We start from the raw sequence: 72089 nt of genomic DNA, 5'->3' as shown, positions 1-72089 counted from the left end.
ATAAACATAGGGATGGAGTTTTGGTGGGGTTCCCTGTTTCTGAGGGAGAATCGTCCCAACCTCTACCACTGAAGCATTGAGCTCTACCACAAAGGGGAGGGTTGGGTTTGGGTGTAGTAGCACTTGGGTGGTGGTATTTCCTTCAACTCCTGGAAGGCATCTCGGGCCTTGTCACTACTGTCCCTGACGACAGCATGCCTGACGACCGTGTGCCCAGGAACCACGCACCCGGTGACAACAACAACCCCTGACCCCTGGGACGCACTATAATGCACCTACTTTGATGCGCCTGGGCATGGAACCTCCAACTGAGAGACGTTCTCCTCACCAATCTTCCAAGGCTCGCTGTTATGCTCTGTTCTGTGAGTACAACCCTTGTGTGATACAAATAAAGCAACTTAAGCATCAGGATTAGAGTCTGCTCTCCTGATTATCCACTTTCACCATGACAGAAGGTTCCACTGCTTATGCGGACTCAGCGATGCTCGACCAGCTGCACCATGCCATCTCCTCACATGGTGCCCTGATAGGTTCACATGACCAGTCCCTTCATCAGATCGAGGAGACCCTCCAGGAGATGGTACAAGTGTTCAGGACCAGTGGGATCATGCAATCCACCGGAATCCCCGCTGCCACCGCAGCACCACAGCTGTGTGAGTCACCGGACTCAGTGATGATGGGTCCCCCGACCTACACCCCCCAATTCACCAACCCGGATAATTATGACGGAGCACCAGACAACTGCCAGGGCTTCCTATGCAATGCGAGCATGTGTGCGCTAATTGTCCACGGATCTACCAAGTAGACAAAACCAAGATTCCCTACCCTATCTCCCTCATCACAGGCCCTACGTGGCGCTGGGCCATAGCCGGGTGGAAATCTTGCAGCCCCTCTACCTACAAAGCCTTCAAGAGATGCTTTGAGGCAGTGATAGACCATCCGCTCTCTGCTCAAGCTGCTAGCGACCGCCTGATGAGGATTTGGCAGGGTAGCTGCTCAGTTGCTGAGTATTCCCTGGAATTCCGCACCCTGGCCGAACAGAGCAGGTGGAACTCTGCCTCCCTCCTAGCCAGCTTCTGGAACAGGCTCCACCCCCGGATTCAGGCAGATCTCACTTACCGGTAAGAGGATTGGACCTTTGACTGCTTCGTGGAGACAGCAATAACTATTGACAACCTCGCCCGAGAGAGAACCCCTCGTCCGTGAATGCCTTTCCCCACCCCACCGAGCAGGCTCCTGAACCGATGCAGATTGGGTAAGGCTGGCTGGACCCTGACGAGCGACAGCACCGCCTCCGCAACAGCCTCTCTCTCTACTGCGGAATCTCCGCCCCATTTTGCGCGACCTACCCTGCATGACCACCACCACCTAGGCTAACTCAGAACCCAAGATTAGTAAACCGCAGCTAACTCTGGGCGAGGAACAGACTTGAGACATGCACGTTGGTGGATTCCGGGGCTGCAAGTTGTTTCATGGACACCAGTTTTACTAGCGTGCATAGTGTATCCAGATGAGCTTGTGACATATGCCTGCGAGTTGTTAGCCTTGACGCCCAGCTGATAGAAACCGGGTTAGTGGACTCACGCATGGAGTTATTACACATGTCAGTCAGGGCTTGCCACTGTGAAGAACTTGTATTTTACCTGGTAACGTCACCGGATACACCGATCATGTTGGTTTTCACTTGGTTAGCTCTACATGACCCAGTTTTCCGTTGGAGCACCGGGAACCTGGTTTCTTTGGGGTCGTAATGTAAGCTTTCCTGCTTGGTGCTTTCCTGTCGAGTCACCTCTGTTGAAACTTCCACAGATAAACCAGCAGTGGTGATCTCACCTGAATATCGAGTCTTAAGTGAAGTGTTCAGTAAAACCAGGGCGGCCGCGCTTCCCCTGCCTGGAACCAAACCCTCCCGAGGGAGGGTGTATCCCCTGTCTCTCCCTGAACAAAAAGCCATGCAAGAATACATTACTGAAACGCTGAACACAGGCTATATTCGACCTTCCACATTGCCAGCCTCCGCAGGTTTCTTTTTTGTGGGGAATACGGATGGAGGCCTGCACCCTTGCATTGACTATCGTGGTTTGAACGCCATTACAGTGCGATACCCACATCCCCTGCCTTTGATCACATCTGCTTTAGAACAAGTACATGGTGCAAGAACATTCACGAAGTTGGACCTTCGGAGTGCATACAACTTGATTTGGCTCGGGGAGGGGGATGAGTGGAAGACTGCTTTTAGCACCACCCTGGGCCACTATGAGTATTTGGTCATGCCTTTTGGTCTGTCTAACGCGCCCTCAGTGTTCCAGGCATTTGTCAACCATGTACTAGGGGACCTAGTGGATGACTGCATCCTGGTGTACCTGGATGACATTTTGATCTTTTCCAAGTCCTGGGAACGACACGTTCACCAGGTAAGGGCAGTGTTACAACAACTTCTGCAAAATCACCTCTATGTCAAGGGGGAGAAATGTCTGTTCCACCAGTTGCAAGTGTCATTCCTGGGCTACATCCTGAACTACATGGGCGTGGCCATGGATCCGGAAAAGGTCAGAGCAGTGCTTGACTGGCCGTGACCAAAAACTGTAAAGGCCTTGCAATGCTTCCTGGGTTTTGCTAATTTCTACAGGAGATTCATCAGGGGTTTCAGCTCGGCAGGTAAGGAGTTAAAAAGTCACTTCACAACCGCACCGATTTTACGACACCTAGACCCCACACTGCCATTCATGGTGGAGGTGGATGCCTCAGAGGTCAGGGTCAGGGTGATGCTGTCCCAAAGGCAAGATAACCTGCCAAAACTGTACCCCTGTGCGTACTTCTTGCAGAAGCTGTCCTCAGCCAAGCAGAACAATGACATTAGCAATTGGGAGCTTGTAGCTATGAAATTATCTCTGGAGGAATGGAGACATTGATCGGAAGATGCCTCGCACCCCTTCCTCATGCTGACTGACCACGTAACCTAGAATACCTCAAGATGGCGCGCCGTCTGAACCCACGTTAGGCCTGTTGGGTCCTGTTCTTCACTAGATTTGACTTTACTGTTTCCTATCGGCCGGGCTCCAAGAATACAAAAGCCAATGCTCTGTCACATCTGCATGCCAGTGATGCACGAACCGAAAGGCCCAAACCGATCCTACCGGAGATCTGTGTTGTAGCCCCGGTGCGCTGGCATTTCTTTCAGGAGCACCAGGATGAACAGGCAACTGAGCCCAATCCCCCCGAGGAACTGGAAGGTAAGGAGTACGTACCCATGAAAATGTGACCGGTGCTCTTGCAGTGGGCCCATGATACTCCCACAGCCGCCCACCCCTGGTGGCCCTCCATGCAGGACGATGTTCGGGAGTATGTGGAGGCCTGCACTGTCTACTCCCAGGCCCGAACTCTGACACAGAAACCCGCGGGCCTACTGGAACCACTCCTGGTACCCTCACGGCTTTGGTCCCACATAGCCATGGACTTCTTGGTGGACCTTCCCCCGTCGGATGGAAAGACTGTGATATTAACCTTGATTGACCAGTTTTGCAAAGCCTGCTGTCTGATCCCCCTGCCACGGTTACCCATGACCCTGGAGACGCTGGAGGCACTGTTCCAACAGGTCTTCCACCTCTATGGCCTGCCTAAGGACACTGTGTCAGATCGTGGACCTCAGCTCACCTCCCAAGTGTGGAGGGCGTTCTGGACCAAGCTGGGGGTCTCGGTGAGCCTCACCTCTGGCTACCACCCCTAGCCCAACGGGCAGTTGGAGCGGCTACAGCAGGACATCAACCATTTCCTCCACAGCTACTGCACCCAGCAACGGCACCACTGATCACGCTACCTGCCCTCAGCCAAGTACACCCATAACACCCTGACCCACACCTCCACAGGTATGTCACTATTCCAGTGTGTCCTAGGGTACCAACCTGTTCTGTTCCCTTGGTGCCTCGCTCTGAGTGATGTCCCCGCAGTCGATGCCTGACACCACACCAGTGGCGAGACATGGCACACCACTGAGGCTCACCTCCACCTGAGTACCTGCTGCCACAAGCAGCAAGCGGACCGCCACCATCGGGCCCTCTCTTTCTAACCCGGGCAGAGAGTGTGGCTGTCCACCTGGGACCTAAAATGTCCTGTCCCGGCCAGCCAAGTGTACCGCAGTATGATGGCATTATCGGGCAATTTTATTTGGAAAAATTACAGGTTGTCCTTGTGACATGCTCCTACCTGTAACTGCAGAAGCCCTATTTCTGCCACCCATTCCTAGTGTCAGCCCGTCCAAACCGCTCACCCCATGCGGGGCATGGGGAACCGGAGCCTAACCTGAAACACAGGGTGTAAGGCCAGAGGGGGAGGGGATACACCCAGGACGGGACGCCAGTCTATCGCAAGGCACCCCATGCGGGACTCGAACCCCAGACCCACCGAGGAGCAGGAGCAGGACCTGGACCAACCCACCACGCCACTGCACCACCGCACCTCCTTCCCTGTCCAGTGTGCCACCCCGTAATGTCACGTCACAGTCGCATATGGGGATACAACTGCAACTCTGCAAAAGTGATATCCATAAAGCTGCTTACAGCCCCTGAGCCTACAAACACATGAGCCGAGATCTAGTTCCCCTCCCATGACAACACAATGAGAACCAAGAGCTGTGAGCCAGGCTGAAGGAGATCACTCACCTTACATTCCGTTCTGATAGCTCAGTTGGTGGTGCGGGACACGCTGCATGAAAGTTGTCTCTTGGACAAACAGAGGCCCTCTCTTTTCTCATGGTCTTACATCCTCTTTCCATTTGCGTGGGCTCCAGGGGAGAGAATAATAGGCTGGACAGAGACAGTGAGTCCTGGGGTGCTGAGTACGTTCTCGTGCCAGATTGTTGATTGGTATTGCATTCTCCAGGAATTACTTGAATGTCCAGTCTTCTCCCTGATAGGCAAGCTCAGCCTGGATACGGGCATTCAGGCCATTTCAAAAGCTGGTCAGGAGAGCCACTGGGATCTATTGGCTCTCAGGCGCCAGAGTCCAGAACTGAAGAGCAAAAGCAGCCAATCACCAGTTGCCTTGTCAGATGGTCATCAAGCCAGTTCTGGTGGTCTTTCCAGCCACAGAGTGATCAAATACTGACTCGAATTGTTTCTTGAACTAGGCATAGGTGGTGGTTCCAGAACACGGTTATCCAGTTAAAAGTGGCACCGGTCAGCAGTGACACCAGGTAGGTCACCCTGCTTTCATCTGTGTGATAAACATGAGGCAGGCTGGAGAACACCAACTCACACTGGAGTAAAAACCCCTGGCATTTATCAGGAAAGCTGTCATATCTCATAGGTGTTGCCAGTCGGGGGTCTCCGCAGGGACCATTGTGGCACCAGTAGGTGGTGATGCAGGAGGCAGCACGATGGCTGTAGTTGCACCCTCTGTAACAGCGGCCCTTCTCTAATGCAAGATCTGCAGCATTTCCCTGATTGATTCAGACATCTGCTGCAGGCTCTGCTCATAGAAACCCAGCAGAATCACCTGTGCTGAAATGGCAGTCCAGAGCTTCTCTGTCTCTGCTGCGCTAATTTTGAAAGGCAGAAACTTCTGTCACAGTCCAAATGCCAGGAAACCAGGGGTAGGACCCAAGTGCAGGTGCGTTTATTATAAATCCGAAGGACAAGGGGAGAGTCGTAATCAGGGACAGGTGTGTTTGAAAGAACCAAGGGGTGAACGTTGATCTGGGGGCAAATCCGGGGATAATATTGAGTCGGGAGTCAGGGTGTAAGGCGAGGAGTCTGGGACGGAGAAGAAAGGGCAGAAACACAGGCAAGGAAGCAGGGTAGAAACAAAAAAGCAGGATCACGGGGGAAGAGTTGAAAGAGGCGAGGTTTCAAGGTATGTAAGCAGAGGGGACAGATATTTCAATTAGATTCTGCAACCTAGGAGCAGTGATGTGGCTCCCTTTGTTTTTTGCCGTGCTGATTCCTGCCAGATGGTCCTGACTGGGGTATGGTCGGGCATGACAGTATGATAATTCAGAGGAATTATGGACACCACTTTGGATAGTGGACTTCTTCACAATCACATTTTCAAACCATTGCAAATATTGCTGTTTTTGACATTCTCTTATGTGTGTAGTTGTACTCTTAACACGGTACCGTATCAGTTTTTGTGTTGCTGCTGTTGTTAAAATTAAATTAAAAAAAAAATAAGAAACTTCTAATGAATTTTAAAAAATCAATGAAAATAATTACATTTAGATAGATAGATAGATTGATAGATAGATAGATAGATAGATGCTCTAAAAGGAGCACAGAATGCCCATAAAAAGGATTTCAAAAGTGTTTTCTCTAAATCCTGGTACCAACCGAAATACACTTGTTCCACTGTTGTGCATGAAAAAACTGTTTATTGTATTATTATAATATTATATTTATTATATTATTATATCTTATTATAAGAATCCAAGATGGAAAGTGAGCAGTGAGCTGCTTTCTCCTTCCCTGCCATTGTGAATCCTGCTTTTTCACCAGCTGTGTGTTTCCAGGGATGGACTTCTGGCTGAACTCTGTTGCTGCCACTTAATCCTCTGTTTCAGAATGCCCTGCAGGACATAACGTGACACAGAACCCGAGCGACTCTGCCCACTGAGCTTGAACAACATTCCGGAAAAACATGTCCAACTGCCCCCAGAACAGTGAAAGGCCTACCATGCAAATTGCTCCAATAAAATTACCCAGCTGGAGAAAGTTGTTGCTATTAATTCTGGAGAAAAGTGTCAGCTAAATGAATAAATGTAAATGTAAAGATAAATAAAAAGATGAAAGTGGTAGGGGGACAATAATGTTGCATCCCACACTACGGGAAGGTGCCCTGTAGGAGCAAGAATGAGGTATGGACACTAAATAGCTGTAATTTAAAGAATGCTGGGAATTGGTAATTAGTTGGGGAACCGCATAGGGGTCTGTAAGGGACTGGAAGGTGGGTACCTACCTATATGGTAGATACAAGGTTGTTTTGAGGTGTGGGTCTTAGAAGAAACGGGTTCCATGGGCAATGAACAAATTTTCTCTGTTCATTTGTAGGTACTTTTTCCTGCTGTCTGCTGTCTGAGTAAACGTTCAGATATGAACACCTTAAGCGTCTCTTCATTTAACCTACTGGAGTGCAAAGTGTTGAAAGGGAAGTAGGACGAAGCTATGCACGTCTTTACTCCCTGTGTCCCTAAGTTCGGCATACTTACTTTGGGCAATAAAGAGTACATCTCAAATTTGGCACTGAGCACCAGAAGCCACTGGCACCACACATGCAGCACAAATACATAATTTCCAAGACTTCCTGTTGCCTTTTCCTGCTTGGCCCCAGCACATATTTTCAGTTTGCCTGGAAGCTGATAAGTGGTAATTTGCTGATTTTTTCATGTAGAATGCACATTCTGCAAAGAATATGTCTTTGCCTCCTCCTGGAGAACAAAAAGAAAAAACAGCTTCTCTATTGTATTCATCAAATAAAGCCTCCACTCCCCACAATCATGACTGTTCTTTTGTAGTACGATAAGCCCTGAAGCGGCCTAAATTGTGGAAACTAAACTTTTTAAGGAAACCACACCCGGCCCCTGCACATTAGTAATCGTAGATGCTGAGATATCCAGAAAATCATGTACACTCACATGTGTACAGTCAACAAATACAACTTCTGAATAAAGTTGGTGTCTAATTCTCTGATTCTGTTTCTTGAGAAGAACAACTGGAATATCTTTTCAAATGGCTAAAGGTAGAAACCAGGCATTATTAGTATTTTTTTTCTTTTGGCTGTCCTGTATGTTGGAGGTGTGTGGGTGGTTTACAATTTATAAAATTTATACTGAAAATAAAGTGCCGTTTCCATTTCGATGACCACACAACTATCAAGTTTTCCTGTGAAATCTGCATTTGCAGAATCACCTATTAAAGTGTTCCTGGAAAACAGTGACAGTCATTCCAGTGAGATTAGTACAATTACTTTGTGACAGGTGGCGTTGGTACATAAATTCATTAACATTCACATTAACATGTGAAATCTGTGTTCATCCAATAGTCTCCATGAATCTTCAAGTTGTTTAACTACATGGTAATAACCTATGCTGTGTGATTGTGCAGGCAACAAGAACAAAGAGGTTTAGACTCCAGTGATCACACACTGACCGGGTCAACTCGGTACCTGGGTCTCGGGTCATGGGCCGTTTCTCACAAAGAGCCAGGGCCCCTCGTGTGGGATCGGTAGGAGCTGCCAGTCTCTGAATGGCACCACAGTCGGGCCGGCCCGGCCCTCAGTAATGAAAGGCTGCAAAGTGGTTGAGCAAAGAAGCTGGTCCAGCACCTGTGGCTTAGCAAACACACACATTTTTTCTGAACCGCTTGTCCCATACAGGATCGCGGGGAACCAGAGCCTAACCCAGCAACTCAGGGCGTAGGGCTGGGGGGGAGGGGACACTCCCAGGATGGGACGCCAGTCCATCACAAGGCACCCCAAGTGGGACTCAAGCCCCAGACCCACCAGAAAGCAGGACCCAGTCCAACCCACTGCACCACCACACCCCTCCACAAACATCCTGGGTAAAAAGCAAAGCTGTAATGTGTGCAGTCATAAGGAAAATGGACAAAAGTGTTCTTTGTGACAGAGGAACTCCTCCAGCAGAAGCCATACCTGTGACAGCAGGTGATGGCAACACAACCCACCTGGAGCCACCACAGCATCACCTTGAGCTGTTTCGCAGCATGGGATTTGTTTTAGTGTGAAAGATCTCATCTTTCATATTGCAGAGCTTTCACAACCGCCTGCGCTCACACCCCATGACAGGGTAGCAAACTGAGTAGAAGCGAACGCAATGGCGATATGCTTTCCACAACAGACATATGTCTTTCCCTTATTTCCTTACCTCACGATTTATGGTTTCACACTCAGTCGGATTGCAGGCTGAGACATGTTCAGCGTTCAAATTGTTTTAGGTGCTCGGTTCAGTTCTTTTTTAACTTTGCTGAGTAAACGGTCTTATCGTTTACTGAGCACAAAAGGAAGTGGGGAATTACAGTGTGGTAAAAAGTCATTTTGAAAAGCAGGTAGAAATATTTCATATGGCTGCTCATGCTGAGTATGTGGTGTTTCATTGCTCAAGTGGGATACGTACAATCTGAGCTCCACAAACGTGTAAATTTAGCCAGGTGTTGCGCAGAACATAGCCCTTTTGACACAGGAACTGAAAACTACATGCTGCATAATTTAGAGACAATTTAAAAGACATGTTAGAAATAGCAAAGAGCAATTATGGCATTTAGCCAGAAGACATACTGTGGCACCACATAATTGGCTTCTTGGTTTGCGGTTTTCAAAACCCTTTATGGATCTACATCTATCCTTGAAGGCTTTGAAGACCTTTAAACTATCAAAAGGAATATTCCCTTTTAGTCTTAAGCGGGTAATGTATGACTAAATGATTGCTGCTTTTATTTTAAATATAAAGAGCAGGCGGTGATTTAACATTTTAATTAGGGCACTGTTTTGAGACAATCTTGGCTTGGCGATAAGACACATATTAATACAGATGAGATGTTGGATGTGACACACTAAAGCGTACATTATCTTCACTTGATGAAAGTTTTTTTGACTGTTTCTGGCTCAGAGTTCTTTAATTGTCTTTGACTTTTCTGTCCTTGTGGATCCATTCTTAGCAGTTGCAGAATCGGTGAGATGTGTGCAAACCTACAGGGTAGCGGGATGCCCTGCGTACACACTGTTTCCCCAAAGCCTAACAGGTTCTCTTAGCTTTGTACACCCCTTGGGGTGCTAATTAAACCTAAATCCTAAGTTCTGTAATATTATTCATTATGACGGTACCAACAATTGGCAGGTATGGATACATAGGTAACATATAGGTATCAGACAAACAAGGCTGCGCTGCAGAGTTTAAAAAGTCTCTAGTTTTTTGATATCTAAGAAAAGCAGTGCTTTTCTAGCTAGTCGCATACATATTGGACAAGTTGTAAAAGCTTAAACTAAAGCATTTACTGCTCCTGCAATTCTTTGGTCTCCAGGTATTGGACACACTATTACTTTGCAACAGAAAGACAAAAACTCTGAACCCTCACTGTTAACATGACTTTAATGCATCAGATGAGGGTAAATGGAACCTCTGCTCATCTAGATAGACTGTAGACACATTCGATTTCAAACTGTTGCCTCTGGAGACATTTCCTCCTTTGTATCAGATTAGATGAGTGTGTTTTGAAGCCAGTCCACTTGGTTATCAGCCTGTTTTCGTCTGCCCTGCTTGCTTTCGCTCACTTTGAATTGGCACAGACAGTAGGCTCTGGACTCATGCGGCCGAGGAGTAGATTATGATGATGATGATGATGCACGCAAGAGTGATGGTATCATGGCCAGCGACGCATGGCTTCGTTTGGCTCTCATTTCTTTGTATGGCCCAGCATTCAGCTATTTCCTGAAATGAACATTATCACCACAGCTGTGGTTACACTGCTCATCAGTCAAGATACACTCAGCCAAAAACACTAAAACAGCCATCATTGTTATTCTACCATTCATTTGTTCATACTTGCGTATTGTTCCTTGTGGAGCTCACACCACATCAACAATTTTTATTAGTTTTCTTTAACACCTGCAGATGCATAATCACAACTTTCTGTTGAAATCCAACAATGATTTACATGAAACAGGTACGTACCAGTAAAGAAAAGAAGGTTTCATGGCACTCGGCAGTCATCCAGCTCCCATTAGCTGTTATCATGATGACAGATCATTTCCAGTCCTTCCACTGCATTCATCGAACACATTCAGGCTGACACATCAATCATTGCACCCATTTTTCGGCCATCCACAGTCTGTGTGCGGCCTTTTGAAGCAACCGATAGTTTATGCTAAAATGGGATAGGTATGTAGTTTGGAACTACATGTAGGTATGTAGTTTACTGTGAGAAGCCTTATCACAGTGCCTAAATTACTTTGTGACCAGAAATGAATGCTACTTCAAAAGCTTGTTTAACATTTTAACCTCCAGATGGGTTTAGAGACTGGATGAGGTATTGCTACGGTAACTCAAAACATCTATACATTACAGTCAAAAGTTTCACTTGCTGGATTTTTTTTTTTTTTCCAAAACTGATGATTTTTGTCCATGTCATTAGTTTGAGTTCTCCTTCATTTTCTTGATTCAGCAGACAAATCTTACGCCCCTTTGATAAAAGATTATCTACTGTGAGACAAGCAAAGCAGCCCCACACCATAATGCTACTGCCTCCGTGCTGGACAGTGGGAACCACACAGGCACAGCTCATGTGCGCGTTGTTACTGTGTCTTACAGACACTTGACAATTAGGTGCAAATATTTTGGATGCAAACTTTGACTTGTCGCTCCATAAAACCAGCTTCCACTTCCAGTTTTTGTTTTCTAACCCCAGAAAGTCTGGTTTGAAGCAGGGATATTCAAACTTCTGACTAGTGCAGCTCATATACGAGCAATTACTTAACAGCAACAGAACGATTTTTTTATTCTGAGTGGATAATGGTTACCAAATAAAAAGGTGATAATTCTTTTAACAATACACAGACCATGTACAAGTTTCTGCATTCATACCTGTTCTTGGTGAGATGTGGGATTGTTAAGTGAAAGTATCCAGAGTATTATAATTTATTATATGTGTGTTTATATGTGAAACTAAATTTTTGCAAGTATCCTTGATTTTAAAAGTGTAGTAATTAAATTAGTATACATATTTATTACTTAAAAAGTTTAATAAAAGTATAATGACAAACTAAGAAAAGTTCAATGAATCTGGTACAAACAAGTAATAAAACACAACACAATTTACATTACCAAGTTCAAAGGGGCTCCTATAAACCATATAAATGTATAAACATGATTGCCATGAAAAACCTTTAATCCCTAAAACACTTCATGTTTTACACACAGTAGCTTTTGTATATACTGTAATATATATGCATATGATTATATGTGAAAACTGCTAATTACTTAAACCCCCAAACAAGAGGAAGTATAAAGGCTTTCCCTTCCTTAATGCCACAAAGATTCTAGTGCAGTTAAATAGTAAGAGCAGACAATACTTGTCTCCATTGGTTATGAAGGATGGTCACACATTAGTGTCCAGAGCTGGAGGTCTCTTCTTGCAAGGGGACAGTGAATCCTGACTGTGGGTGGAGCTTATTCCTGTATCCGAGTCCGTGTCTGTGACATCCCAGGGGGACGAATTCAGGCTGAGCTTTCCCAACATGCTGCCGCATCTTGGCTCACTCCGTGAATCCTCAACCCTGATGGACTCCTCAATGCCTCCGACATGTAGGGAGCTCAGCATTGCCACGAGCCTCTTAAACTCTCCTCTATTACAGCAAAACTCGCTGCGTTCCAAGTCCATTTGTGCCCATGAGAATACGTCCCGGTGCATGCTCTGCTCCAGGTCCCTCCTGATGCCCTCTAGCTGATCAGAATCTTGAGGGTCACCAGGCTCTGCACTGATAGCAGCTGTCGCCCCCTGTGGCTCCTCTGTGCCAGACAGCAACCTCAGTAGTTCAGTGTCAATGTCACTGGACAACTTTCCAATAAGCTCCCAGTGCTTCTTGAGCTGCACCTCTAGCTGGTTGATTCCATTGCTGGTGTACAGGTACTCCTGTTGCTCGGTCATCTCCTGCTGGTTGCATGGATCTTGGGCCTCATCCAACAGGGACAAGTCACCCCAATCCAGCCTCTTCAACTCTAGCCCTCTCTGCAGGTTCTGTTCAGTTCTCTCGATCTGCAAGTCCAACTCTCTCATGTGATGGATTTGCTGATGAATCATGTGGTCTTGAGCTATGATCAGCTGGACCATTTCGTCAATCCCATCTGCTCTGCTGCTCGTCTTCTGCTTCCTGATCTTGTCCAGCTTCCGGAACGCTTTTTTGACTATGCGCTTTTGTTGGTTCACTGGCAGGGACTGCACGTACTCTGTAGGCTCCTGCTGCCATGGCTTCGACCAGATCCGCAAGCTGCTGTACCTGGATGCCTTCTTGTTGCTGTGGGGGGGGCACTCGCTGACCCTCACCATCACAAACTGGACCACGGGCTTCTCTTCACCCCAGGCCTCCCACAGTCGCAGGATGCGTGTGAGTGGCGGGAGTGCTCGCTCAAACCCCCTCCACCGTTCCAGCAGGCAGTAGTCTCTGGCTTCTCCGTGCAGAACCCTGTCATGTTCCGGAATGTTCCTGTGGTCGTCCAGCAGAGCCTGCACCACATCGGAGCAAGTAGTACGTTTTGTGAGCCCACAAATGACCTTCTCCTCGTGACACAGCCACACTTGTATTTCCTTTCCAGGCGAGTCTTTGCCTTCACTCCTGATATATTACAGATAAAAACAACAACAGTAACAACAGTGACAATTATTTAAAGAAAAAACTCAGTTCAACTGGAATAAATCAATGCAGATGCCCTCATTAGCCACAACAGATTCATTTCTGGAATTTGCTTGTCCATGAGGACTGACTCTGATATAATAAGGCTAAGTGTGAGTACATTTGAGCGATTACTTGTGTCATTTCACAACTGCCTTCTGCCATGTGCGTTTCAGTTGCAGGCATGGGGAGAACATGCAAACTCTGGACATTTTGAGCTGGATTCAAATCTACACCCAGCTGAGCAGCTCAAGCACTGGTGTTACCCTTAATCCCCTTTAATATTGCCAGATTTTACATTACTACATGACACTACAACTTCTGTGTCCATGACCAAGAAGTCTGTAATTTAGGATTCCACACACACACACACACACACACACACACACACACACTTTCAGAACCGCTTGTCCCTTACGGGGTCACGGGGAACCGGAGCCTACCCGGCAACACAGGGCGTAAGGCCAGAGGGGGAAGGGGACACACCCAGGACGGGACACCAGTCCGCCGCAAGGCACCCCAAGCAGGACTCGAACCCCAGACCCACCGGAGAGCAGGACTGCGGTCCAACCCACTGCGCCACTGCGCCACTGCACCCCCTTTCTAATTTAGGATTCCATAAGTACATTATGAAACCACTGGAATTAGTGTACTTCCAAATGCAAGGACAAAAGATTAGTTACAAAGTAATGGGGAAAATGGCATCTGTTTCAGAGACAGGAGCAGTAGCACCGTGCTTCACTCTCCTTGGCTGATACATTGTCTGATAACAAGATGTTCAGAAATTCACCACATTTAAGAAAACGAGCCATACGCATTAAGTTGAATGTTTACAAAGTGGTGGAGAAAACTACAAAGAATGCTCTCAGTGTGCAGTTAAATAAGTGGCAGGTTAATGATTAGGAAGAAACAGCTGAGGGCAAAGAAAACAACACACCATTTGGATGAGCATTAAATGGGATACTGTGTGGATATAAAGCTCACAATAACTGACAACAGCAGCATAGCCCTTCCAACACACGGCACACTCCGCGACCCCTACCTAGGCAGGACACATGAAATTTGGAGTTTGAACTGAGAATCACTTCCTTTGTATGCAGGATGTTCTTCAAGACCACATTGTGGTGGAGTCACTGTGGCACTTTTACACATAAGGGTAAATTCAGCTCTCTGTACACTTCCATCACATTAGAGAAAAAGGCTGAAACTGATGTATCCATATTAACATCTCAACTGAAGAAAAATGTTAAATTCAAAAACCAGTCAATATGGCTGATTAAATGGGTGATCTTTAATAAATTTAACATCAAAGGCTCATTCCTCATTTACCATGAAAAGCCACGAAAGGGTTTCTATCAACAAAAACCATGTTTCACGCCTACACTTGCGAAGCTCAGACGTCCAGACCATTAGTCTGAGCAGAGCCGTCAATGAGACCTTTCCTTGCACTACAGCCCAAGGGTGTGTTTCTCACCGAAACATTCTCAGTCACACTTGTGAGTGATGCTCTTTTGATTGCGACCTCAGAAGTACAGTATACAGCAGCCCAGAGCACGGTGACGCCAGCCACTAATCACTTCTTTCATTCTTTAATCTACTCTTCAACACATGACCCCTGCTGACCCTGTGATGTTACAGAACACCAAAACATTAACCGTTAATGGGCCTGGGCACAGGGCACACTAAATTAGCCCGAGTGTCGACAGCACATGTAAGTTCTTGGAAAAGGCGCTACCTCTAATAACAGGTTTGCAGTGTGTGTGTGATTACCAAGAGGGCTGCCTTAGACTCCAGCTGCACTCAAGTGTGTTTTTTGATTCCCTTTCCAGCGAAAACACTCGTCACTCTCTTATGGACACGATGTGACTGAATGTTAAAAAATATTCTACATTAAGAAAAGTAGAGGGCTGCCTACACTTTTACAACACTGGCTGAGTGAAGATCTTGTAAATGTGCTCACTGCTGACATTATGAGATGATGTTGTTACAGGGCCAGTGCTCCCAGTTAAAGACTTAATCTGTAGAAATGTTGTATAAATGGGTAAATAATTGTAGGGAGATTTCACTGGAAGTCACTTTGGAAAGGAGCCTCAGCTAAATGAGTAAATGTAATGTCATGTACAGCAGTACTTTTACAGCAGCATAATATTAATTTACACTGATGCAGAATTGCTTTGTTCTCCTTTGAGCTGAACTGATTCCAGTTTTTTTTAAAAACTGATAAATAACAGAATAGCCAGGGTCACAGATACATTGAGAGCCCAGACACACACACAGACACAGACACCAACACAAACAGACATACAGACACCAACATACACACACACACACCAGTAGAGTAGTTCCAAGGGTGTCCACACACTCCAAAGATCATCGCACTTATTCCTCCTGGTTTCGTGAACCCATCGCTCTGTTTGACCCCACGTCCTATACCTTAAGTATATAAACTAACGTACTGCTTTGCAATCACGATCATTGATCACTACTGACAGATCAATAGTGATGCTCTGGTCTGGAGCCCCAGTTGGAAGCGCTAGCCCTCTCGTGTATGCAGCGCGGTACTTCAGGGTATTATATTGCGTTTTAACGCGCTGGAGAGCAGCTTTCCAGCCCCAGATGGCACTCTTTTTCTCGCGCTTTTACTTCCTTTTGGGAAAAGAGGCTCTTGGGACCCATTCGGACCACTTGCTTTCCACGCGGCGGAGGCGGTCGATCGGTGGGGGTCCCACGTGCCGACACACGTGAAAACCCAAATACCTGCTCTTCAAGCGTGCTTTCAGGAAGTTTCTTCCGAACGGAGTCATGGCCACTCGGACGCAGCTCGCTCCAGATGTGCGCTGCTTGCGAGCGCGCGTCGGGGTGTCCCTGCAGCACGCGGCGAGCGCGAGCTCTGCAGCTGCGGTCGAACGCGCCTGGGACGCTCTGCGCGCACCTCCCCCGGAGTCCGCGGCTCGTCCCCTTCGAGCTCTGGGTGGGGGATAGGAGGTGGGGGGCGGCCCGGGTCCCGCCTGCGGTCTCGCACAAGACACACACGAATGACACATTTTAGACTAGTCTTTTGTTTATTGGACACTTCTGTTCAAAGCGACTCGCAGCATTAGCCTTCTTTACCACGACCTACCGGTCATTTTAACCGTAGTAATTCAGGGGAAAGTACTTTGATCATGAGTACATTTGAACCTGTGTCCTTCGAGTTCTTTAGTCGCTGCGCCACCTGCTGGCCACGGTGAAACCATAACTTCCATCTGTATTGCTGCTCTTTCTCTTTCTCCCACAGTCATATGATTGTGCAGTGTCGATCGGGCAGCAGGTGGCGCAGTGGTGAGGACTCTTCCTTTAGCTCCCTGTTCCCTGGAGGGAGGTTCCTGGCTTGAATCCCACTGTTGCCTTGAACAAGATGCTTCAATTTGTTCTGGAAGAACACCCTTCTGTTTAAACACTTAAACTGTGGTAAAACTGTGTATCCACAATGCTAAGTCATGTTGAAAAGACGTTTGCTAAATAAGGGTTCATAATATTTTCATATAAACATAAGATTTAATCTGCCTTTAAGTGACAGTAACAGCAGGCAGAACATACATAAAATGAGCAGAGAATCAAGAAAATCACATGTCACTGATATACAGAGATGTGTGTGACTGATACACTGAGATTTGCTACATGCTGCATAATACTGAAAGTCACATTTGAAGCGATTAGTCATCATAATGGGAGATAATGACAGATGTGAAGACGTGACGCGCGTACCTCTCAGTGGTGTGTCTGACGTCACGGTGACACTGTGGGGGGCTCTGCAGGTGCTCACCAAGAAACACACCCCTGACATCACACTTGTGCTTATATAGCAGGCCGGTGGCAGCGCTGGCCCCCACTGTAGAGCCAGGCGAGGACAAGAGCCTGGTCCTGTCCCCTCTCCTCGCCCTATGGACACGGCCACAGATTAGCTGTCCAAGCCAAGTGGTGACTTCCCAGGATGAGGACCCAGCTCGTCTGCGTGGTTCTCCTCTTTGTGGTGTGCTGTGCAATGTGCTCTGGTAGGTGTCATGTATGTGTTTAGTGTTCCTTGTCATGGATGTTCTGCCAAGCATCATTTCTTATGGCTGAGGCAGAGAGTGCACACTGATACAGGGTACTGACTGACTCACTCACTCACTCACTCACTGACACACTGACTCACCATCCGAGTGACTGACTGACTGACACACTGACTGATCAACCGAGTGACTGACCGACTGACTGATTGACCTTTCCTAGTCTAACATGCAAAAAAAATTTCATTTTTCAGTCTTTTCATTTTTTCAGCTTCATACATTAATCAAATTCAGAGCAAAATCATGGAATGAGTATACTATTGTTATACTATTGTGACACTAGTTTTACATTATTGTTACACTGTTATTGTTACCCTAAAGTCAAAGTCAAAAGGGGCTAAACTATTGCTATACTGTTAGTTTTTTACTGTTAACATTTCATGATAGTAACAAAACAGTTTACAATTATTTTGCATTATATTTACTCAGACAAGGTACAGTAGTTAAATTTAGCTTAAGCAATACGTAGTTATGTGAGTATAATCAGCAATTTTCAATTAATTTTTTTTTGCATATATTTTTTAATTTTGTCACCCTTAATTTTTTAGAAATCGAAAGTAAGACCTTTATTTAAAACATAGTTCTTGTTAAGCCGAGGACTTCTGAAATGCTTTTTTCCAAATTAGTACTGTTCATCTCCTTGACAAAAGGTTTGTTGCAATACTGCCAAAACATAGTGTGTGTAGTCTGAATGGAGCCAGGACCAGGAACCCAAACAGTGTGTGTTTTTGTGTGTCTGTGTGTTTGTGTGTTTGTGTGTTTGTATTTCTTTGTTTCTGTGCGTATGTGTGTATGCGTGTGAAAGATTTGGTCTAAAGCAGGTGATTGCGGATGCTCTACACTCAGCTGCGTAAAATGCTCTGCGCACATTTGCTCATTATCATAAGTGCACCAGTCGCTGTGGAAAGGTTCGAGGACACACACATACACACACGCTACACAACCGACACTCAGGTACACTGTGCTGCACATGTCAAAGTCAAACTTTTTTCCGTGCTGTATTACAACACAAAGACTCCCTAAAGCTTGTGTTAGAACCACAGAGCAGTGTAACTGCTAGTGTGTGTAACCATGTAACTGCTAGTCTAACTATTAGTGTAAAAGTTAATATAACTGTTACTATTTAGCTATTGTAACTTAGTGTAAAAGTTTATGAAAATGTTAGTATAATTATTATTGTAACTGTTAGTGTAACACTGTGTAACAGTGAAACTTACTATTTGTTTAACTGTTAGTGTAACTATTAATGGAATTGCTAGTGTAACTTACTTTTCGTTATTGTAACTGTTAATGAAACTGTTTATGAAACACTTTGTGAAACTATTAGTGTAACTGGTGTTGCAGTGTGTGTTTTGAGGCTTCACTCAACATTTAAAAATACACTGTGGCCCTCATATTTTCTGTAAGTAAACAAATTTGATTTCTCGTTCAATTTTTACTTGTTTTTAACAACTCCTTTTACCAGAAAAAACAGTTTGTGGAAAGACGGTGTGTTGACAGCCATGAAGGCGCAGACCTTATGGAAGAGTGTGTGCGTATCTGTGTTCTGAGGTGTTTCTTGTGTCTTCCCAGCACATGCAGAAGAGGAAGAGAAGGTGGCAGGGGGTGAGCTCATGAGGTGGCTCCTGGCCTCAGAGGTATGGTACCCTGCTCTGTGTTACCCTGTTCCCAGAGCCCACCCTGCCCTCCTCAATATGTCACCTGTGCCACTAAGCAAACTCCATCCAGGTATTTCTGCTGTACCATGGTGTTGGCCACTCTTTACTGTAAACAAGAGCTCTTATACCTGAGTTCTTTCATGCAACCACAGAGCTTTTGTCAGTAGACAATTTCTAGAGTTGACTTTCCTCTGGAGCAGCACTACACATAGCTGTGATGAAATACACTGAGCAGAATGTTAATCTGGAATGACTTACATTTCATTTATTAATTTAGCTGATCCTTGTCTCCAAAGCCACTCACAATTATTTACACATTTGTACAGCTGGGTAATTTTAGTGTAGCAATTTAAGGTAAGTACTTTGCTCAAGGGAACTACAGCTGGAAGGATGATTTGAACCTGCAATCTTTAAGGCTAAAGGCAGCAGTTCTAACCACTACACTAGCAACTGTTCACAGCTCTTGTAAAAACAGAAGGTGACATGAGGAGACCAAACCAAAGGTCCACAGAGCTTACACTGTTTACACTCTTTGTACTGTTTACAGTCAGAGGAGTTACTCACTGATCAGAGTCACTCCGCTGGAGTCACTGATGATTGAGTGCTATATGGAAACCCCTTGGTCACTTGGCAGGTGTTTTCGTGCTCTAGGTGAGTGGACAAGACACGATCCACTGGAGGGTGATGCTACTGTGGTTCTGTGGGCTTCTGCACAGCCACCTTGAGGAGGATGTTAATGAATGGGAGCCAACACTGGAGGAGCTACACAGCATCCAGAACCTCTGTTGGACATTACAGCCTCGCAGGGTGAGGGAAAGGCTCATAAAAGGACACTGACAACATTTGCATATACAGTTTACTGTATGTATGTATATATATATATAAACCGATCAGCCACAACGTTAAAACCACTGACAGGTGAATAACATTGATTATCTCATTACAATGATACCTGTCAAGGGGTGGGATATATTAGGCAGCAAGTGAACAGTCGCTTCTTTAATTTAATGTGTCGGAAGCAGAAAAAATGGGCAAGCGTAAGGATCTGAGCCACTTTGACAAGGGCCAAGTTGTGATGGCTAGACAACTGGGTCTGAGCATCTCAAAAACAACGGGTCTTGTGCGGTGTTCCTGGTATCCAGTGATTAGTACTTACCGAAAGTGGTCCAAGGAAAGACAACTGGTGAACTGGCAACAGGGTCATGGACACCCGAGACTCATTGATGTGCGTAGGGAGTGAAGGCTGGCTCATCTGGTCTGATCCCACAGAAGAGCTACTGTAGCACAAATTGCTGAAAATCTTAATGCTGACCGTGATAGAAAGGTGTCGGAACACACAGCGCATCGCAGCTTGCCGCGTATGGGGCCGTGTAGCCGCAGACCGGTCGGAGTGCCCGTGCTGACCCCCGTCGACCGCCGAAAGCGCCTACAATGGGTACGTGAGCATCAGAACTGGACCGTGGAGCAATGGAAGAAGGTGGCCTGGTCTGATGAATCACATTTTCTTTTAGATCATGTGAACGGTCCGGTGTGTGTGTTTTTTTTTTACCTGGGAGAGAGATGGCAGCAGGATGCCCTATGGGAAGAAGGCAAGCCGGCAGAGGTAGCGTGATGCTCTGGGCAATGTTCTGCTGGGAAACCTTGGGTCTGGCATTCATATGGATGTTACTTTGACATGTACCACCTACCGAAAGATCGTTGCAGACCCTGTACACCCCTTCACGGCAACAGTATTGCCCGATGGCAGTGGCTCTGTCACATTGCAAAAATTGTTGAGGAATGGTTTGAGGAACATGACAAAGAGTTCAAGGTGTTGACTTGGCCTCCAAATTCCCAGATCTCAATCCGATCGAGCATCTGTGGGATGTGCTGGAAAAACAAGCCCGATCCATGGAGACCCCACCTCGCAACTTACAGGGCTGCTGCTAATGTCTTGGTGCAAGTTACCGCAAGACACCTTCAGAGGTCTTGTGAAGTCCATGTCTCAATGGGTCAGAGCTGTTTTGACAGGGGGGCCTACACAATATTAGGCAAGTGGTTTTAATGTTTTGGCTGATCAGTGTATATACATATATACAGTGCACCTGCAAAGGGGGGTGCGGTGGCACAATGGGTTCGGCCAGTGCCTGCTGTGTAGCAGGTCTGGGATTCGAGCCCTGCTTGGGTTGCCTTGCAACAGCCTGGTGTCTCATCCTGGGTGTGTTTCCTTCCCATTTGGTTTTCCGCCCTGTGTTGCTGGATAAGGCTTTGGTTCACTGTGACTCTGCTTGGGACAAACAGTTGTTGACAATACATGCAATGAGGTTTATGGAATAGTACATATTATATCATGTTTATCTGTATCTATAGAGATGTCCATATATTAATTTTCAGAGTGACCCAGATGTCAGAGAGCCTGGGGGGGGACAGAATGCAGATGACAGTAATGGGACGCTCAGGAGGAAGACCCCCTACATACTGAAGAGGCAGCTGTACAACACCAAGGCCAGGAGGCCCTACATTCTGAAGCGGAGCCCCGGTTACTTGGCCTCCTAATTCCCAGATCTGGAAATTGTCTGTCCAGCGAAGACACTGTGATCTCGTGACTAGTCCTGTCCTTTTGTCCCACTGTTTCCATGGCTCAGATGTCGTTCCCCTAAAGAAATCTGCTCATTGTCTGAATACACCTCACATGGACTTATTAGCGCACGGCAGGAGGACGACTTATTGTTTTTTCTGCATATAATGCAATTTGTTTACCACGTGAGCAGCAGCCAAAAATAAAATAAAACAAAGGACTGATTGTGCTCTTATTTGCATCAGAAACATTGTTAGGTCTTAAACTAGGATTTTCGTCCCTAAAACACTGAAACACTATAAACTATATGGTCCACGGGCAGCATAGTGGTGCAGCAGGTGGCTCCAGAGCTCTGGGTTTGGACACTAGTGTGGATGTGGCTCATTCTGTGTGTACCTTGCATGATCTCCCAGTGTTTGTGTGGGACTCCTTTGGGTTTCTTTTTGCACTCCAAAAATGAGTTGTAAATGAAATGGTGACTTTAAATCCGGGAGAAACACAATTGGAATGCAGCACATCTGTGTCTTCTTGTTTATTTCTGCGTCCTCCACTTTACTCCTGTGTACTCCTGTCTACGTGTGTGTGCTCTTCTGTATTTCTGTGTACATCTGTGACCTTCTATGTACTCCTGTGTACTTTGGAGCATGAGTGCTTTCACTTTGTTACAGCTGTGTAAAGCTCTGTGAAAGGTCGTGATCCTGCTCATGTACCCACAGCATCAGGATAGATAGATAGATAGATAGATAGATAGATAGATAGATAGATAGATAGATAGATAAAAATCTCCACAGCAATCTATTCTTTTTTCATGCTTTTATACGTAGTTCTCAGAAACATGGTGAAGGGTGACAACAGCAACAGGGTGGGACACAAGACAGGGAACCCCAACAGGGACATGTCCTCTGGCCTCTCTCTCCATGGACCCCCCAGGGCAAGTCAGTGTTGAGGACATTCTGTGTATTTATGTTACACATGTTGCTTCCCCCCCTTGACATTTATACACCATGTTACTTTCACGATATACAAACACCATTAACTTTCATTACTATATTACCAATGTGTTTCTTATTAGACATTATTTATTGGTTTTACTTGTGAAAAGTTTAACATAGAAACAAGATATTTAGCTGACACTTCTCTGCAAAACAAATTACAATGTTAAATTACCTGCAAGTATTCACCCATTTATACAACTGGGTAATTTTGCTGGAGCAATAGAGGGTAAGTACCTTGCTCAAAGGCATTACAGCTGGAGGTAAGATTTGAATCTACAACCTTTGGGTGGAAAGGTAGTAGCTCTAACCACAGCACTACCAGCTGTCCACAAGGCAAACCTTTGAAAACACATTGCCTGAACCGCTTGTCCCATACGGGGTCGCAGGGAGCCGGAGCCTAACGCAGCAACACGGCATAAGGCTGGAGGGGGAGGGGACACACCCAGGACAGGACGCCAACTGGTCACAAGGCACCCCAAGCGGGACTCAAACCCCAGACCCACAGGAGAGCAGGACCCAGTCCAACCCACTGCGCCACCACACCCCTCAAACCTTTGAAAACATCTTGTGGAAAACATCTTTCTGTTCGACTGCATGATTTTGTTCACATATTTTTTCAAACATATATTTTCTATTTTTACTGAGAATGATTTCTAATTAAACCGTCAATATGAGTTATTGCTTACGGGATTCACTATTCACCTGTATGAAACAATCTTTCAACATCTACACCTTCACCACTATTGCCCTCTAGCGGCGTTTTAATGCAATGCAATGCAACATCTACAACCGCTCGTCCCGAGCGGGGTCACGGTGAACCGGAGCCTAACCCGGCAACACAGGGTACAAGGCCGAAGGGACACACCCAGGACTAGACACCACTCTGTCGCAGGGCACCCGAAGCAGGGCTCAAACCCCAGACCCGCCACACAACAGGCACAGGCAGCATTTTAATGTGCTGTTGCATCGCTAACAAATTCAAGAAAATACCAGTTCATGTTTATAAAAACTGCATTTTTACCCAGTTCTTCTTCTTGATCTTATCATTATTATTGACAATTATTTTTTTTGTATCACTTTAGTCTTTTATATAGGTCACTTTACAGTGTTTTGCTATAATATAATGATTTGCTAAGCTACTGACAGTTATAGTGGACCCCAAAACTGTTGGCAAGTATGTAAGAAATGAAGAAAACAGCTGTATAAAATAAACATAGAAGAAAAATAGCTCCATGACAATAAAACCTCATGTTTTTCTTTAAAAACAAATATTTTGGGTAAGACACACACACACACTGACTGAAGCCTCGGCGAACCAGAGCCTATCTCAGCAACACAGGGTGCAAGGCTGGAGGGGGAGGGGACAACAGTCCACTGCAAGGCACCGCAAGAAGGACTTGAACCCCACACACACCAGAAAGCAGGACCCAGCCAAACCTGCTGCACCACCACATTTGGGGTAAGAGAGAGATTCAATTCAATTCAATTCAATTCAATTCACACACACATTTTCTGAACCACTTGTCCCATACGGGGTCGCGGGAAACCGGAGCCTACCTGGCAACACAGGGCGTATGGCCGGAGGGGGAGGGGACACACCCAGGACGGGACGCCAGTCCGTCACAAGGCATCCCAACCAGGACTCGAACTCCAGACCCACTGGAGAGCAGGACCCGGTCCAACCCACTGCACCACCGCGCCCCCCTATCAATTCAATTCAATTTTTTTCAATTTTTTTTTTTTTTTTAATCGAGTGCTTTTCTCACACACTGACACAGAGTGTTGAACAAAGGGATAAGACAAACAACCAAGATAGTTAGTTATATACTAAATTACTACATTATCCATACAGTTTTTAAAGCTGTAAGTATCTACTGGCCACTAAGGAAAGGAACAAAAAAACTCCCAAATGAAAGTCACACGAGAAAAAAATCCTCTGGGGGGCCAAGTCCCAGTGGCATCATTCTAGATTAAAAAAGACTTTTAAGTCAATTTACAGCTAATAATAACATTATGGATGAGTGTTAGCTTGAAGTCCTAGTTCACACAGGCACATCTTGTCAATCATGGCAGGTGGTCATCAGCTTCAGTCAGCATGGGGTGCTGGTATCATGGTCGGCTAGCTGGACTCTTTAAGTCTTATCACAGGGAAACAGTTCTCAACAAAAAAGAAATTGTTAGTAAATGATGACTTAATGAGATTAGAGAGGTCAATAGAGATGGAAAAAGCAAAACCAACAAGAATTTCACTGGTTATGAATATGCTAGAGTGAACATGTAAGTCTCAAACCAGGATTTAAAGGGTGATACAGATAGAGCATTCCTGACAGTAACTGGTGAAACTATTCCAGTTTATTCAAGTTTAGGTGTTCTTTAGCTGAAGATATGCCCTTCTGCTGAACTGTTATTGATCACAGGTATTTTAAGGTAACCCACATCCAATGATCAAAGATACCATCTTGGAATATAAGAATCAATAATTTCTCAAAGGTAAGCTGGAGCAATGTCATTTACTGCGTTATAGGTCAGTAATCAACTCTAAGCATAAGCGGGAGCCAATGCAGTGATTAAAGTACCAGTGTTATAAGATCGTTCTTCCTAATTCTAGTAACAATTCTTGCAGCAGCATTCCATACCAGCTGTCGCCTGGATACAGTTTGATAAGGAGAGCCCAATAATGAAGCATTACAGTAGTTCAGCCTGCTTGAAACAAAAGCATGAACCAATTTCTCAGCCTACATAAGAATTGCCTTAATTTAGCTATAATGTTCAACTGAAGTACGACCTAGTCAGTGTAGCAACAAAGACACAAATGAGTTTTCCATCCAACAAAACACCCAAGTCTTTAACACAATGTGTATGCTTGAAGCTTATACCATTGGTGGTAAAGATTGGTGTGATTGTGTAAAGAGTTTTGGCATCATCACCTACCACAAGTACTTCTGTTTTACTAGAATTCAAAGATAAAAAAATTATTGCTCATCCATAATTTTACATTGGTAAAGTTTGCTAAAGACACAGCATGTGATGGGTCATCAGGCTTAAACAAAATATATAGCTGTGTGTCATCAGCAAATGAGTGGAAACCTACATTATGTTTGCAAATAATAAAGCAGAAATGCAGTTTTTTCTTCATACAGAGACAGAGGTTTCATCATTTGTGTCTGGAAATAAAATTAAATATTGAATTCAGACTGTAGTATTAGTATCTAACTATTACTGCCATTTATACTGTACATGCTTACTGTGCCTGTGAAATACACACTTTTTACAGCGATTGGGCAATGTACAGTGGAGGAACTTGGGGTGAGCAGCCTGCTCATAGGTATCACTGCGGCAGTGGGGATTCAAACCCGGGTCTTGTGGCTGTGAGGTCCTGAGACAACGGTAATGAGCTTAGGAATTTGCCCTTGACCACAAACACACTGTGCACACTAAAAGGACAAACATTACTGTCTCATCTTCAGTTTATTAAGATTTTATTATAAAATAAAAATAGAGCTTACAAAGACTACAGATCATTTTGTTTTTCCAGATGAATATTATGTTTTACCTCGAAACATAGTGCTAAACACCAGTGGAGGTAAACATTATGACCCACTTTACTCCTCTGCACATTTGTAATGGAAGGTTAAAAATATGTCTATTATAAATATAATGAAATTTAATTACTCCAGTACTTGAGACACATACTGCTGTGTTCTGACACATGAAACACCAAATGATTGTAGCTGCAATGACTTGAAAGAGTTGCCACCAGAGGGAGGTGCATTCACAGGATATGTAAAAATACTAACATTCCATAGAAGCAGCTCTGGAAAGTGCTGTTTACAGGGCGGTGTGTCACAAAATGTAAAATGTCATGTTTCACAACAGAGAAAAACAGAATTCTCTGGTTTTCAGAAAAATTACCCTTACAGTGTATATCAGGGGTCAGAATGACGCGTTCGCATCGATGACACATTTGCATCCTCCTCCCTTGGAATAGGCCTTTGTCAAATGGACCTCATGCTAATAATAGTAACACCTTGAACAAAAATTCAAGAAAAAGACAGTGATTAACTATAGAGAAGATAAAAAAGAGTTTGAGGTGCTGAAAACTGCTCAAATGAAAACATAATAAAACGCAGAACTATAAACAGTGTGTAAGTATAGACAGAACTCAGCTTTGAAAAGCCCTTACATGTAACGTATATGAAAAAGTCATGTAAAGTGTATGCATTACTGCGGTATCCAAGAACACATGGGTCCAACTCTGTATCACAGTACAAAATGAGAGTCTCTTGATACTGCTTAAAAAAGATATTGTAGCGCGCTGTACTCTGGGTTCGGATGGGGCAAAGGAGGACACACATGCAGCATTCATTACGAACGTTGATTGATACACTGGTACACAACAAGAGGTTTTGATGTAAACGAATGGAAATAATGCTCTCTATCCGAGGACCCCTTTTTCCTCTAGGACCTGCACCTGAGGCCAGCCTTCCCAGCTTGTTGAGTGTCTCTCAGGCTTTCCCTCGCCTTCACTGTCCAATAGGCATTCACCCCCTCATAATCCCCATGAGTCCCACAGCAGGGGGCAACTATTTTACATTTTTCCAACAATTCTTAACTATTTACAATAAACATATTCTCCCACTCAAACATGACACATCCCAAAAACACGGGTCATTACAATATAGCAAAACTAATTTCTGAGGATAAAATATATTAAAATGTAATATAAACATTAATGTATCAAATGTTATATGCTCTGTGGTGCAATAAACAAATGAGACTAATTTGCATATAAAATAAACGGGACATTTTCTTATTGGATGCTTGTTCTGCATTTATTATAGAGTATATATTCTAAATATAGTCTTGTAATAAGCCATTTTTAATGTATCTCTGAGGTGCAAAACATGACATTTAACATTTTCAACACATTATCGCAAATTGACACCCTTTCCCATTAGGTTGTTATAAAATCATAAATATCTATAAAGTAAAAATTCTCAGCGAAACATTGTCTGCATGAGGACATTAAGAAAGCAATACTTTGCAAATCTGCCTTGAGAAAACATGACATTTTGTAGTTTTCAAGATTTTTCAAAACACGGACCCCACATGGGTGTTTTAATAAATTATCGATTGCAGTGATTTCTGTCTCTGGTGGCACCAAAAGCCCAACCAAAGTCTGCTACTTTTTTTACTCTGACATATGTAAGCATCGCCCACAAAATGTATAGAATGCAATGGCTCTAATTTTGACTGGGCTACAGACTGCACCTGGTACTCATGGGATCCAGACTGCAGCAGCTGAAGGAGGGGCATTAGGCCCTCTGTAGGAAATGTCGGTGTAAGGATCATCGCGTTGCCTTGTGCGGCACAGCGAACAATTACCCTGCACTGTACTCTCTCTTTCACCATGGACAAAGGGATCCTACCGAGTGCCTGATCTCTTTGCAGGTTGTGAACATCAGTCAGGGCTGAGAACAATGGTTTCTCTGTCCCAGCAAATCAAATGCTCCTCCAGATAATTGGTATCTTTAAATTACTGCTTGACCACAGAATTACAATTTATAGCGGTTTCTCCCTCAGGTCATTCCTCAGTGTTTTGTGTGACTCTACATTCTAGACAATGCAATAAATTAACATTAGATTTGAACAGCGTACAACTATATGGTTACTCTACTAAAAGGCACTCACTGAGAGCTGAACCCTTTATACACTGTGCGGGTCTGACTGAAAGCGATCTCCGTTGTCCAACATAGTAAACAACGGAGCCTTTAATGACAACTCATCTGATTGTGTGTTCAAACATTAGTTTTTAAAGAGGAGCTCGTAGCTGTAGTGGAATGGAGACATGTGTGTGTGTGTGTGTGTGTGAGTGTGTATCTGCCCACCCATCCACAGTCACCTGCAGTGCAACAGCAGTGCCACAGCCTTCCAGAGAGACCCATTTATAACAAGCAGCAACACTGGCAGTAACATTTGTTTACCACTTATGGGTTCTATTAGTAAAAAAGACAGGGCCTCCCCCATCCCCATTGACGTACAAGGCGCCGAAAGAGTAAGAGATTCTTCACGGTGAGCGATTAAGTCTGCGCTGCGCAGTGGAGGCTGTGCTGCGGTCGGATTTCTCTGTGCTAAACGTTTCGGCTGAGAATGCGGAGCAGGAGGAAACATCTGCCTCCTCGTTGTGGGTGAAGCAGGCCAAAAAAGTGTGTCCGAAAGTTTAGCGAAAGTCCTCTGAAGGGCAGCTACTGCCCTAGATGTCTGCAGTTTTGAAGAGCTCAGCAGATCGCTGGCACTGAACCGCTGGCGTCGCAGCCAGAACAAGACGTCAAACACGCCTCGTGTTACTGTAACACACCTGCGATGTACTGCGGGCCCTGCTGAGCAACATGGATTTCCTTTGTGAATATTATAAATTGGTGTCTCGGTAACTTGACAGCATGATCTTGACAAACGTATTGCTGTTTCACGCGCTCTCAGGTGCGTCAGATATCGAAACAGAAGACAGAAATAGTGACGCCACACTGTGCCCATGGAGACGGTACTGAGAGCAATGGGAGCTGAATTAGGTCTCTTGGCATGTGATCACTGAGGACTCGGCCTCCGACTCGGCACTTTTTGCATGTTCTGTGGCCACCAGTACTTTGTTCTGCAGCCCCAATCAAAAGTAAAACCCTCAAAGCATCATCCGGGAATGAGTCATTTCAGCTCTCTGCACAGGATATCTTACATTTGTCCTGAACTTCAGCACCGGCTACTCATACACAGTAACAACGGCGTAAAAGATCTCATATTACATGACAGGGTGCTTGGCAAAAGCAGGTTAGCAGAGTACAACAATGGACAAGAACTCATAATCTAGGAAGTGGAGGATGAAGATACTGATTTACTCCAGTAAAACAAGCTGCAGTAGAAAAGAGTAAACCTATAAGAGACTTTAGATCAGGGGCAGCTAAGCAGATAAACAACAATGACAGCAGGCAACCAAGAGGTAAACACAGTTAACTGCCCACAGAGTCCATTGTTTCCTTTAGTGAGGTAGACTGATCTACTTGTTCACTAAATGTCACCATTGTCATTATCACCCACACCCAGGTCACATAAAAAGACTCCTGCTGCTAAAGGCATTGTGGAGAACTGCAACATTATGTAAAATACACTCAAGTCCCAATAGTCGGTCTCCCAGTATTTGGTTTTTCATGTATCTGGTCCACTATTATTATTGCTACTATTATTAATACCGCTTATCATTGAGTGTTCTGGATTTTGTCTGGACATGTGGTATTCGGCTTGCTGCTATTAACTGAAGCTACATTTATAAGTTGTGCCAATCGATTAGGTGAAAGAGACTGTGAAATGCACTGCATTGTGGGAAGTGTGTAAGCTTACCCACTCTCACAGGGTGTCTGTGTACCCACTCTTTGTAGAATTATAGTGCTGTTTTTCTGAAAAATGACTCCCAAAGTAGAAAACAGTTAGGGTTAGCTACCATGAAGAGGAAGAGAATAGCTGAGTAGCTAATAGTTTGGAAGAAAGGTGGAAGTGTTAAAGCATATTGGATAGGGGAAGACAGAGATTTATTATTATTTACCCTGAGAGATTAAATAAAAGCAAAATCTGAAAATGTCACATTTTCCCTCCAGTCTCCTCCACCATCAACCTAATGCCACCGCCTACGTCTTTCTTAAGCCAATCAACACACGATCACCATGGCTTTATGAAATCATCCTTTTTAAATGTATCATGCTGCTGTTCTCACTCTTCCTTTTTTAACATTTTACACGTTTTCCTTATAACAAGCATCATTAAGGGTGAACTGGGATGAACGTTAGATGGAAATGGAACAAATTGTGATTAATACTGGAAGAAATAATTGAATTATCTGGTTTTTTGACTTGCGGTCAGTTTTCAGTTACACATTAGGACCTTTCAACAGGGGATAAGAGAATAATGATTAATAGAAGGTGCCACACAGGTCAAGGAGCTGAAATTGAGAAACCCAACAAAGGAGCTGGTTTTAACATTAGTAAAGTACCATTTAAACCTTCGTACAAAGTTACAAAAACCATGAACAAAGACATTTATCTACCCATATGCCTCATTTTTAATTGTTTTTGGAGGGGGTAAGTCGAAACTGTGAGTCACTGTCCTGTGAAAACACACTTGTAATATGTTTAGTTTCAATACTACAGCCCGGTGATGAGTGTAGTGGTGTATTACACAAAGAGACCTTTGTATTTACTCTGTTGAGAACATGTTGGCATCACATTCATATTCTGCACTGAATCCGTTAGTTCAGCAAAGAATTACAAAGCAGGCGGTTTCATTCTTAGCTGTGGTGCACACATCTGTGAAATATTTAACGGTAAGCATACAAAGTATAAGACTGCTGAAATCCATGAAGGCACTGAAGAACATCTTTTTGGGTGGTGTTTTACTTTGCAACAGAAGTGCAAGTGTGAAGAGTGTGAAAAATTAGTAAAAAAATACCTCATTTGCTTTGCTCCCCAGTCATCCATGCAATCACAGTGGATCTGCTCAGCTTCACCCAGAGGCTCAATAATGCATTTCATCACTCTTATGTTCACCAGAAACTCACCATGAGATACCTCTCATCAAAGATGAATCAATCCTCCTTTTGGAGAAACAATCACCAGCAGTTCGCTGCCATGAATTATGTATGATTCCCTGTCAATTTATTCTGAGTGGCTTTTCTGGCCCACTCAGTTCTGAGCTCCTTAAGTACAGATTCCTTGTGGATTGTGCTATTCCTCATAGCGATCATTAGCCTCTGGTCCTGCCACATGCACCTCTCACCGAACTGCCCAGCACACCAGTCCATCCTCTGGCCTCTTTTCTCGGAGCAGCTCCAGCTTCAGTTTTGGTTCCAATAGGGACAATGTTGGAACAACATCTCAACAATATTTACGTGTGGCTTCAAACTCATTTGCTCAGGCTGCATAAAGGCCCATCAGCTGTCAGTTTTGAGCTCTGTCAAGTGTTTTCATGTGAATAGTCACAATTAGCTAGCGCTGCCAGGTCTAGTGATGGAATCTCTTCCAAAAGTGCTGCAATACTGTTATTTTATGTCCACAATCACAGTGACTTTGGGTAGCAGCAAGGCAAAGTTTTTTTTTTTTTTTTTTTTGCATTTACTGATTGTGGAACATGTTTTTTCCATGTGACTAGTATACTGGTTTGTGGGACAAAAGGACACTGACTCAGGACTTCTGGAACCCATGCTCTTTATTGAGAACGTAGAGGAAAGGAGCAAGAGGAATGTCTTGGCCATGCTCTCACTGTCGCTCCAGGGGACGTCCTTTGTCACTGTCATGCAGGGGCACAAATAGGGGAGTCATGGCAACTGGGTGTCTTAATGGTGACTAGGTCCATGTGAAAGGGTGGCATGGTTACCAGGATAATAAGCAGCTACAGCTATTTGTGTGTGCATGCTGTACAGGGTACAGTAGGCGTACATTTGCAGGTGTTCTGTCCATGTGCTACATTTCTCCACCACCGGAAATCTGTTGAGGCACAACCAAGCAGGTGTACTTTCCATGGACCACCTTCCGTTATATCAAAATGTTGTGCATACGTCCTTTTCTTGAGAGGAATACACTAAAGGACACAGAAATGGCTTTACATCATTCCTCTATAGCACGATTCCGTGGCAATAACAGCATTATGACATAGATTGCATTCTGTCAAGTGGTCACGGTTCTTTATTGTCCGATTCTGCTGTTACTCTTCTATTTACCATCTCTGCTGGTTGCATGGCAACCAGAAATTGATTTCATCGTGTTTCTTGCCAAGCCCTGTCCAAGTAACTATGAAGTATTGGTTTTCTGACCATTATAAAATCTTTCAAATGTACATAAGGACTGGTTACTGTGACACAGTGCTTTAGTTCCAGCTCACTTTGAAGGACAGTACGGTGGTGTCCTAATTTCCTTCTGTGTTCACGGGAGGAGGCAGCTCACAACACATTAACCCTGTTAGAGCCAGTCTGAAGAAACCACATGATCTGCAGCAGTAAGCACAAGGTACCAGGGTACTCTTAGAGATCCCCTGCTATGGTACCTATATACATGCTTGAAAGAGCAATATTACTCTGGCAAACCCCTCCGTTGCCCTCATCAGCTTTAACTGCAGATGGACACATGGCCACATAAATAGCTGCCATAATATTTTAAATCTCAAAAGATCCCATGGCGGTTAAACATAAATTGTGGTAAACATGGCATTTCTTTTATTTTTAATTTATTCCATTTCAGTATTTTGTTCCTCATTTGTAAACAATTTTGTATTAAAATACAAGCATGTCTGACAGATCCTGAATCCACAAATACTCAATACAAATATAATCACAGGCAAAATATAAACACATACCTGTGTACACCATTAAGCTGGATTCACTTGTAGACACCATTAATGACACTCACACACATACGCACTCATATTCATAGTTTAATCCCTCTGTGGGCAATATAAGTCCTGCATGTCAGACATACACATTGATATTCATCATTCATGTACTGCTCGAGTGTTCTTCATCACTGAGTGTTTCTGTAGATTTGTCAAGTGTCAAGTGACCAAAGGAAATATGTGTAAAGGAGGTCTTGTGCTCAGTTTAAGACCTGTGTTGGGCCATTCTTAGTGGTGTACTGGTACTTTGCCCTCTTAATTTGCCCTGTGCCCTCTGAAGAAGACACTTGCAGTGTGTGAAGTAGAGGCCCAGAGAGGTCCTGTTAGTCCAGAGGATGATTGAAAAGTTTCGCTGGTTACTGCTCACACAGAGATGCATAGGACCAGTAGGGTGTCTACAAGGCTGCGGAAAATAGTGCTCTCCCCGACTGCAATACCTTTCCCGATAAAGCCTGCACTCCGTAGAGTGAAAAGAATAGGATGGTACACATCCTTCACGGTGGATGGGGTGAGATTGTGTTTACCTTTCCCAAGTCTGTCTGGATGTCCCTGTAGCAAGGGGAATGTGAGATAACGGGGTCAAATACTCCACTTAGTATTACATAATTAGGTAAAACACTAGTTAACTGGCTAAGGTTACAGTTTGGGAAAAAGAGGTAGAAATGCAAAAAACAAAAAAGATAGTTATGGCATTCATGCTTTCAACACCATCTGTATTGTAACTAGATTCAATATGTACATTTACAAAGTAACTACAGTGGTACAGTGTGTAAAAAAATATATGTAATTATTATTTTCAATATACATACAATACAGTAAAACAAATTTTGTAAGGGGAATGAAAAAAAAATCACAAAAACCCTTCAGAGCTCTGAACAGTTACTCTGGACCTCAGTTACAACGTACCACATGTGAAATGCGTCATACACAGCTATAAGGTAGTAGGAGCTCTAGTATTAACAAACAAACAAACCAATTACACTGGCAAGTTTTGAAAGCAAAAACTCGATGCTAAACCATAAACTTGTACAAGACCCATTTCCTACTCTTTTAGGTAAAATACATGCAGCATGTTTGATCAGCAGTGCTTTACTTGGAAGACAACACTCTCTCCTATTTCCATATTATTATCGTTATTTTATTTATTCCCCCCCAGATGTACAGATGACAGTGAATTTGTTGTTTTTTTTTTGTTCATATGGCTTGAAGACACTTCTAGTGAGTCATTCGTTTCATACGTAAACACATGAGGAGTCTCTGCCCACATTCCACCGCTTGGCAGGAAACTGAGGGAAATATCACGGTAACAATGTGCTCGTGCTACTCTGCTTCCCAAGCTGTCTTATACCCTTAGACAACACAATGGGACACGCCAATGTTCCCAAGGTCCGTCTGCTGATAAAGTGCTCCAGCAAAGTAATGACGTACGTTCCGAGGTCACAGAGTGCACCGCGTTGTGAAAAAATGTGAACGGTTCTCACTGCGGTCAGTCCCAAGACCACAAATCACCTGTTCATAGTGCAACAGCAGTACACAAGTGTAGGTGTAGGACTACATAGTACTTCAGGTAACAGTGCCAGTTGACCTAAAATACCCTAGTTTCCTGCAAATCACTGTAAACAGTTTGCTCTACTGTCTCATGATATTTTCTTTTTGAAAAAAAATTGTTGCAAATTGTTTCCTTCCATAAAATTACAATCCCAGCAGAAATAAAAAATTCATGTGAAAATTCAGTGGACATCTGTGGCAATAAAAATAGTAACATGCAGAGGGCATTAGGAGGTCATGGGGGGATTTTGAAACTATAGCTCTGACAGGGTTCTGTAGCTGCGCTAACACTGCAGGAGGTGTTCTGCCAGTTTAACTTCCGCACGGCTGCACTGCTAAAATCTTTAGCTCCACCTTGTTTGTCGCTCTGCGCTCCGATCCACTGATCTCCAGCAGGGGAAAAAAATGGTGTCGCTGTGGATCATTCTGTGGAGAGGAACAGAGGATGTAAACGTGGAAAAGTCTGGCCTGTTGTACACAAACATCCTGCATTCTTCAGCGCCAGGGTGGTGTTGGAACACGCAGCTAACACCGTTCGGCCAGAACAGTGGGCTGGCAAAGAACGACAGCTTGTGGGGCGGCACAACTGAACTGTGATCATATTACAGAGCGACGTACAAGGATTAGTGAAACCTTGTATTGTGAGTCACTGATAAACAAATATGAATTTCTCAATAGAAATCACTGAAGTACCTTGTTTTTCCTGGTCCTCTCAGTGATATCTCCTCACAGAAGTGAAATAATGTGCCAGCCAAGTTACATTTCCCATTTCTCGTTCTTGTTTTAGGCATATCACAGTTTATGTCATTATTCGGACTTAATTTTACGATAAATATAATGTCGCATTACATTCTTTAAAATCAAATAATGTTCATAATATAAACAAAGAAACAAAGAAACAAGCAAACAGACAGACAGATAAGTGTTTTTGGGGGTTGGAGTTCTTACAGTATAGGTGTGTACTCATTGACCTGTTGGCTGCGTAGTCCAAAGGCTAATGCTTCTAATTATCAGCCACTCCTTTTGACCAGCTGTGACTACTATCCGTACACATTCAATGTCAAAGGAAATCTTGTGGTCCACATTCTGCACTTCAATATTTCCATTTCTAAATTCTCCTAAAGTGATGTAGGAAGAGCACTGCTTCCCCTTCTTGGTTCCTATCAACTTTTCTCCCACTTCTAAGGCTCCATGATGCAAAATGTCATTTTGTCGGTCATCTGTCCCTGTGACAATCTTAATTTTGCTGATCCTGGTTGGTTTGTAAAACACGATAACAAAGAAATCTCCGGTTGAGGGGGCTTTGCCCCAGAAGTATTCGTCCACACTGCTGTAAGCTTTGGTTGCATCATAGTTCTCAAACACATTTATGTTTGTGTGTAGGCTGGCAGGAGGATTGTCTGGTATATCAACGGTGTCCTCCTCAAAGTCATCGTCCTTTAATTTGTTCTCAGCACCCTTGTACGAGGAGTAGTACCCCATGTGCTGGAACAACGAGGGCTTAAACCTGATCACATCCTTCTGAGCCAGGAGACCCCTGAAGTGTATCAACAGCCAGTCGCAGGGCATCTCCTGGTAGAACATCAGCAGGAAGTGTGCCAGACGAGGCAGGTCCTTGGAGTGGTAGAGCTTCCCAATGTACCCAAGTTTAGAGAACTCAAGCATCACCCAGTAGGAGCCCGCTCTTGAGGTAATGACTTTCTTCATGGCTGTCAGGAAGTTCTTAGAGCAGCGGACATCATCCTCCAGCATCATGTAGAAGTCAGACAGGTTAGTACAGAAGTTGATCAGGAATGCATAGTCCACATTCTGTTTGGAACGGAACCTGACGCGGTCTTCTGGGTCATTGTAGTTCCTCTTCAGTCCATCCAGAGATGGGTAATACTCCTCAGGTGCATGAATCACCAGAAGCCTTCCTGCAATGATGTGGTGGGCAAATTTTCTGGAGATGTCTTGCACAAGGCTTTCGCACCACCCCAAGTCAAAGTCGGCTAAGTGAACCACAACCACGATCTCTTTGAGCTCCTCATAACTGGACTGATCAAAAATGGACTTGATTGTCTCCATTAAATAATTCCCTCTTTTTCTTTTGACAGATGACAGTCCAATTGTCAAATACTCTGCAAAAACAGACCAGAAGTGGATACGAATTATTTATATGCATATATTACTTAAATCTCAATTACCAGGAGACACAATGTATTTGACTTTTGCTTGTATAAGAGCAGAAATGGACACATTACTGCTACTACATGCTCCTTAAACATATGGAAATAATTAGTTCAGTACGCTGATGCTGTAGATAGGAATGGCAGAGGTCAAAAATACTCACTTTTCCTTGGCAGTGGTGATCCTGCAAGGTAGCGGTATGTAACATTAATCGTTCCCGAAAAGTTGGTGAGATCTTTAAAGGTGGGAACATATCGCTCAGAATTCAGCTGATGTATTGCAGATTCTCTCAACTGCCTTTTGTTCTCTTCCTAAAATGAAAATGTGACAAACATGAAAAACCCATTACAAGAGGTTACTTCATCATTCATGTTTTGTATTCAAATTAGTACAAAAACAGCACATCTAAAACCTTTTTGTGAAGTGTCTGTTTGGCTGAGTTCTTTTTACAAGCTCTGCATTGTCTGAAAGTCCTTGAACTGATCATGAAGAACAAAAGGAAAGCTTTGGAGATGTACACTTGTTTAGTACTGAAGGACAATGATGCTTGTTATGTTTATCAGAGGACAACGTGAAAAAACTCCTCTATGAACCAATAAAGGAAGAAAAACCTCAGTGGAAAGTATATTAATACTCTTTAATAAGCATGTTGGATAGCTGAAATGTGCACGGTTCTCAAGGAACTAATCAAAAATTCAACATCTTAAATAAACAAATAAAATTTCCACTTTACACAAACAATTTTTTTTCAGGGAAGCAGGTGCATCTCAAAAGCACGTGTGTCACACATACAGTATGAGGACACTAGTGTACATACTGTGGTGGGTCCAAATCTAATGGTAAGATACATGCAAATTACCTCTAACATGAAATGATAAAGATTATTTACCAACACATAGCCATCTTCGATATAGAGGTTTACAAAAAGCAGGAAAGTGACCAAAACTCCAACAAGGGGAATGGTAGAGCGTTTCCGGAAACACCTCATCTTGTCTTGACACTTCCACTGGAGTCTCATGATGGTAACGTGCACACTGGGACCTGGTTGGGAAACAGACATCCTGATGAAGCCTGCTCTGAGGACTTGGCCAGCAAAACAAATCAATAAGAACAGCCAGAGCCCACCCATCACTAGCCATTCGTGCTTACTTTAGATGAGCTCATTAGAATATGCGTACAACACTATGGGTGGGTGTACAAAGGGGTGCTACTTTTCCCTTCCAGCATTTTCTCTGTGCAAGAAAGTGCAGACGCTGCACTTGAATGGCGGGTAGGAGGGCCAAGAAATTGCTGGGATGCTGGATGCCTGTAGTCGGTTGACCTGCTGCTTCTGTTAAACTACAAACGTGAGTAATAAGTACAGCAAATCAATAATTATGAGAGGCCACATTTGTGTAAACAGTAACAGTAACTCCTCTTTCTGCTAATGTAATGCACATATTGTATTTTATATGACATATAGTACATCGCTTTGGAGAAAAGCGTCCACTAAATGAATAAATGTAAACGTAACTAGTCAAGCAACAGCATTGCACAAAATCCAGAAGGATCTCCAGCTCAAACACCTTAAGTACTGTATTTCTCATAGGATGTTGACCTCCTCTGGACTCACAGGCACAATACTTAATTTTTCACTGCATGCTATTGTTCCTATAATCACTTTCAGTCATGTGCAAAGGACCAGTGCTCACTTTTTGATGAGAAACGCATATGTCCTGGGCTTCAGTGACACATTTACATTGTCAGGATGGAACAGCTTCTTCAACTTAAATGCTTCACTTCCATGTCAGGACTGCAGTGAATGACAACAGGGGAAATAAAGAGTAGGCACTGTCAACACATGAGGTGTCTGCCCTCAGATTGTATCGAAAAACAGTTTATAGTCAAATGGATTGTTTTAGCTGATGCTTTTCTGACGTATGACAATAATTAACAAACACTTAATGATTAGCATTTAGATGGCACTGAATCGTTTGGCCTGGATAAATTTATTTGGAGTGTTAAAACAATTCATTTTTAATATATTATGTTTGGACATCCTAGCTAAGCACGGACAATGCTTACCGTTACATTTTCAAATGGCAATTAAAAAAACTGCAATGTGTCACAGATTCAAAATGATGTCCCTTAAGGTCACAGTCTTGTAATTAAAGATGCCCCTGTTTGGCTTTGGGTGAGACACTGGCACATGACATGGTGTTCAGGTCATTAAGGTCATTCCTAGAGTACGCAGTTTCTGCACCTCTGTAGCAGTAATATTGATACCGTTCTCATCAAGAAAATAATTTCATCCTTGTTTCAGGGCCATGCAGATCTGCCTGCTAAAAGCTGTAATATCAGCTCCCCATAAATTATTGATGTGACATCCAAATACTGCATAGAAATATAATCAATATGTTCAGTTAATTATTTATTACAAAAATTACATTTGGACACACTATGCATGCTAAACATGAAGCTGAATCCTTCCAGTTACTTACTTTTATAGAATTTACTGTAAATGTGATTACTGGAGCCTATTATGCTGTATCTTCTATTTACAATTATATTTGTGTCTATGATAAACATTTTAAAAAGCTAAAATTTAAAGATCATTTATCACATTTCAAATTTTGCCTTCTCACTGTGTCTAATGTAATACAAGTTGCTGAAACAAAATAGTCATAAAGCAGCAAAGGACATGTTACGACAAGCCACAGTGTGTAACAGGCACAATTACACAAGTGAGTCAGTTTTGAATGATCAGATCTTACCATTTTGCACTGCCACATTTTTGAGAACTGCTCTTTTTGCCCAGGATGAACACTAACACTCCTTGTTGGTGATTTAAATAATAATTCACTGTATTCTCAGGAACAAAAGCCTTGGCTGAATGTGCTGTAAGGCACAGCTGCGAAACTTGCTTCACCATTGATTTGTAATGCAAAGAGACAGAAGTGGCAAAAATACTTTCAAAGCCCCCTAAATATTAACTCCCATGCACGAATGAACCAAGATGGAATATATTCAGCTTTAAAAAGGGTGAGAGTGGGTAGTAGGAAGGGCACATGCTCTCTTTCCATGTGTCCACTGAACTAGCCTTCCCATGTCTTATATCGATGTGAAATTACAGTTATCATGGTCTGTACAGAGTTAAAAGATTAAAAAGTACAATATGAAGTAATGCTTTCATTGTGAATTACAGTTTTGGTACCATTAAAGAAAGCAAATGACAGTCTGGTCTGTTCCCAAAGGCCGAGGACAAATAAAGTCTGAAGCTGCAGTGCTGTAGAATCCGAGGAAGAACAATGAGGGCAAACTTTGTGAGAGACTTTAATTCACTGCTAAATGGTCACGACGCATGATCATGATGGTTAGTTTGTGAGAAATGCATACAAAAGAACTTAAAATTGTTTAATTTAATCTTTTGGTAAAAGATTACCGGTATTTGTAATTGAAAACACGTTATTTATTTATAACAACTAAAACTGTTAACATTGTTTCAGTACATTATAAACCTTGACTGGAAGTAATTTCAGTATACTCACTGGTTATTTGAGCTATTACTTTTTGCTTTCATTCAAGTAAACTTTACTTTTACGTCATTATTTATTTATAGTCACGTCAGTATTTATACATATTAGTATAGTCAGTATTTATACATATTTATACATATATATGCGTATTTATACTTATATAAAATGGGGGGTGTGGTGGCGCAGTGGGTTGGACCACAGTCCTGCTCTCCGATGGGTCTGGGGTTCGAGTCCTGCTTGGGGTGCCTTGCGACGGCCTGGCGTCCTGTCCTGGGTGTGTCCCTTCCCCCTCTGGCCTTACGCCCTGTGTTACCAGGTAGGCTCCGGTTCCCCGCGACCCCGTATGGGACAAGCGGTTCTGAAAATGTGTGTGTGTATACTTATATATAATAGTAATTTTATTTGAATACCATGTTTGGCCACTCTACCCACCTCTGCATAACCCTTACAGCCCTTGAACCCTGACAGGGCAAGTCATACTTTAGTCTCACATGAAATGATATAAACACATAGACATTCAGAAAGGCAAATATGGTTGGTAAAAAAATATTCATGCAGCTGGTACTGCTGGTATGCAATCATTAGCAACATAAATCTACATATCTGAAAAGTTAAATGATGGGTATTTGACTTAGCAACTTTGCATTCAGAATCTGTAAATCTGTAAAGCAACAAATAGCAAAGGGAGGACAAAACTTACTTTTAGGCAATATTTTCTTGACTTAATTTTGTGGACACACTGTTGTAAGTAGTCCTCATAGAAAATAAACTTTAAGGAGCTTCACCTTCCTCTCTCACACCACTTTATGAAATCTGTGTGAGAGGAGCCTTCTATAACAGTGAAGGAACTTCAGAGAACCCTGTATAATGGGAGAAACCTTGATGACAAAACCCTTTTTGAGTGAGTGGGAGAAAAAAGATTAATCATGAAGCCAGTAGAAAGCAATTTTCCCACATTTAATCTCTTTACCTTTTTTTTTACATTATTTCCCCTGGGTATCCTGAATCTCACAGATACACAGCTCTGCACAAATAATCAATTAAGCCTCAAGAATCTCATGAATTTAGTAGCTGCTTTGTGTCAGACCTTCTACTGCTTAAATAGATTTTTCTCAACAAATGGGAAAAAACAGCTTATTGATCGAGAAACTCAGTGCAGAAGAGAATATTAAGATTGTGTTGAAGAGAAGGCAGTCTTTTTGAACCATCACAAAGCCCAAGTTTTTAATGAACTGACAAAGAGGAAGGAAAGAATAGTTTGACATTTCTGGAGAATGATAAGTATACCTATAGATACATATAAGTATACATACAGTATATACACAGATTCATTTATGTTTTTTTTTGCAAAATGGCAACAAATAAAGTGATGGACTGATGTGAACAGTTCAGACGAATAACTCTTTCACCGATTTCACTGAGAGGTTACACTCGCTAAGCAGTGAATACCCTCATTTTCCCACGTCTAAATATAAAGAACAAAGAGTCTCAAAAATAGTGCAGAAACCTGACCCTGACACTTCACACACACAATGTTTACAACCGCTTGTCCCAAGCGGGATCGCGGTGAACTGGAGCCTAACTCAGCAACACAGGGCACAAGGCTGAAGGGGGAGGGGACACACCACAGACGGGATGCCAGTCCACCGCAAGGCACATCAAGCAGGACTCAAACCCCAGACCCACCACACAACAGGCCCCAGCCAAACCTGCTGCGCCACCGCATCCCCCCCGAACTCCAACAGAGCCAAAATGTTTTTTTTAACATTAATTTCAGAGTACTGCCTTCCAGGCACGTTGCATTGCAATGTTTCGCTCAAGGCTTTCCTTTGTCAGTGATTCTCCAGATGAAGCCTGCAGTACTGTCACAAGCAGAAATTTATTTATTGGGGTCCTCAAGTGTCATCGCACATGTTTTGGGTGACTCTTGATCCCCTGTCTCCATAGCTTATGCAAAAGTCATCAATGCAGAGTTTTGATGGCTCAAAACCACTCAAAACCTCATGACTTGCTGAATTAGCTAGAATTAGGTAGAATGAAAGTAGTTTGTTCTAGGCCTTTTGGAAAAATCCCATTCAAAATCACGTTAGCAAACGTGGGGTGAATTTTTCACCCAACAAACCTTTAGAGCTCTGGGTACAAGTTACACTGATAATATCATCAAGTTCAATTTGAGACATGGGTAACAGAAAGTGTGTCATTATAGAGTCACATGACCATATATCAAAAAGGCGGTAACATCAGCAACTGCAGAAAACCGTTCAAGACAGACAGTCAATGGTTCAGTTATGAAGTTTTGAAAAACGACATTGGGAAAACTTGTCGAGGGACACAAAATATCTGCCATGTTGAAAGCAAGAAGTTTGCAGAAGAAACAAGGTACATGTAGGTACTGTAATCAAATACAAGTTCACTTTAAAGTGCTCTTGATTAAAAAAAAAGAAAAAAAAACTTTTTTCGGTGGAAACAAAAAATCCAGATGGTCTCTGCTCTGAAGAGCACTTTGCCGTTGGGTTTTAAGCAACGTTACGTTTTTGAATTTCGAGCAAGGCGTTCTCTGCCTCCTTAACTCATCAAGGAGCGCTTCAGTTCCACTTTCATGTGAGTTCTAACAAGGCCAATCCAGGCTTTTCCATCTCCAGCTTCCAGGTGCTGTCTTTTGCATTAAGTATTAAAAAAAAGAAAAAAAACTCCTTTACGTGGAGCAGTCCAGCTTGAAAATACTAAATATTAGATATGCTCTCCTGGATACATAAAATACTGTTTTGGCTTTGAAGAGCAGGGCAAAGAAAAAAGAACTTTGTTTCTACTTTAACTGTTGTATTTATTTGCATCATTTCTGGATTAAGCAAGCGGTTACTGCATCGATCTGTGCTAATTAGAAGAGAAAAAGCAATTTTATAAAATGAAGGTAGTGACACTCCTTTATCATACCATTTATTATGAAAAACAATGCAGGGAGATCCTCAAACTGTGAGATCATCTAGCTAATCCACAACGGTGTCAACGCCAGCAAAGTGTAAACGTAGTGTGACACTGCAAACAACAGTGCATTGCATGAGGGGGGACTGACTCCTGAGGTTCGCCAGCATGGAGAGCCGACAGGAGCCACGAAGGAACGATGCATGGCGTGCACCTCCCAGCCGTTAGCACTTTGAGTCAGATTAGCGTTCGGCTGTCAGCCCATGGGGGCGGTCAGGGGGCAGAGGGCCCAGAGGCTACTTGCTCCTTTCTATGCTAATAAAAAACTCCCTCCACATTAGCACTGGAGCTGAGTGTCTGCAATAAGAAAATATTGTGGAGTTTTCTGAAGGACGACATTCTGGACCGATGCAGGCATCGCAGTCGCAACCTTGCTTTATAAAGTGCTGTGAAAACAGGGTGAAAGCGATTTCATCTATAGCCAGGGCACAAGTGCACGGTGTTATAAAGGTTATGCGGTAAAATAAATCACATAAAATCCCCTGCTTTTCCTTTCTCCTCCATGTCTTTTACCTTTAAGTGCAGGATGTGGTGGTGAGAAACATGAAACCAAGGGCATCATCCAAAGAAAGCGTCACGCGGTTTTGGTGAGAGTGCCAATGGATGCTGGTTCTCTCACTAAGCTACATGTAAAACCATGGTGAACTCTTTGTTCACTTTTGCAGCAGGATGGATGTGTCCTGAGGGTAAACGGCTGAGACGGACAACAGAGAGCAGAATCTGGACACGTCATACAGAACAGTCCAGTTCAGGGTCTGAAGGGGAACACCGCCCCTAAAGTTAGACGTAAACAGCAATATTACAAACGTTGTGAAAAATTAAAAAAAATACATTAAAAATGAAGCCATAGGTCACGTACCAGAGTGAGGGAGCTTGGTTACACTTGATCAGTTCCATCAACTAGGTAATTGCAAGCAAAGCAAAGCAATTTTTAATATATAAAACGATGAAGGAAACAGGCAGCAAAAACCAGCACGTTACATATGACACAGTGCAAATAAACACAGACGCTAGTATTATGTGGAATTAAATTACTGTATAATCAAATGCTTTGGATACAGCCTCTGTAAATGGGAGAATATAATCAAGCTATTAAGTCAAATTCTTGTAAATGTTACTGCCTAATTCTCTATCTCCTGTTTATAATCTCCAGACCAATATGTTTTGTGCCTGAATTAAAGAGCCAGTGAAAGTATATAGAACACAGACAATTTATCCATTACAATTTGCATATTAACTGCGGCAGGCATTATGTGCATTTCAAAACGGATTTATATACGAGCACAGAAACACCATCCTAGTAAGCAGCTCTTGTGTGAAGATGGGAAAGCAGGTCTTCTAGTTTACACTAGTTCACACACCCTGAAGGTGAGCATTCACTACATCTCCAAACACATCCGTCGTGAATATTTGATGAGGGTAATGCTATCTGACCATCTTGGAGAACTATTCATCTTTCATCTCATAAGTAACCAATGTTTCAACTTCATCTGCAGACACAAATTATGAAAAATTATTTGATATTGACTATGAATGTTCTTCATTTCTGGAAGTAAGCCTGTGACTCACTATGATGAAGAGTATGGGGAAAAATACATTAAAAATATATCCTTCATTAGACTAGGGAGTTTTTAATTATTTGTGTAGCTTCGAGAAAAAAGGAAAAAAATATATATATACTGTATATACTATATGAATATATACAGTATATATATATATCCCCTTGCTCCAGTCTATATCTGATGATCTTTTGATTTTTCCTGGGTCTCTCAGAAGGTTTTTCCATAATTCTTCACATCTTTGGCATTACAATAATTTGACAACACTCTCTTTCCTCACATGAGATGGGATGAACTCCTCTCACTAAGGCTCCCTTTCATTTCTCCTTGCAGTTTGTACCACAATTACACTAGTTCCGTTCACTTCCATCAATGAACTGGCTTTCAATGCTGTAAAGTTCCCAAGTCAGTGCACAACAAAACCAAATAAACTAATAAATCCTTTAAAATTGTTCTGTTTTACCTTTGATAAATTTATCTCACTAATGCCAAGATAACTGTCACAGAGTTTACCACACACATCAGTCTAAAGTATACCTGAGTATGTTATATCTGGGTTTTAAAAATAAAACGTATACTAAATGAAACTAAATTTTTTCCCCCGCTGTTTTCCTTGTCTGACACACAAGGGTATTGAGTTCATAATACCAATATAGAGCACTGGTGTTGCCAGTGGCTTCAGCTAACAAAGAGTGGGTATCCTTTGAATCTGTCTGCCATGCCTGCGGTAAGAATAAGAAAAAACGTACTTTAACGAGCATAAAATCACAACTTTGTGGATGAAAACAAGGGTAAAATTTTGTTCTACTTTGAAATGTCAAATACGATGTACTGCATTTGTTGATATTTGTTGATCGTTCATTGTTGCATTGGTAGCAAACAGAAGAACATGGTGATATTTAGTGTCTGCAGCTGTAACTCTTGCAGATCGCATGTCAACAGATGTTTTACAGCTTAAGTACAGTAAGTCTTCATGTTACATTTCAGTGCTGACTGCCAGCAGAGCAGCTTGGAGAACACCGCTGTCACACAGAAAGCAGGAAGAGTTTTTTATTTTATTTTTTACTTTATGAGACCGTTTGAGTTTGCAGAACAGTCACCGAGTTACTGCTGGGTAATTTCCAAACCTCGACAAGATGAATATACATTAGAACTGCATCAATTCATCGACAGAATTGAATCTTAATGAAGAAAAAGCATTAAAATGCAATCACTCTCGTACAGAGTGTCTGCTCACTGCTTCTAATTTCAAGTCATTTCAATAGTTGGACATGATATACAACACATTTCTTTGTTAAACACCATTGTTTATTTGCTTGATGATATGTAGACTTCTAAAAAGGTTTCCCTCAAAAAAGTTGTAATTAAAATCTTATGTGATGGATAAGCTGACAGGCGGATCCATCTTCGTTTACATGGAGGTGGTAAAACAGAGGCTGCGGCCCTCTGCCGGGTGATTGACATTAAGATCATCACAAGATTATAGCAATGAAGGTGACGGCTCCCCTCTGAAACCGGTCTGAAGGATGGATAACAGATAAAAAATGTTTTAGGAAGTGGATGTGAGAGGTTCGCTTGCTGAAGTCTGGAGAAATAACAGGAAATGTTTATGAGAGCCAACCGGGCCTATGAGTCTACTGCAATAATGATGTCGAGCCCTGGAGACAAAGGAACTGGGTTTGTCTGTTGCCCTAGCTGAAAGATCTTTTTTTTTTCTTTTTTATTTTCTAAGTTTTATTTAGGAATTTTTCAGAGACAAAACAACAAACAACAAACAAAACCCTCCCTACCAACCCTAACCCCACACGCGCCTGGTAGAACCCTCACAGGCCACTGCCCCCTCTTCCAATATAGCAAATATTGCATAAATGGGCCTCCTGTCAGTCAAAAAAGACTATAGAACCATGCAGAGCAAACTTATTTTTCCAAGTAAAAGAATGAAACATCTCTCTAAGGCAGACAGAGAAAGAGCGAAGGAGAGCAGATATCCATGCTAAGAATATCCTGTATTTGGTTATCAGAAATGCAAAATCAAAATGGGCTGCTTAGCCGTCAATGCAGAACACTTTCTAGGGAGTCCAAAAACTGATAGAAACAGGCATAGCTGTAAATCAACATGACTAAGTTCTCACAGTACCCCCAAGCGGCCCAAAGACAGAAGTCTTTGGGAAGACAAAACATGCCTAAAATCATCTGGGGAACGAGTGCAGCTGTCACTATCGCCACTGTTGTCTAGACAAATGTCAGCACACTTGACCTCAGTGACAGACCTTCAATGGGATCAGTCCCAACCGAGCGCACGAGTGTGACCTGTTAACCCTACTAATGATTGCTTTCTACCACTGGTGAGTAAGTTCAGTGCCAAGTTCTGTTTCACATATGTACTCATCTGTACAGCAGGGTCATTTTCACTGTACCAGTTTGGGGTAAATATCTTGATGAAATGTAAAATGAATAAATGTAATGTAAATGTAAATTAGCAGGAGAGGTAAGATTCAAACCCTTTTAATCTTTGTAATAATATAAATATTTACTTTTTATTATTACTCCCACTCACGTTCAGTAACAGTTGGTTCTGGTCAGGGTTACGGCAGTACAGAGTCCATCCTAGAACCACTGGGGGCAGGGCTGGGAGGTACACCTGGATGCCAATCCACCACTGAGCAACCACCCACACCCACACCCACACACACACATACATACACACTTTCTCTCTCACTCTCACTCTCTACATGCAAGGTGACATCACCAATTCACCTGAACTGCATGTCTTTAGACTATGGGAGGAAACCAACAGAAACACGGAGAGAACAAAAAAGTCCACACAGGACCAGATTCAAACCTATACCCAAACAACCCAGGTGCTGTGAGGCAGAAGTGATAGCCACTGCACCACTGTGCTACCAGCTATTGACCAACTTACTTATGTTATGATGACATGCCAGTTTCTTTTAAGAAACGGAACTAACAATTGACTCAAGGTGTACATTAAACTTCATAGAAGCAATGATTGGTGAAGAATAAAATGTAGTTTCTTTCTTTACTGCTGTGTGAGGTTTATTTTTTTATTATCTTTTATTGATTCACAATGGCACTGGGTCACAGCAATAGAAACAGAAATGCTACACCATGAAATTGCACATACATTCACATGCATGGCAAAAGATTACAGTATTTCAGTACCAATAGGATGTACACAACCCAAAATGACATCAGGCTTTCTAGAATTCCCTGGAATTATGCAAATGACCATTTTCTAGCAGGAAAAAAATTTAAACCCTTTGGTCATTCATACCCTGAGTTCAGAGGGAACTTCAGGTGCAGAACATAACTACAAAGTATAAGTTGGTATCCTGTTAAACTCTTAGAATAGAAGTGTCAAAATGGCATAAGCCACGATACATATTTTTTTAGCTGTAGTAAACCAACAGGGACAATCGTAGTTATGTAATGAAGGACCTCTGAGTAGTTACATGAAGGTAAGGGTTAGGGTTAGAGTTAGAATGAGAGGTCCAGATGAAGGAAAGAGTCAGCTGTTGGACTTAATGGCATCTGCAGTGTTTTTCTGACAGCTCTGAAGGACTGAGAGACTTCATACACGTATTTGGAAGATCTGAATTTCATTGTCTTCTGTCATTTTTTTGGGTTTCTGTTTCTCTTTACAGATTTTATGCTTACTGCACTTTTTACTTATCTTGAGGGATTACTCTTTTCATTTTACTTCTGCTGGTTTGTAGAATGAAAGTGCAGCTGGGGGTGTTAAGAGTTAGGGTTAGGTGGGATTCTTACCTGGCACCTGAAAATAAATTACTGTCCATCAGGTTCTCAGAGGGAGCGAGGGGTGGGGTTGTTACTGTGCATGGCTCAGCTTTGGATTCTGATATCTGTCTGTCTCCTCTCTAGTTTTGACTTTACTGGGTCACACGCTCCAGTTTATGTTGTTTTTCATTATATGACCGAATGCATTATTGGGGTTACATTATTGTTTCACAGCATGAATATCTGAGTTTTGACTTCCCACTTAAAATTATGACTTGGGATGTCAAGGAGGGTTTAACTACAAGTATGCTTAAATAATCTTAAATTAAATGAAAAATTAGCCTGCTCAATGGTACACTGAAAAGAAACTGTGGTAGATTTAGCACTATTGATTCAATACTTTTACATTTATTAATTTAGCTGACGCTTTTCTCCAAAGCGATTTACAATGTTAAGATCACAATTATTGCATGCTTACAATCATTTACCCATTTATACAGCTGCATAATTTTTTACTGGGGAAATTTAGGGTAAGCACCTTGCTCAAAGGTACTACAGCCAGAGGTGGGGATTGAACCTGTGGGTCTAAAGGCTGCAGCTTTAACCACTACACTACCAGCTGTCCAATAGTAGTACTGATGTCATAATATCATATCACATACATTGTTTGCTTATTTACAAAGTGTAGCACATTTCAACACATCTTTATATGATATCTCCTGGAGCTTCTTGGCTGTGTCTAAGAGCCCACCCCTTTATTTCTCTACCTAAAACACTTTCAGTATGAATGTACAGTTGTCCCTCTTGGTTCACACTATTAGTGATTTTATGGCAGTTTGAGACATTTATCTGGGAATGTGATGGAACAGAGCTATTTTAGAAGCATGATCACTTTACCAGATAGAAAAAAAACTAAAAGTTTAAGTTCTCTCTCTCTATTTTCTTAGTATTAAACCACAATCAAAAACCCTTTTCTCTTTTCTGCCTTTGAAAACACAAAGATATGGAACGCATGATGATTATTTTTTTTAAAATATACCTTTATGAACAATATGGAGTCACAGCAACACACAGGCAGAAACACTGAGAAAGGTTAAAAATGGGGTTAAAAGCTTATCTTACTAAGGCACTCTTACTGAGTTGAGTATTCCAATAAATTAAAATAAATTTTGTATGTATGCTACATATGTATATTAAACTGTTTAAATATAATTTCTAAAAGAAATTTGTATACTTCAAAATAAGAAATAAAAAAATCACATACAGTACATATATACATTTAAATATGCATAGTAACAATACAATATTCATAGTGTGTGTGTGTGTTTTTTTTTTTAACCAGTCCATGAAGTACAGATGCTTGTTAGTGTTTGGAAATTACAGTTCCCACGTTGTTCTAACAAAAAGAGCACAGAAACAGTAGCAAAATCAACTCTCTTGAGTGACTTACTGCATTCATCATCCTGAGGAAATATGAAAAGTGACAGTTGCATTCCCCTGATAGAATGGGAAATGCTTCTCTGGATTTGATATGCCATTGCTTAAGAAGTAAACGCACTTTGTTCTTTTATATAAATAGCCAAATCAAATGGAAAAAGCAAAGTCTAACAGATCTCAGAAAGTTATTATACCGCACTGTTATTCAGCAGAAGGTCCATACAGTGATGCCCCTCATCTACTGAATCTATTCTGTGTGCTGTGGCTGTACTACTAACTGTTCGTTTCAGTTCCCCTTGTAGACGCGTGTAGGCTGCAGGTTTCTCCAAGCTCTCCGACATTCCCCATTCCATTCAGTTGACTAAAAAGCCGCAGGAAACATTGGAAATTCGTGGTTGATTATATCACATCGCGCTGGTGATGATGGCCGAGTGGCTGGTCTCTTGCTGTCACATTTAATTTTCAGCAACACAGGGACAAAAGATTGCGAGCGACGACACATTGCTCGGTTGGCGTCATTATTTTGAATGCATCCTGTCTAATGGAACTCATGGTGTCACCATCAAAGGCTACCGGTAGCTAACAAACATGTCTCCCACTCAACAGGCCGGAGTTGCAGCCGTAGCTCTGCCTGCATCAAAGTGGCATGATATCAATGGTGCACATCAGTAGTGTTGCTCTCGCTCTTGCTGTTTTCCTCTGTTCATCCACATGCCCTTATAGCCACTTAATGTCGTTACACAATTAGTTACAAAGACCTCATTAAAGCATATGCTAATTCTTTAATTTTCATATACTGTCTATGCATATGTGTTCTATTTGCTGATGTCCCAGTGTGGCTCATATTCACGCAGGGCACAAATAACTCAATATTTGGATCTATGGATGTCACGTCTGTTTTTAGTTGTCTGGGGTTTCAGCCAAATGCCTCCCATTTAGTTGGTTGTGATAAACATGTCGCGTGTTTGCTGTTCACAACACTGAAGAGGAAAAGTCAAGCCTGGACACACAGTAAATGACATCAGCTTGGCTGGACACGCTTTCGGAAATGTCACATTGCAGTGCTATTGAATCCAGCACTGAATCAACTCAGTGAACTTATCGCAGAGCATGGACTCCAGGTGCCGGAGGGGCAGAACTGTTGTTTTCAGATAAAGAGCTAGAAAGTGGGGAAACCATCACAAAGGCCCAATGTTCTGGGGATAATAATGATCCACAGACATACTGTAGTCGTAACACAATACGGTTTATCAGTATCAGTGCTTGAAATGGATTGTAAAAATATTCTCTTTGAATTTCTTGACGTGATTAAGCCCACTTTGCATTTGGATCACAGACATCCCAGCCTCGAGACAGAACTTATAATCATCCAAGTTTTGCCCAGTTAATCCAGTCGATCCCACACTGTCATAATTAGCCTGGCACTGCTGCAAACCCATGTGCGTGAAGTTCCTTCATTTAATTTTCAACTCCACATGGCAGACAGCCTCTTGAAATATTAAAAAAATAAAAACAATAAAGTGCAAGACAACCCTTTCAAGAAATGAAATTGTGGCCTACGGGGAAACATGTTCTGTCATTGTACCATTATCAGGATGTTTTTTTTTTCTTTCCTGTGCACAGCAGCCTGAGAAACAAGTACTGTGCTAGTTAAGCCTGAAGATTTGCTAAAAAAAAATAGATAAAAAAAAAAACTGCCTTTCCTGAATAAAACAACGCAGATTTCATAGTTCTGAAGAGAAAGAATGGTCTTATCCTTTCAATGACTATGAGACCTAAATTTTCTTGATTTGCTGTGATATGCTGAAGGCAAGGAGGAAGCAACTGACTCTGCCCAATTATTTGTCCAGGCCATGGTGACATCCCGTCTGGACTACTGCAACTCTCTCCTGTGTGGCCTTCCCACTACTGCCATCAAACCTCTGCAGTTGATACAGAATGCTGTTGCACGAGTAGCGTTTGACTTGCTGAAGTGTTTGCATGTATCTCCTCTACTCATTTCTCTGCACTGGCTTCCTATAGCTCCCCGGATCAAATTCAAGACCCTGGTTATTGTCTACAAATGCATCAATATAACTGCTCCCAGCTATTTACAAGACTTGATCAACCACTACACCCCAGCCAGACCCCTTCGCTCGTCTACTTCTGCTCACTTGATGGTCCCACGCACGAAAAGTAAAGCACGGAGGTTCTCGGTTCTGGCTCCGTTGTGGTGGAACGACCTTCCCCTCTCACTCAGAACTGCGGAAACTCTGCCTACATTAAAGAAGGGTCTGAAAACTCACCTTTTCCGGACCCATCTTGCCCAAGATCTCTCCAGCTCATGTACATTGTAACTTCATGATCATGCTCAAATAAGCCTTTACACAGTCGCTACTCCGGCACTGTATGTGAATGTTTGTGTACCTTAAAAAAAAATTGTAGGGAGGTTATCGGGATTCATCCATCCTGCATTTTATGCACCTACTGGAGCAATGAACACCGATGCATCAAGTGGAAAGTAACAAACTAGGTTTTCTTAAGAATGACGTCTGCAGCTATGTCTCTTTCTTAATGTAATGCACAAATTGTATTTTCGCTGGATGTACGTCGTTTTGGAGAAAAGTGTCTGCTAAATAAATAAATGTAAATGTAAATGAAAGCAGATACAATGAGGAAAGTGGACTAGACGTCATTTAAAAGCATCCAAACAGTATTATAAGAGTCATAAAACTACTTTACATGTAACAGCAAGGGAAGTGTATCTTATAGATCCCTATTGTTAAATACATTTAGTTGATGCTTTTTTCCAAAGCAACTTACAATGTTAAGGTTACAATTATTTACCCATTTATACAGCTGGGTAATTTTAGTGGAGCAATTCAGGGTAAGTACCTTGCTCAAGAGTACTACAGCCAGAGGTGAGGCTCAAACCTACAACCTTTGGTCCAAAGGCAGTTGCTCGAACCACTATACTACAAACTGCCCAGTGTAGTGCAATATGCAGCTGCCATTAATATATTGAACATTATTGACAACTGACATTTAATAACCACCATGCTATGAAGCCACACAAAAATGTATACACACAATAATTTGTAAACATGCAACCATCATTCAGTTATTCTGTATTTATAGTGAAATCAAATAAAACAACTTAAACGTTCCCTAACACTCACTGTAAAAAACATAACTCACACACACATTTTCAGAACCGCTTGTCCCATACGGGGTCGCGGGGAACCGGAGCCTACCCGGTAACACAGGGCGTAAGGCAGGAGGGGGAGGGGACACACCCAGGACGGGACTCAAAAAACATAACTGAAACAATAAAATCAGATTTTTTTTTTTTAAATTGTAGTTGCCAGCAAATAAGAAAACAAAAATTGTTTCCCCCGAAGACCTGACTAAATGTATGTACAAAACGGGTTTCACAACCAGGCAATTTAATTGTATCTCAGGAAAAATTCTCACTCACAGTCCTTTGTTGTACTCTATGTATACGATATCCTGAATACCCCTGGCTCAGTTAAATAGCTGTCTACAGTCAGATAGTGTTCCTCCAAACTCAGGTATGTCAATAACTTCACTCTGGTCCTTTTGATACTTGGAGTGATTTTTTTCTTCTTTTGTGATAGTAACTTTTAAAGATGGTGTTTTAGGTTGAAGCACTTGTTACATCTCAAAAAAAAAAAAAAAAACATCCGACATCTGGCCTTTCTGTGGGAAAGTAAGTAAATAAGTTAAAGGATGCTTTGTCCACATCTTCAAGCTTAACCTTTAATATGAACAATCCAGCCACTTTCTATTGCACCAAAACGCTAAACATCTAGTCTTTCACGTATTTGCCTTTGAAAAAATGCTAAGTATCTTGAGTTGAGGTATGTAGTTGAAATAGGTAGTCGAGGAGCCTCCCTCTTAAAGATGTAAAGCTATTATATGACTGAAGACAGCAGTGATCAATTTAATATTTAATGTATAAGGAAAAAGTTGGTCAAAGATGAGTGCTACAACTAAGAGGTGACAGCTTTGGCTTTAGTGGTTTGCCCTCATGCGTGCTCTGCTCATAACGGTGTTTCAGAATAAATTTAGCGTGGGTAACCGGACTAGTAAAGCACAGTGGGGGGGGAACTGCAGATTGGGATGAGATGACACTTCTTGGTTGCTGGAGCCCGGGACAGGAGTAGAGCGCATACACCCGTCGAAATGGAGAAGATATTTTTGGTGGGAGATAAATAGTCTGAATGTGCCAGGAAGACACTGAAAATAATGAATAAAACTATATTTCACCTAGAAGGTCACATAAAATAGAGACAGCTATTAAAAATAGTATTAAAAATATTAAAAATGACCTTGCACTCCAACCATAGTGGTCTTTTTAAAGTACACCTATAAATGAACGAATGAATGAAAAAATAAGAACAAAGCAACACTGCATGTCATAGGTAGATAAAGTTTTACCAGAGAAGGAAGGTGTCAGTCCTGTACAAATGTGACAGTCTTCTTAATGGGATCTTTTACAGGGTGTCTGGACTCATTGTTTTCACAGTGAATAATATTAATAATGGTTGACACTCACTGTTACTCCCTAATGTCTCTTACATGGGCTGATTAGAGGTTCTACACATGTTGCCATGGGAATGTAATTTTTTATGCATGTACTTCAAATAGAAAATGTTCTTTTGAGGCCAATACAATAACTATGCTTCCTAAAAAGTATATCAACGTGAAGAAGGATGTAAAACTGGGATTCATAACTGGAAGCCTTTTCATTCATCATTCATGGCTTTGTCATTTTAAACTGCACAGGTCTAAATTAACTCAAAATCTGTCCAGCATGGAGTGACAGTATTGACTCTAATTAAGGAAAACTTGCATTACTGGTTGTTTACTTATATTGACACTTCAGTAACTTATCAACGATGAGCCTCATAATCAACACTAAACTGCGCTGGAGTTCGACACACCATACAGAGTCTTTCTTATTCACTTCAGGACCTCTCACGTTCCAAGGACAAGTTCCTCCAGCCCGCCATCAACAGAAAGTTACATACACCTTGAGCCTGCCAAAGCAACATCCTCCAAAGCTGGGAGGTATGAAAAGAAAAACATTCAGTTCTGATGCTTGCAATTGTAAATCAGCCACCTTGGTTAAACAAAGTGTGGGCTGAAAACACTACATAGTGTTTATTGGAAGTCACTTTGTAAAAAAGCATCTGCTAGATGAAGTAATGTAACATAATATAACCACCAGCTCAAACTTCCACCAAGCATGCATCTCTACATCTGACCTCAGTCACCCCACCGCCTGGCAGTTGGTGGGAGTTTGAGCTGGTGGTCCATTTCTCACTGGGGCTGAATCATCCCACAGAAATGAGCCTTGGTGTCTCTGGCATTCTCAAATAATGAAAAAAATTATGAAAGATATGAGGCTAACATGATCCTCATGGGAAATGTCTGGCTTTGGATCCTTTATTGCGTGATGGGCCTCCGCAAAGTACTGCACTGGCATTACAGCGATCTTTGTTTGGTCCAGAAACTCTCACTCACTCCTTTCCAGAGCAGCAGATGCAGCACAGTGCGCAGAATGGACTCCACATGTTCAGGCATTATGTATAAATGCATACGGAGAACGTTATTCAAAATAAGCGAACTGAGTCAAAGTGTTTGGTTTAGAACACAAAGGGCACAGATGAAATATCAGTAAACAAACATGAGAAAGACCACATTTAACTAAATTAATTCAAAAGAATAAATGCTGCTGCACTGCTAAATCATTATCTGGTTTACTGATTGGCAGTATGTGAAAACTAACCCAAAACGTCTGTTGCGGGGCACAAAAACGGGCATAGCAGGTTGCCAGCCAGCAGTGTAGTGTTGAGGGCTGCCAGCTGTCACCTTGAGGTCTGAAGAACCCCACTTCAAATCCTCCTCCTGCTGTTGGGCCCTTGAGCAAAGTACTAAGCTACACTACTCTGGTAAAAATGCCCTGCTGTACTAATTAAAACACTGCAAGTTGTTTAGCATAAAGGGATCAGCTAAATAAAGACAAATGATGAAAAATGCAAAGTTATTCGCTGAGGAAAGAGGAACAGCGTCAAAATTTGTGACATACCAACCAACAGGGAGAAAAAGTAAGAAATGCAAAACAAGAAATGTGAAGTCCATGAATTCTACCATCATCATGGCAAAGCTCCATAACATTGCAGTGTACTTCTTTCACAATTTGATTACTTACTCTTTATTAAATCATTATCATTCACTTTCAGTCTTTATTTAATTACTCTCTCATTTTATTCACCATATTGTATTCGTTTGTGTCTTTTAGTTTTATTCCATTATATCATACGTGTTCACCCTCCTTTGTCCTTCCCATTGCTTTATCTGATGTGTAAATTTCTGGGATACCTCTGTTCAGGGAGAGCTTGGATGGTCTGTTTCATGAGCTCAAGCACAATGAGGAGAGAGAGTGCATGTAAGGGACAGTAGAGACTGCAGGTGTGGCCATCTGCCCTGGCAAGGGGGGTAACATTATCTCTGTAGAGCTGCAATAAACCATCTTTAAGCTTATTTTAGCCTCGTCACTGAGACTCAAAAGAATCTGGAACTGCCTGAAAAAGACCAGTTCCAACAAAAATACTCTACCTGGTATATAAACATTTTCCAAGAAAAACTGGAACAAAAGCTGCACTCCAGTTGAGTTACTTGATATATTCATGTCTTATGTGGTAACTCGGATATTTTGCCCACCCCCATGGTGACCACAACCGGTAGCAAAGAGGAGCAGCAAAAGTGAAAATGAGAAAGCAGGAAGAGCAGCATCCTGGACCATTACCTCTAGGGCAAACAAGATGATGAAGAATGAGGAGGCAGGGGAAGTTCATGCAATGCAGATGGTGAGCACTAATGAAAGTCTGGAATATGAGGATAAAGTGGTCCCAAGCAGCTAGAGAGCCCCTAAGAGGCAGACTCTGGCAAGGCATCAAATGATGCAAGAGGAGCACCAGGGCATGCTAATTTACATGATGAGTGTGTTCCTGTGTCCGTGCTCACACTATCCCATTGGAAAAAGGGGAACACGGAAGAACTCTGCATGCAGCTCTGTCACATTCGCAGTGCAAACAACAAACTCAGGAGACCTATGGCACCAGGTAGCATGTCAGTTAAGCAGATGAGGCCACAAGGTAAAAGTGGCTGATTTGAGCCTCGCTTCCCTTACTGTTGCAGTAACCCTGACTGAGGTATTTACCATGAATTACTGCAGTTAAAACACCCAGCTTGATGAATGGGTTAATACTGCAAGTCCTTTTGAGTGCTGGCCAATGGAGACCGTACTGCGTTCAGTGGATTAATTACTCTTTAAACAGTAAAAAAAGTAATTTAAAGGGGAGTTTATACTGAGTTACTGATCATATTCCTCATGCATCAACAAAAAAAAAATTCCCTGTTAATTAGAACTTATGCATATGTGACATAAAACCCAAAATTTCCTATCAAAGTTTATGGTGCCACACATAACTGATCATAACATCACACTGTTGTGACTGTGCTTCAATTAATTTATTCTTACTGAATATTACTTTTATACATCTTAGTGCTTAGCAATAGTTACCATATGTTCATAAAAACAGAATAATGGACATTTCTCTCACGGTTTTCTCGCTCCATAAAAGGTTTACAACGGTCATAAGAAATAGTCCTTTCCAAGCTTCTTCTGCTCCTTCTTTATAACATCTTTCCATTTTATTTGCCGTCTCGACCTTGGCTTAATTAACTGCTCTGCAAATGTGTAAATGAGCAGATACTAATGAGAACAAATGACCATATGGTAATGATACTTGTGGTCGAGCAGCGACATAACAAGAGGGGATGTACTGCATGAGACTGCAAACTCTGGGCTAGAGGTCAGGAAGGAACTAAGTCATTTGTGAATTCAACAGAGGGTGGCGAGAGCTTCCATGTGGAGAGCTGAATAATTGGTATGAGTGGCTGTACTGTATCTCTCTGGGACGGAGCGATCCCCCGAGACGAGGGTTCATAAAGATGGCAGCCTCAAGGAGAAAAAGGTCTGCAAAAGCCCCTTGACCTGCATTATTTTTCCCTTCATTGCTCTACGCTACAAGCAATCCATAACACTTTCTGCCACCATTTCGCGAGCTCCATTTATAACATTTTCCATGCTAAGTCGTTGCATTTTTTGTGCAATTGTGCTGTACAATTTTTATGCATTTGTTTTATAGACGTTTTTTCTTCTGAAGAGAAGAAAATAATTTAGGTTAAATGGGTTAAAACGCTTTCAGTGATGTACAAAAATTCTACATGCCCCCGGTGGGACAAACTTGCTTTTCATCTACAGTGCTGCAATGTGACATGATAGAGGATGTTTGTTCACATTCACATCACACTAGATTGAATCCACAGACTGGTAATTCATTTTGCTGTTACTTTTATTCAAAATATCATTCTGCTGCTTAGGAAGAAGTGAAAGAGATTTTCAGAAAGAGATTTTCCACCAGTGGACAGCTTCATAAATAGGTCAACATCATCAGATATGGGGGAAAACCACCCACTTCCTAACTATTGTAATTAATTTACCTTTAACACGTGGTGTGGCTTTCTGCAGCATGGGTATGGAAATAAGGACAGGGTGGGCCTAGTCTTCACAGCCCTTAATATTTTCACTCATCAAATCTGCTGCTGCTATAAAGCACAAACAAATCATTTAGAACAGATCATTAAATTGCAGTTGCATCAGTTTACACCATCTCTGTTACACTGTGGCCCTACTATTACTGAAAGTAAGTATCGACTCAATGTTTATTGCCGAAGGTTTCATTTCCCTGGCCATGCACTGATTTTATTTTATAGAACTGAGTTACAGAGTTACTGGAAGAACTTTTGAAAGGGACAAAATCCATTTATGAAGGAATGTGTTTTCAATCATGTACAAGTCCGTTGCAATTCATATTTGGTCAAATGTTTTCCAACAAAATGGAAAAGAGAAACTTCCCACTATGAAGGAGGAGAATGCGGTTTGAAGACTGAATAAAACAGTGAAAAATAAAAGGATCGTTGTTATTTGTACACAGAATGAGTTTTGTCTTTAAAATTCTTTATTGTGAAAAGAATTTCATTAAAGTGTAATTTATATTATTTTACACATCACTAATATGTAGAGGATAAACTGGGTAGTTTTGTGGCAGGAAATTAAGACTCATGTCAATATTTGTAATAAAGCTGCCACGAGCATTACGCTTAAACTGGGAGTTGACTGCTTTGAGTTCCCATGTACATTATTGATGACTGATTTATCTCTACAGGCATCGGGAGATTAAAACGTGTTTCGGCTCAGCTCCGACTGCTTCCAGTCTGTGTCTTACACATCACGCCACCCGTGCATTTGACACTTGTGAATTTATAAATATTTATTGGGGAAGAAAATAAGAAAAAGTTTATGAAAAGGCAAAAAACAAGTGTGCCAATATTTGTGTTCAGGGATTTGCTGACAAGCCCCAGAGTGTGTAGGGTCTATGACTCATTTCCATTGGTGGTTTTCATCATCTGTTGAAGGGTGTTCAAAGCACATCCATCAATACCGGATCAAAAAAAACCTAATTATTTCAATAAAGCAGAGACAGAAAATGTTCAAACCTTTTAACATTCTATCACAAATATAATCAAATTCACATTATTGCTTTCCAGTGGCTTGAGGGCTGTCAGAGGAATATATTTCTCAAGATTGGCTTGAAATAAATTTGTCTATAGCATTCAGGAGAACTGGGAATCATCCAGCTTGTGAGATTCACAGTTGGAATGATAAACAACCCTGTAGTGACAACAATGACATTAAAGACATATTCTTTATTTATGACATCAGAAAAGTCTGCATGGCTCTGCTGCACTTATAATTTAAGTGCAGTCTGTGTTATAGGAAATGGCTACCAGCAGCTTTTCAAATTTTTTTTTTCACATGAACCAGTATGTTAGAGCCAGTTCTGATGCTCCCTTACAATAAAGAAGGTACAGATATCTAAAAATATGTTTAACATAAACGAAATAGTGGTGTTTCTTGTTAAGCTGTCTATTCTGTTAAAACAGAATTTTGGACACAAGTATTCACGTGTATACAGGCATGTGTATAATCTATGTAACACACGACCAAAGAGAAACCAGCTTCCTGGTTTACGGGATAATCTTTAAGATAACAGCTTTCAGCGGAGCTACTTAACTGGCGGCTGCAGTTTCAGTTCATGTAACTCCAGGCATAACGCATACGCCTTGCATCACAAAGGGGTCTGCAGCTGAGTTTGGTCCAAATTCATTATTTAGCGGCCTATTTGACAATTACTGTATCATTTCCTTTAGTTTCTCGCCATCCTTTATGATACTTCAGAGCAAATTTAACTCCTTTTTTTCCAAATAAATGAGCATCACTGACAACTGCAGCAAGACCGCCACTGGTATAATTCATTCTTTGGGAGATGACAGTCCACAGAACGGTGCAGCTGAGCTCCACCCTTATTGCTTGTAAGTGCTGTCTATTAAAATAAGCAGCTCCTGCAGGCCTGCCTTCGTCTTTGATTACCAACGTGCAATTGCTTTGCCAAAGGTTAATAGGGCAATAAGCACAACACCGTCCATGTTTAACTGCACCCTCATTTAACTGCTGAATCTAAAAAAAGGGATATCAGATTTGCATGTAATTAATTTTATGGTTTTAAATGACTGAGGAACCCAGTTTTTTATGGCTGCTTTACTGCTTAATATAATGATAAATAGGTGCTTTTAGGGGGAAGTGGCATGTGGAGCATATTGGCAAAAAACATCCATATGTTTATTGAAACATAGCACATAAACCTTACCTTGATCGGCATAAAAAAGTTTTCTTTAGGCATAACAAAACTGAATAAAGTTGGACACGTGATGCAGAAACTTGGTTACTCTTGCACAAACAACAGGGACCAGAAGTCAATTCTTTTTTTCATAACTATGAAGTGCCTTTTAACACTAAGCCACAATGAATAAAAGCAAGGTGATACATACATTTCTTCACTTATTAGTGGGGTATGTTCTGTAAAAACCTCAGATGAAGCTATAATAAAGAAAAACACTTACATCCATCCTTTCATTATGAATAACCACCAGTCCAGTGAAGAATCCACATTCTTTCCTGAAAGCACACAGCGGAAGGCAGAGTACACCCTGGACGGGACACTACTACATCACAGTGTAACAAATATATGAAAGACATTCCAGCTAAAAATCACTTAAAACTAATAAGCCCAACCCTACCAGGTCAATGGGCCATCCGCTGTTTGTCAGCTTCAGGCCAGTTCCAGCTTTCTTTGTCATCTTCTCCAGTCTATAAAAGCTTATAAAAAAAGGTTGTTCCTCATAGGAAATAGAGTGAGACATTATTTATGGGTAGGTTTCTGTAAAAACCTTGGAAACAACTATTGCAACTCTTGAGTCTATTATTTGTAATATCTTTGAACTACAATAAAATCAAAACAAATTAAAAATGACTGAAAATAGAAACACATTTTGACCACAAACCCCTGATGAATGTGGATTTTTGAGCAGTTCGTTCAGCAACACCAAGCAAGGGCTGTAACCACTGCAGAAGCGAGTTCAATGAAGGCAGTCCCCACCCTCTGGGACGCTTTCTGCACTGTCAGTGCCTCTTCCTGCCAAATAACACCTGCATACAAAAAGGCTGAGCACTTTTCTCTGGAACGCACAGAAATTTTAGATGATGGAATGGTGAATAATAGTAGTGTGAAAAATATAATAAAGAATAAATTAACTCAAAAACATCAAAAATAAGTCACTTGAATGCTAGTACCACAGGCAGCCGGTGTAATTTTAATTATATATTACTCTAAACTCTAATCAAGGTCAAAACTGCAAGAGGAATTTTATCATGAAAACCAATTAATATAAAATGGTTTAAAAAAATGCTGAAAATGGCACAGCTAATGTTTCTGTAGGATGGCAAGGTACAGGAAATGATGAAAGAGGAATCTTATTCATATAAGAGGGGTTCTCAGGGAGCCTTGTAAAATGTCATTTGACTATGAGAGTTACGGTTCTTCTGAGCAGTTTCCCTCGGGATCAATACATTTTTTAACTACTTGTCTGATTCTTTTTTCATAATGATGTGGCATGTAGGCTCATTATTCCAGCATATTTGGCAAGAAAATGTATTTTAAAGTTTTAGCCCACACCTGAAGTTCCTGCCGTAAACATGTGGACAAATGTTTACATTTTTAAAGAACGTGCTTTGATTTCTTCCACCTTTGATTTGCATGACAGTTGTGGGATGTCTGGACACCCTTCTGGAAGTTACTCGAAAGTGCTACATGATCACACCTGTGATATATAACCCACTGACCTTCGATGTTTTGGAAGAGTCTGGAAAAAAAGCTCTCTTTTTATTTAAGGTTAGAAGTCAGAAATTAATCTCTCAGTGATACATGCAAGAATGCATAGCACAGCATTGATTTGCCCTGACTCCAAGAAATACATCGTTTTGGGTCAATTATGAATTGCCAAAGGGAAGGTGGAAGGAAATATGCAGTGTTTGCTGTCTTGGGGTCCAGGTGCTGCTTGACAGCTGCAATGCGTTGAGTCAACAAGCATTCACAGCGTGTTTGTTCACATTATTCCAAACTCACAGTGTAGAATGTCAACGTATTGAGTGCAACAAAATGGAAATGTTAGGTCAGCTCTGGGGGGGCGCAGCCATTTCACTACAAGGGAAAAAGGCACACATCATGGATTTTTTTTAATGTTTTTGCTGGGTATTTAGAGATGTTTTCAGTCACTCTACAATGTCGCATTTGTTCTGTTGACTCTCAGAGGGCTTTTTGTCTAAAGGCAACATTACGTGCAGATGAGACCACCCTTCTGAAATCCTGTGCCACATCTTCCGTGTGCAAAGGTATGAGAGTATGACTGCAAATAAAGCTAGGAATCAGTTCCGAAGAAGTTTACACCCTTAGAGAAGTGTGGTTTGGAAATGTAATGGTTATAGAAATCGTTTTGCATGGCATTTTTGTACTGGGTTTATTGCTGTGTTCTGTGCTGTGGAATATAAGAGCATTGTGGGAGAAGCAGGCTGTATCAGGCACCAGGTCAGAGGTTATCTGATAAAGGCAGGCTGCAGATACCAAGAGCATGTCATAAAAGGCTGATGGTCCTGCCTTGCCTGGAGCGAGGTCAGTTTAAGGTAAGCCGGATGAAGGGGGTTGGATAGTTCAGCTTTAGGGCGAGGAGTTTTAAGAACAAAGGAGCGGAAAGTTATTAGGCAAAAAGGCGGTAAAATATTGAACACACCTGTTGTAACGCCCTGTAATGAATTATGTACAAGCTTGGCAAATAAAAGCAGGCGATAAAGATTGATCGAGGAGGCACCCAATTTCTGGGGCTCGCCCGTCGGCCGATGTTGATGTGAAAAGTCTTTGCGTGTCTGAGTGTATTTCTTTCAGTGTCCCCTACGGCTGAAATTGGAAAGATTTCTCTCACAGAAGTATCCACATTTATCAGAGGAATGATCCAAGCTTCACTACACCTCCACCATCTTCCCTCGTTTCCTTCAATTTCTACCTCAAATTTCTGTGTTTTCTATACGTTTCTGAACGACTCTCTTTGGTGGCAACAGAGCGCAGCGTTGGTGATGTTGACTTTTGACTTACACCTTCTGCCCAGTAAGAATACTCCGTTAGCACTGGAAAGGGTGTAAAGGGAAGATCTGGGCAAAATAAAGTGCCCCCTAGATGCTGTGTGGGCTCAGGATTCACTCTTTGGCTTCAACATCTTTACAGCATAGCTTGACTACTTCATGTATTCAGTTCTTTCCCTGCTGTTTCTCACCTGCCTGCCTGTCCGTCTGTCTGTCAGAATCTAGCACAACACAACACTGGACAGGTCTGATATAGTCACAGAGCAAGTATTTTTACTGTCTGGTTTTTGCGCGTGTGCTCAAACGATAATTTACATTGCAAGTGAATGAAAATGTTAAATTTAAGTTGTACAAAGTATTCCTCCTGAGCAGCACTATAGCACAGCAAGTAGCGTTACTCCCTCACATTGCGTGCACAGTTCGGGCGTAGGTTTGAATCCCACTCACTCTCTCTGGAGTTTGTCTGTTCTCCCTCCCTTTCCTAGTGTGGGTTTCCTCCCACAATCCAAAGACATGTGATTCAGGTGGACTGGCAAAGCAAAATTGCTGTGTGTCTGTGTCTCTACCTTGTGATGGCGTCTCCCCCAGGGTGCGCCCCTCCTGGCCCAGTGATTCCGAGATGGGCTCTGGACTGTCAGAACTCTGATAAGGACAAACGCTTAGAAAGTGTGAGTGCGTTTCTTTGCTACATCCAAGACTTTTACATAACATAACCTTACTCTTAAATAAATGAAGGAACATCCGTTTCGTTGATTGTTTATCTGCTGTGTACAAAATAGAAAGGTATGATGATACAATAAAAAGTGTCTTGAATCTGATGAGTGTTGGACATACTAATATGACGAATCAGTCAGTAAAGATTGGGGGTTTGTGGACATGTCACATTTTTACTTTTACTTAATGTAGTTTTAAGTTAAAAACCAAAAAAGTATCACATTGCAGCACAGTGTTACCACATCCAGGGTGTACTCTGTGCTGTTTCTGGAATATTCTTAGGACCAACAGGACCCCGCATGGAACAAGAGGCTATTGATAATGGATGGATGGAAGAGTTACAGTATATGGTTTATTTATTCTAGGTGTTTCTGATGCTTCATGTTAATAAGAGAATTGACATCTAAGCTTAAATTAAGTGCAAGTTAATCAGAAAAGTCACTTTGGAATTAGGAACAGATTTAAAAATCCTAATCGTGTTTCCAAGTTGAGAACCCAGTTTACCGTAATAAAGCTAAACTGTTCTCTATCGCATTCAGCAATGACCATGTGTCATCGTGAGCCCTTTCATAGCTCTGTCCCAGCTGATACCCTCTGGTCTCAGCCCTCACCCTGCCATCCGGCCTCAGCTTCTTGGCGCAGCAAAGCAGAAGAGCCCTTCTCATCTCCTGTGCCTTTTCAGCCTGTCAGCCTGCCCATTCGGTGGCTGCCTTTTCCCTGGAAAGCTCATTTTTCCTGGCCACGCTCCGGTTAATAAGTGTCACTTTGGTTTACATTCCACTAGAGCTTGTAACCCACAAGATCTCTCAATGAGAGGCGCGGCTACCTGCCAGGCCCTGACGTTTCATTACCGCTCTGGGAAAGCTGTTTAAATTGCTCTCACGCCAAAATGCTCAGCTAAGCCCCACTTCACCTCCACTGGTGCGCGTTTACGCAAACATGTACGGAGACGGTGCGATTTTTAAGATAAATGGCTTGTGATACAGCTTATCAGCGTGTAGTGAGGGGCAACTGGTTTAATCTTATATACCCCATAAACCAATAGCACTGTAATTCATCAGTTGTAGAAGGTGCCAGGTTAGGTGCAGCTGGTGCAGATTCCCACTGATTTGGACCCAACTGCTGTGTGAGAGCTGAAAGGAAATGAACCCTAATTCTGCCAGAGATCATGTGGTTCAGTGTCTCACAGAGCAGGGGCCTGCCAGCTGAAGTAATGAGGAACAAGCCTTTTGCAAGGATACATCCACTAGGCCACCTGTAGGAGGAACCAGTGCAGGTGCAGCTCCATGCCCATTTACACATCCCTCTTTATTTCCTTCTACCACCAAGAATACGTGCACGTAAGCTACTTGTGCTGAGGGCCATTGCTAGTGGGGTGAACAGTGGTAACAGTTCTCGGAGCCCACACAGATATCCCAAATCTCCCTGAAGTTCTGGAAGTCTTCTGTAAATCAACGTGTCCTGCTACACCTAATCCATAGTGGGTGCCCAGGAATGCCCAGGAGAGGTGAGCAGCCATTGTTACTTGGACCCCCAGCGGGTTATTTTCTCCCTTTGCCTGTGACTGGGAGTTGTTTTGTTTTCCTCTCCACTACTACCAGCTGCTGAACTCTGTGTTATTTCTGTAATTTTGCCATATTTTCCATAACCTTAATTGGCATTACAATGTTGTTCAGTGCTCTGTGTCACTGTAGTAAAAAGAAGGTTCTATAATAATAAATTGAAATCCATAATCTATTGGAATGGTGGCACGGTGGGTTTGGCCCCTTCTTGGGGTGCCTTGTGATGGACTGGAGTCCCATCCTGGGGGTTGTCAGGTAGGCTCCGGAGTTGTTGACATTGGCTAATCTACTGGAAGTAGCCCACTAACCCCCATTCAAAAAACTGTCACCAAACTATTTCCATATATATCCATGATTTCTATTAAGGTTTGCTAAATAGTAATTGTGCATTAAAATTGGCACGGTGGCACAGCAAGTAGTGCTGCTGTCTTACCTGGGTGGTGAGAGAGGATGTGGATTTGATCCCCGCTCAGTCTGTGTGGAGTTTGCATGTTCTCCACGTGTCTGCGTGGGGGTGCTTCGGTTTCCTCCCACACTCCAAACACATGCTGTTCAAGTTCACCCCTAGTGTGTGAGTGACAGAGAGAGTGTGTTCCACCGATGTATGGATGAGCGACCCATTGTAAGTAGTGTATCTAGCAGTGTAAGCCACCTTGGTGAATAAGGTGTGTGGGCTGATAACACTACATAGAGTTCACTGGAAGTCGCTTTGGAGAAAAGTGTCTGCTAAATATGTAAATGTAATTTTCAGAAATATGTCAGGTGAAAGCTTGTTCCCTGCTGAGGTCGTGTTATCCTAAACTTATCCTTAAGAAACTTCTTTCAAATGCATGTTACTTCAAATACAAACACGGGTCTCAACAGCATGTGTTTGGAACAAAGCTCCTTAGGCAATGCATGGAATTAGAACCCTATTCACTCTGTTGACACATTACCACATCCATTTCCTTGGCCATCTCAGGTAGTTCTGCTTGGGTTCATAAAACCATATGGTCTGATGTTTGCTTAGCTGTGCTTAATATAGCAGTCAAGGAGGACATTTTTAGTGCCTCCAACAGAATCTGGTATGTCCTCGTTCCATCATATTAAAGATGCCCTTATTGAGCAAACAACCAACGAGGATCTTGATCTGTCTTCGTCCCCAGGGAACTGCTGGTGTCTTTCACAAATGATTTATGTTATTTATGCACTGGAGTCTGGATGGCTTTGGGCTATGTATTAGCAGAGGGTCACAGGTTAACGCTTTTCCCTCTGTGCCAAGTAGTCTTACATTATTGATGTATCAAGTTTATTCTACGAGGGACTCAAAGTGCCAGGGAGCCTGGAAGAAAAATACATTAAAATTGAGTATATGAGCCCCATCTGTGGCACTAACTTTATCTGCAGCAGAGCGACTAATTTGTTGGGAGGGCATTGTTAGCAGTCCCTAAAAAGTTAAACGTTAACTGAAAAATGAGTCCCTTCTGGGCAGCGCAAACACTGCCGCTGCAGAGTCTTGACCGGAATTGTGATGGTCTGGAATAATCTCCTGTCTCTGAGCTGCTTCTCTGACACCAGAATCATAATTATAACGACACCTTTTATATGACCAGCCCAGAGGACATAGCTGTTCCTGTCAGAGGGCCTTGGATAGCCTTGGAAGTTGTTAATAAGAAAAGGTTAAACCAAGAGATGATGGGACTCGCTTTGTTGATGAATGTAAAGAAAAGGAGTCTTTATTTGGATCAGTGGAGCTTGTCTGAGCAGACAGGCTTTTTATTGTGTGGCGCAATCTCCCTGAGAATGGCTCTACTGTACGTTATCAGCGATCATCAAAGGCACTGTCAAGGAAATGTAAAACTTTGGCTTTCTGGGACTGTCCTGGGTAGTGAGCTGCATACAAATGAGATGCTTATTAATTCTTCAAAACTGTCAAGCTTCCCCTTTTCCCCAGACTAATTCACCGGCATTTAAGGACTATAAAGCCTTAGCCATCCATGCACAGAGTGCTAAACGTGTACCTGTGCAAGCTCAACAACGGTACAATTAAGTACACACTGCAAAGCGGGGGGGTAGAAACTGCATGGATGCCCAATGTGTAATTGCCACTGAACATGAATTGAAATGAGTGGAACTCAGAGAGCTTTGCTGCATTTTTAAATGAGCCCCCTTTATAATATGCCTTTCAGATGTAAAATACAATAAAAAAGGACTCTACTGGGGAACAAAAATTTAAAAAGTGGTTCAGTATTTCTAAAACCAACCTCTGACCTTGAAAACACTGACCGACAGAAAAACGGAGAAGCTAGAGCTAAAACAAATATTCTAAAATACAGGGGGAAAAATAAACCTTTACTTTGATAGCAGAAAGTTGTATTTCTGTGGAGAATTCTAGGCCTTCGCCACACTTATGACCAGGTTAGATTTATTAAAGCTTGGATAAGGCAAAGCAGGTGTTACCTGCAGCCATTCCTCTCCTGGGAAACAACAACAGGTACTTGACCACAAACCTGATTGTGCTGACAAGCAGTTCTGGAACTAGGGGGGTGGGGGGAGTGGCGGGGGGGGGTGTGCACTCTAAGCCTGTGCTCTGGTGCATTATTACAAAGTGTGATGGATACAAAGCCAAATTCGCCATGACACGTGCAGGAACTCCACTGCTCCTGGGCTAAGTGTCAAGGTTTCATGTAACCTGTTGCATTCACGCCTCCAGGAGAACATGCTGGTTCCTGTTTAATGCCATCTCTTGTGAGAAACAGGCATGGAAAAAAGCATTTTTCTGCAAGGCATGGGGGGGGACTAGACAAAAATTTCCATAATCCCTAAGAAAGAACTTTAAAGGTTATACCCAGTTTCAAAAGTGAAAACAGAAGTTATATATCCTGCAGTGTATAAAAATCCCTAATATATCTTAATGCATGATTAATATGTAAAGAAAATGTGACAAAATTTTACTAGGGGGTTAAAGAGAGTAATGGGATACAAAAACATGTAAGATGCCTGTTTTAAGGGAACATTTTGTATTAAATTGATTTTAGAAAAAGACTGACAGGTTTGCTAGAGGGGAAGCAAGATAAGACATGCAAAGAGTACACTCTGCACACCACATAATCTGCAAAGTCTGTGTTTTTAGGTCATTCGCAGATATTCTTCCTCACAGATTCAAAGTCCACATGAAACCCCACACACACATGCACACAGGCACACTTAACAACCTGTATTTAATTATGTTTATAGTAATCTAAATTTACATCGTGCAAAACAAAGAGACATAAGCCAAGTCTAGTCTCCATCAGGTACAATATGACTAATGAGATGTTTTCCCTATTCGCTTTACCAGATTTGTCATATAAACAGCCTTTCGCTCATCCTTCTAAGTAGAATAAATTGCCTAACATTATTAAGATGGCATGTACTTTATGAAGTTTAATCATGCAATAAAATCATACAGAATCCAGTAGTATAATGAAGGCTTCGTTTTTACAAGAATTCCAAGTTTCAAGCAAATGAAACCTCTGACCATATATGCGTACCCAAAAATTTATATAATGAGCTTTCGACTCTCACTTGCAACAAATGCCTGACACGAAAATGCCTTTCAATCAAACATAAGTGCCTTGATGGTGGATATCCCCACGCAAGGGTACTAGAATCAGCCTCCAAGAGGGGACTGGCTTCTGCGTACCTCAGTTGTCGGATGGCAAGGCCAGCGAGTAAGAGTCTCTGCACTCGCCTGACATTTCACATTTATAATAATAAAGAACCCTAAAGCAAACAAGTGTTAAAGGAAGTACTTAATGCTGAAAAGGAAAGGAAAGCCTTAGGTATACTTGCAGTGAATTATCCTCATTATAATTAGTAGTAGTACTATTGCTATTATTACTGTATTTGTGTTTTCTATCATTTAAACTGAGCATTTTGTAATAAAGATACAAGGTTATAACTTTAAAATAGTTGACAGATATCAGCATTTAAAAATCTGAACAGAAGAGCAACTGAAAAAAACAAAATAAAAAATAAAGAATTTAATAACTACGGCAATTAAAGAATAATAGAATCCACCCATAGTTAATAATGGTTTTTCCAATGCTCTGGATCAGAACCTATGAAGAAAGCACAAAGTTTGAGGTGGGGTACATCCTGGTACACAGAACACCAGTGCATCACAGAGCAGTAACACACTCATTCACCCACACGCATACACACTTAAGGCAACTTAGAGGAACCAGTTCATGTGAAACACAAATTTGGAATGGGGAGGACACTGGAATACAAAAACATGAAGAGCATGCAAACTGCATCCAGATTCAACCACACAGAGCATTCAGATTCAAACACCACCATGTTGCCCAAGAAAAGCAGGAAAAAAAAAAAAAAAAGAAACATAAAGATAAGACATATATAAAAGGAAAGCGGATAAAGAAGATGTGTTATGTATAAGCTATTCTGAACATGTAGGTCTTAAACTTGGATTTAAAATGATCCCGAGCAGGTCTGATATTCTGAATTTATTTTTAAATTAGATTTTCTCCATGTTAAAAACTGAAGATGGGAATTTTGCATGTTGGGAGAAAAAAATGGAGTGGAAAAAGGGAACAAATGGAATGAATGAATCATCTGTTTTCCCCATTAATATTATAGGTAATGAAGGGTTCTTTTTACTAGGATATTTTATGAGCAGATCTCCAGGAATGACTGATGCCTCCTAGAAGAAGGATTCCTGTATTATTCCTGTCATGGATCAAGGAAGGCGGTCACGGTGGGAAAGACAGGTCCCCATCTCTATTGCATACAGATGACCTCCTTCCACACCGGTTTATCAAAAGAAAATAAGGAGGATTACAAATGGAAGAAGAAGCCTGAGAAGAATGGGAAAGAATCTTGTCCAGTGATTTCTCACTGAGGAGACTTTTACTTTGCCTTGCCTGGTGCTGCCAGTCCTTATGTCTAATGTCATGTTCCCTGTTGTCATGCTCTCATTGATTTTTTTCATTTTTGTATTTTTCTCACTGTAAATAGTCTCTACACTTGAGCGCACCACAACCTCTGACCCTTACACGTGACAAAACCACATTAACCCTAGACAATACAAATACACCTTTCCCGAAAAGATTAAAATAGCAGAACATTTTAACATTTGAAATCACACACTTCCCTGCAGGCTATGATGGAAACTGTCAGGCTGCCTGGAAATCAATTTCTTCACAGAATGTTTGGTTTCTCACTGCCAGCATGTGAGTCTGCTGAAAGCATAATGTGAAACATAACAAAACCCAAATGTAAAGCAGTGCTGTGCCATTTTTGAACACATTTACAGGTCAAACTAAATTTCAGTTTCCACTTCTTCTGGCTATGAAATGGAACAAAATCAAAATTCAAGTGATAGACTCATTGATTTACAGGACAAAAAAAAGACTGACTAGCCAAAAGTTCCATGTGATGTCTATAACACAGGTTCTCCCAAAGATAGGAAGTGGAAAATATCAATATCCTTTTGTTATAAAAGCCATAGAAAATAGAATTTGTTAAAAGGTAACAAAATCTGGATTTTGCAAAAAGTGTTGCCTTATTCAGATATTGATACTGGCCGAATGATTCTTATGTTTTGACGAGGTAATATGTGATATTTGTAATCACTTTGTCAGTTGTTTTACACATTATTTTAAAAGCAAAGCAAAAAAATGCTTTTCAGAACACCAGAACATTAGTCATCTTAATTAGCCAATTATTTACAACTATTTTCTTTAAACTCTCAAATGTGAACTTCTTTGCTTTATTCTAAACTTTAAAAACATTTATTTCAAATGGACATATTTTGTGTGGGAAGACAATTAGTTACTCGGTTGGTACAATTGTAACTTCAGGCTTCCAGCATTATTTTCACAATATTTGTATTCAGCATATTTATAACTGGTGAAATACACCGGGAATATATTGTTCAATTTTGGGGGGCAAAAAAAAAAAAAAAAAAAAAAAATCCAGATCATTCAATAAACTTCAGACTTTCCTTTGAATCAGCCAGCCAACCAATTTTGATAACCGCTTGTCCCAAGTGGGGTTGTGGTGAGCTGGAGCCAAAATTGGGCA

General features: G+C 42.0%; 3 protein-coding genes across 3 annotated transcripts; 1 reads left to right on the top strand and 2 right to left on the bottom strand.

Annotated features, from left to right (window-relative positions):
• Positions 1–11844: 11844 nt before the first annotated feature.
• rassf9 (Ras association domain family member 9) lies at positions 11845–16242 on the bottom strand. The gene is made up of 2 exons (XM_018747230.2): positions 16147–16242; positions 11845–13332 (listed from the first exon to the last, which is right to left on the bottom strand). The coding sequence occupies exons 1-2, from the start codon at positions 16191–16193 to the stop codon at positions 12099–12101; spliced, it is 1281 nt and encodes a 426-aa protein (XP_018602746.2). The 5' UTR covers positions 16194–16242; the 3' UTR covers positions 11845–12098.
• A 1120-nt stretch (positions 16243–17362) lies between these two features.
• On the top strand, positions 17363–21673 carry LOC108931445 (neurotensin/neuromedin N-like). Its single transcript, XM_018747194.1, has 4 exons — positions 17363–17423; positions 19053–19117; positions 19790–19945; positions 21512–21673. The coding sequence occupies exons 1-4, from the start codon at positions 17363–17365 to the stop codon at positions 21671–21673; spliced, it is 444 nt and encodes a 147-aa protein (XP_018602710.1).
• A 13928-nt stretch (positions 21674–35601) lies between these two features.
• On the bottom strand, positions 35602–37853 carry LOC108931472 (alpha-1,3-mannosyl-glycoprotein 4-beta-N-acetylglucosaminyltransferase C-like). Its single transcript, XM_018747231.1, has 3 exons — positions 37722–37853; positions 36996–37143; positions 35602–36783 (listed from the first exon to the last, which is right to left on the bottom strand). Exons 1-3 carry the CDS (start codon positions 37848–37850, stop codon positions 35627–35629), a joined length of 1434 nt encoding a protein of 477 aa, XP_018602747.1. The 5' UTR covers positions 37851–37853; the 3' UTR covers positions 35602–35626.
• Positions 37854–72089: the final 34236 nt, after the last annotated feature.

Source organism: Scleropages formosus, chromosome 2 (genome assembly GCF_900964775.1).
Source record: "Scleropages formosus chromosome 2, fSclFor1.1, whole genome shotgun sequence".
In the NCBI taxonomy this organism is placed as follows: Eukaryota; Metazoa; Chordata; class Actinopteri; order Osteoglossiformes; family Osteoglossidae; genus Scleropages; species Scleropages formosus.
This window is presented reverse-complemented; position numbering and strand designations above follow the sequence as displayed.

Bases quoted from the DNA above. Each gene is read 5' to 3' on its own strand.
- rassf9 (XM_018747230.2), bottom strand. From the start codon at position 16,193: ATGACTCCGTTCGGAAGAAACTTCCTGAAAGCACGCTTGAAGAGCAG. The intron at 13,333-16,146 runs GTATTTGGGTTT...GTAATATATCAG, and splicing joins AAAGCACGCTTGAAGAGCAG to GAGTGAAGGCAAAGACTCGC.
- LOC108931445 (XM_018747194.1), top strand. From the start codon at position 17,363: ATGAGGACCCAGCTCGTCTGCGTGGTTCTCCTCTTTGTGGTGTGCTGT. The intron at 17,424-19,052 runs GTAGGTGTCATG...GTGTCTTCCCAG, and splicing joins GTGCTGTGCAATGTGCTCTG to CACATGCAGAAGAGGAAGAG. The intron at 19,946-21,511 runs GTGAGGGAAAGG...ATTAATTTTCAG, and splicing joins GGACATTACAGCCTCGCAGG to AGTGACCCAGATGTCAGAGA.
- LOC108931472 (XM_018747231.1), bottom strand. From the start codon at position 37,850: ATGAGACTCCAGTGGAAGTGTCAAGACAAGATGAGGTGTTTCCGGAAA. The intron at 37,144-37,721 runs GTAAATAATCTT...TTTTCATTTTAG, and splicing joins TCGAAGATGGCTATGTGTTG to GAAGAGAACAAAAGGCAGTT. The intron at 36,784-36,995 runs GTGAGTATTTTT...CTGTTTTTGCAG, and splicing joins ATCACCACTGCCAAGGAAAA to AGTATTTGACAATTGGACTG.